This window comes from Erythrolamprus reginae, unplaced genomic scaffold (assembly GCF_031021105.1).
Source record: "Erythrolamprus reginae isolate rEryReg1 unplaced genomic scaffold, rEryReg1.hap1 H_18, whole genome shotgun sequence".
NCBI lineage: Eukaryota > Metazoa > Chordata > Lepidosauria > Squamata > Dipsadidae > Erythrolamprus > Erythrolamprus reginae.
In genome coordinates, this window is record NW_027248471.1 from 656220 (window position 1) to 728308 (window position 72089).

A 72089-nucleotide genomic window follows, 5' to 3' on the forward strand; every position below is an offset into this window, starting at 1 on the left:
ACCTTTGGTGAGATAGAGACTTCACCCGAGCATGTGAAGACAGATTCTGGCAGACTAAGCATATGAAACCTACTAGAATAGGACAAAGTTAATGAAGGTGGTCTCTGCAAGTGATGTGGTACACTAAGCATGGCAAGATATGAAAGATGCACCCACTGCACCCAGCCCATCTCCAACTGTCTCAACTCTTGTCCTGCTATTGGAGCAAGATAGAATCTGGAAGAGAGAGTGAGCTGACTACACGCACCTCTCACTCGCTTTAATCCAATTCATGTGCATGTCTTGACACACACACCCAATTCCTAAGAAAAATCCTGTGGTGATGGGCAAGCAACAAAGCAGTACATGTTGATACACTGGGAGCTGAAACAGCGACCCTGTACATAGGTGACAATGTTAAATAATTACATGAAGCCCTCAGACTGTGTATGGACCTCAGCCCTCAGGTAGCTCCCCTCTACTGGATACAGCTGGTGCAATTCTCATTGCTGAGAAGACCCAGATTCTACAGCGTTGGTCCAAGCACATTCAATCTGTATTGAACCATCCATCTTCCATCAACATTGAAGTGATTGACAGAATGCCCCAGATGGATATCAACTACAATTTAGACTTCCCACCATCAAAGACTGAAATCTTACAGGCCATCAACCAGCTGTCCAGTGGCAAGGCTCAAGGTTCTGATGTGATACCAGCAGAGATCTATAAGGATGGTGGTGCAGTGTTTGTCAGCAAACTCACTAAGTTGCTCCAGTCTTTCTGGAATCAAGGAACCATTCCTCAGGAACTGAAAGATGCATCCATCATACACCTCTACGAGAGGAAAGGGAATTGACATGTCTGTGATAATCATGGAGGAATATCATTGCTTTCCATTGCAGGCAAGATCCTTGCATGAGTGTTGCAGAATCTCCTAACAGCTCCAAGAAAAGTGTCAAGAGCAGAATCGTGAATTGTCCACCACTTTTGTGGATCTCACTAAGGCTTTTGACACTGTCTGTCAGGAAGGGCGCTGGTGCATCATGAAAAACTTTGGGTACCCTGATAAATTTATCTTGATGGTACATCAATTTCACAATGGTATGATGCCCAATGTGCAGGACAATGGAAAAGCTTTAGAGGCCCTTTCCATCACAAATGGCATCAAGCAAGGGTATGTGTTGGTACTGATCTTGTTAAATATAATATTTTCAACCATGCTGTCAGATGCCTTCCTGAATATTTCCTTGAGAGTTAGTCTGAGATACAGGACCATTCGAAAACTATTCAACATGCAAAGACTCCAGGCTGTCACCAAGAGAAAGGAGACTGTGCTATGTGGCATCCTCTTTGCTGACGACTGTGCCCTGAATGCTGGATCAGAAAAGGAAATGCCAAGCAGTGTGGATAATTTTGCAGCAGCATGCAACAACTTTGATTTATTAGATTTGTATGCCGCCCCTCTCTGCAGACTTGGGGCGGCTCACAACAACAACAAAAACAATATATATTAACAAATCTAATAATTAAAAAATCTAAGATAACAATTACACATTTAAAATCTAAAAGCAAGAAACCCCAATATAACAAACATACATACAGTCATATCATGTACTAGAACTACATAGGCATGGGGAGATGTCTTAGTTCCCCCACGCTTGATGACAGAGGTAGGTTTTAAGGAGTTTACGAAAGGCAAGGAGAGTGGGGGCAATTCTAATCGCCCTCAAACCTCATTGCGTCCAATAAGGGCCCACAGAGTTGGACTTTTGTGGGTCCCATCCACCAAACAATATCAGTTGGCAGGACCTCGGGGAAGAGCCTTCTCTATGGCCACTCTGACCCTTTGGAATCAACTGTTAAAACCTGGCTTTTCCGCCAGGCCTGGAACTAAGACTGATTGTTGCAAGTATGGTTTTATAATACATGTGATTTTAGTACTATTTGAGTACCATTTGTTGGTGGTCAGGGGAAAGGGAGGGTCTTGCCTTCTCTTTCTGCCCAAGATCCCCATGGGCAATTGGTGGGCCACTGTGTGACGCAGAATGCTGGACTCGATGGGCTTTGGCCTGATTCAGCATGGCTCTTCTTATGTTCTTAGTGATGCTTTTCATTGGTTTTTTAACTTATATTGTATTTATACCTGTTGTTAGATGCTCAGAGTCCATTTGGAGTGAGTGGCATATAAATGCAATAGATAGATAGAGAGAGAGAGAGAGAGGGATGGATGGATGGATGGATGGATGGATGGATGAAAAAGATCAAAGTGATGCATCAGCCAGCTCCAAATGCCAAATACCAAGAACCCACCATCACAGTAAAGGAACAAAAGCTACAAGCAGTGGACAAATTTACATACCTTGTCAGCACCCTCGCCCATGCAGTGACAATTGACATTGAGGTCAACTGCAGAATGGCTAAGGGAAACTCTGCATTTGGCAAACTTGTGGAACCAATGTAGAATAAGCCTCGCTACAAAACTCAAAATCTACTGAACAGTAGTCCTAACTACCCTGTTGTATGCCAGTGAGACTTGGACATATATAGGAGACATGCTAGGCTATTGAATCACTTCCACATGATCTGCCTCTACAGAATTCTGAGGATCCAGTGGCAGGGTAAGGTGCCTGAACTGAGGTCCTCTACAGAGCAGGCCTGCCATCAATTTCCATCTTATTCATACATGGCCGGTTTACACCCCCCCCCCCCAGCAGATAGGGCAACCTTCTTCTGGCGCTTGGCCTTTTTTGGCTGGCATTTCTCCCGGGAGCACAGCAGCCTCGAACTCATGAGCTCAAGCCATCCACCCCAGCCTCAGCTTCCACATGTTGTATTACAGGCTCATGCTACCAAGCCTTGCTTATTAAAGTCCAGAAACACAGGGCAGGCCACGTTGGTAGGATACCAGACTATCATATCACTAAACAGCTTCTCTATGGTGAGCTGTCTAAAGGAAAGCAATTGCATGGGAGACAAAGGAAGTGATAGAAAGACATGTTGAAATCTTCCTTCAGGTTCCTCAATATCTGCACCACCTCCTGGCACAAGATCAACCAAAATAGTGCTTGCTGATCCGCCAAGACTGCCAGACATCTGAGGCCAGAAGAACAGTCACAGGAGAAGAGAAGCAAGCACTCTACAAAGCCAGAGCTGCAAGTGCTGTGACAATGGTGCCCACACATATCTGCACAACATTCGACAGAACATTTCATGCCTGTATGGGCCTTATCAGCCAGCTATGGACACATCACATACAGCCCATTTAAAACAACATGAAAAAGGAAAGAGAAAAGAAGCAAAATCTTTTGACATATCTATACAGAGTATAATTTAACTTGGGAATGATGGATTCCCAGTTGGTTTCCCCTGCTCTGAATTCCAGAAGGAATAATCAACTCAGGCCTTTTTATTTATTATTATTTCATTCCAAGAAAAGCTCCCAATCATTTAAATGAGGGTGACAAAGTTATAGAGTGTTTCTTTGCTGCAGCACAATTACTTCCTAAAAGGTAAATTCATATCACACCTGGTGGCAAGTGTTGCTTGCAAGAAAAGGCAATATTTTTTATGAAGAAGGCATCTCCCAAATACAGGTTGGTTCATAATTAACTATAAGTGACTGAGAATCAGAGCAAAAGGCTTTCTAAGAATAATCTAACTTTAACTACAAGTTAGGATTTTGTTATATATAAATAGTTATTGCAAATAGATTTGTTTTAAGTGGACAGTAAGGCTAAGTCTTAAAGGTAAGAATATGTATAAACTAGTGACTAGAGTAAAATTAGCAGGATGTACCTGCAATGCTTACTGGAGGGAAGATTAATAATACCAAATTTTTAAGACAATGTCCCTCCTCTTTGAAAAAACAAATCCATCGCACCTATGTAGACACTTTTCTAAATAGCCTACAACCTAATGTCTGTTTGTTTTTAATTTTTAGAGCAGATCCATTCATTTAGCCAGATGTGGTAAAGGTAAAAGAAATCCAAAACAAGAATCAATAGTCCTACTTATTATTAGATGGGTGGACATAAAAACTCAGGTCAGGGAAGGGAAGGGAAGGAAAGGAAAGGAAGAGAAGGGAAAAAGGCAATTCTGTGTGAAAAGAACTGTTAGAGCAATAGTTTAACATTTCATGGTTGAAAATTCTGAAACCTCTGTATACTATACAAATAGAAATGTATATCGATTGTATCCATTTTTTCCGTAAAGCCAGTTTTTCTTGATACAATACCTTAATATAGCATCAAATGTAAGATTAATTCAAGTGTGTTCTTATCCCTGTACAATAAACTTTGATTTCTAATCAGTAAATTTGGAATGTCTTACTTCACAAAAGCACAAATGGTAAATATATAGTCAGTAAATACATGGTGGGTGTCATTTCATCAATGCACTGATATATATATATAAATTCATACTAAATATAGGCAATTTTTAGAACACTTAATAAATTCAAAAGTGAGGAGGAAAATGCCAACACATCATGAAAATGAAAAAGGAACACTTACATTGGCATTTTGAGGAAAGAGATGTAGAAACATCAATATATTATACTATCATCTAGTTTTCAACATTAATTTGAGATCTCATTAATTTTGTTTCTTTTTATCACAGATCTTATGGTTCCTAAATCATCTGAGTGGGAAAATAAAACCATAATAACAGAGTTTATTCTGCTGGGACTCTCCAATGATCCAAAAACACAGAATTTTCTTTTTTTCTTCTTCATGATCATATTTTTAGTCACCGTCTTGGGGAATATAGTAATTATATTGGTGATCAAATCTGAGTTTCACTTTCAGACTCCCATGTTCTTCTTTCTTAGTCATTTAGCTTTTGTTGACATCTGCTATTCTTCAGTCACTGTTCCAAAAATGCTGGCAAATTTTATTACAAAGCAGAAGACCATTTCCTGGGAAGGATGCATTGCACAGATTTTCTTTTTTCTACAAACCTCTTGTACAGAAGTGTTCATCCTTTCAGCAATGGGTTATGATCGTTATGTGGCCATATGTGATCCCCTTCATTACAAGAGACATTTGACAAAAGCTAAGTGCAACAAAATGATGGGTGGAGCATGGTTCCTGGGTTTCTTGGGTGCCATAGGGAATGTCCTGCCTTTGCTAAACCTTCATTTTTGTAGCAACAATATCATCAAACACTATAATTGTGAGCTTCCTTCACTCTTGCCATTGTCTTGTTCAGAGACCCTCATTAATTATATTGCTCTTCTAATAATTACTTTGGCCTATGGGTTCAGCTCATTTCTTTTCACCCTGGTTTCTTACATTAATATTATTTCATCCATTCTCAAAATAAAATCATCAGTAAGCAGGCAGAAAGCTTTTTCTACATGTAGCTCCCATCTTATTGTTGTGAGTTTGTTTTACATTACAGCATTTATTTGCTATATGAAGCCAAGTTCCGAATCATTCATGGATCTGGACAAAGTGATCTCCATTCAGTATAGCATTTTAACCCCTATGTTAAACCCCATTATCTACAGTCTGAAAAACAAACAGATCCTATGTGGTCTGGAAAAACTCTTTGGAAAATGTAGGGCCATTATTTTGACATGAAACAATGTTCCAAGTTTTATATGCCTATAACTTCAATAATTATTGTAGGGCCATTATTTTGATATGAAACAATACTCACAACAATCTCATTACATTACATTGGGTATTTTATTTAGCCAAGCATGGTTAGACATACCAGAAATGCACTTGGTATACTTGTAAAACAACAGGGGGAGTAATAATAAAACTAAAAATGTGCAGCCAAGAAATTAGGTATATAATTGAAGGAATAAATAATAGACTTATTCTATTCATACCCATTAGACAAAATTTAATAATTGCTGTATTTTGTTAACTGCAAAAATTAGGTGTTCATCAAAATTATAGCATGAAGAAAAAAACTGTCTCTCGGTCTAGTTGTCTTAGCATATGATAACTTGTAGTACCATCCTGAGGGAAGGAATTGAAACAGTTTGCATCTAGGTTATGAGGGATCTGCAGATACCTTCTCAGCTTTTCTCAAGCCCAACAATGTACATGAAGTACATAAATATCAGCTTGGTCATTCATACCCCCTCTCTTCATATAAAAATCCAAGGATGTGCATAACAATGTGCTGCTGAAAAGAATGCAATTTGGAAATAAGATTACATATAGATTTCAGATAGTGAAGGTGAAATTAGAACACAATCTGCAAATCACCATGGAGTCAGTTCCTTGTCTTCCATGTGTGTGGTTGGTTACAAGGTGGGTGTGGGAGAGTAGAATGAGGGAACCCGTGATTGTAGTTTGTAAGTTCTTTCGTAGGATGTTTATAGATATTTTGCAAGATGAGTGGGAAAATGAGGTGGGAGAGCTGTATTCTGGTTGGGTGGGGTTGAGTGTTCAGTTATGTGATTTGCACACTGTTAGGCATGTGAGCTGCTACCTTTCTCCTTTTCTTACTCAAGCTCACAGTTCTCAGGCAGTTGCACTTTCCCCAGCCTCTGTAAATTCAAAATGATTGGAGGATGGCAATATCTCTCCTTTCTCCTCCTTTTCTTATTCAAATTCACAGTTCTCAGGCAGTTGCTCTTTCGCCAGCCTCTGTAAATTTGAACTGATTGGAGGATGGCAATTTCCCTCCTTTCTCCTCCTTTTCTTACTCAAACAAGATAACCAACAGCCAACATGGGTTTGTCAGAAATCAATCATGCCAAACCGATCTCGTATCATTTTTCAACACCATAACCAAATCTGTAGACCAGTGTTATGCAATAGACCTAATATACTTGGATTTTGATAAAGCTTTTGATAAAGTAGACCACAACCTACTACTCTACAAATTGGAAAAAAGTGGGATAGACTACAACACATATAGATGGATTAAGAGTTGGCTGACCAACCGCACCTGAAGTGTAGTCCTCAAGGGTTCCAAATCCACATGGAAGGAGGTAGGCAGCGGGGTACCTCAGGGTTCAGTCCTGTGCCCAGTGCTCTTCAACATATTCATCAACAATGTAAATGAGGGAATAGAGGGGGAACTGATCAAATCTGCAGACATACACCAAACTGACGGAGGTAGACAAAACCCCAGAGGATAGGCTCAAAATACATAAAGATCTAGATAGATTAGTACTGTGGGCTCAAACTAACAAAATGAAATTTAATGTTGAAAAAAGTAAAATCTTACACCTAGGTAATGTTATGCCGGGTGTCACGGTACAAGCCCCAATTAAGTCTGAAGTGGAAATTCAAACACACACTCTCTTGCAAAGTAAACAAAGGCAGTTTATCACAAAGGAAAAATACTGTCCAAACACACTTTTATAAGCCAAAGTGCTCTCTCACAAACCACAAACTTTGAAGGCTGTGATAAGCCAAAACAAAAGCAAAACAGATAAAGGCAGCTGTGAAGACGTCACAGCCTCCCCACCTTCAAGAGTAATCAAGCCAAACCTAACTGAGAATTAGTCCAAGAGTCCTGGTAAAATCCTGAAACAGTTCAAAGAGTCCTTGTAAAATCCTGACATAAAACACAGTTCTCTCTCTCTCCAAATGGATAATCTCCCATGCTGAGAGGCAACAACACTGGCAATTTATCAGCAGACACATTAGCCTAATTGCCCAGCCATAGGTGTTCTCCCTTATATCCTATACTTGCATAGTTGTTCCTTCCTTGACATCAACCTGCATCTGTGAACATCTATGAATGCCTTCTCTTCTGAATCTAATGATGATAATGATGATGATGGTTTACTAATGGGGTAATTAGCTAATGGGCTGCCGGTAATTACCTCCTCCTTTGATCCTACTTCACTTCCAGAATCTTCCCCTGACACAGACGCTTCACAGTTGGAAGCTGTTGGCAGTAAAACCGGCCTCTGATAATGTGAGGATTCTCCCACAACAACCCCCATAGTCCTTGGAGGAGGAGCTGATCACAAAAAGACATCCTGGATGCACCCGTGCTCAAAGCACTGGCATCTTATTGATTATGTCATTATGTGGAGGAATGACAGAAAGGATGTAAGGATGACCAAGGCCATGCCAAGTGCAGACTGTTGGACAGACCATAGACTCATCATCTCCAAATTAAGCTTTCACATCAAGCCAAAGATATGTCCACAGGCAAACAAAGCTGCAATGAAATGGATCAATGTAAGAAAACTCAACACAGCAGCTTCACTAGCAGAAGATATTGATAACCAACTCTCAGAGCCGTAATTAGAGGGAAATGCTGAGAAGGACTGGGAACACTTTTGGGACATTGTGCACTCTTCTGCACTAAAAGTTCTAAGACAGGAAATAGCAAGGGTGGTTTGATGAAAATGATGTTGATCAAGGCCCTACTTGCTGAAAATCACTGTCTTCAATCAACCAGTGGAACAGCCTGCCAGTAGAGGTTGTGAATGCCCCTTCACTTGACACATTCAAAAGAAAATTGGACTGCCATCTGGTTGGGATGGTGTAGGTTTTCCTGCTTGAGAAGGGGTTTGGACTTGATGACCTGCAAAGTCCCTTTCAACTCTAATTATAAATAAAATAAAAAATAAAATAAAATAAAAATGGGAATCAGTTGTGGCCTTCTCTTCCCAAGTAGATAGGATTCTCCTTTTCGTTCTCTCTCTCTTTCCATCTCCCTCCCTCTCTCCCTCCTACCCTCTCTCCTTCCCTCTCTCTCACCCTGTCCTCCCTCCCTCCCTCTCTATTCCTCTCCCTCCCCTTCTCTCTCCCTCCTCCCCTGCTCTCTTTTGCATGGGTGTGTATGCACATGTATCTACAAATTGGGGTGTATGTGGCGTTCAGGGATGGGTAGCACCAAAATTGGGCAGTCCCTGGTATACCTGGGATCACTGTTCCAGTAGCATAAATGGCAATGCATGCACATCTGTGCATCCCTGCCATGTCAATGTGCCCTCTCGCACCTCCACATGTGCATGTGCAGAAGCAAAGAAATCACCAAAAATTCCCAAAATCTAATGCAAGGAGGCTTGCACGCATGACATTTTGGCAATTTTTGGTGTTTCTTTGCTTTTGCATATGTGCAGAAGCAAAGAAATTGGCAAAAATCACTAAAAGGTTACACATGCAAGTGTCCTCATGCAAGATTTCAGTGACTTTTGCCAACTTCATTGCTTCCACACAGGCTTTGAAGAAAAATCTTGCATGGGGGTGAATGCGCTCGCTTCCAGTCATGTCCACATTGGCCTCCTGGAGTTCTCTGGTAGGAAAGATAAATACAGAGCATCACTGGATAGCATCTTTGGTGTAGAGCATGTTGTATCATTTTATGGCAGCTCATTTTAGGGTACCTTTTAAGGCAATTTGTTCACCTTTGGTCTTTACTTCAGTTCCCGTCTGTAGCTCCTATTACCTATAGCATTTGCAGTGGCCACACTCTGGGCAACAGCTTCAACAGGCTAGCCAAACCAAGTTGAGAGTAGCCATTGGATCATTGACCTTTGGTGAGATAGAGACTTCACCCGAACATGTGAAGACAGATTCTGGCAGACTAAGCAGATGAAACCTACTAGAATAGGACAAAGTTAATGAAGGTGGTCTCTGCAAATGATGTGGTACAATAAGCACGGCAAGACATGAAAGATGCACCCACTGCACCCAGCCCATCTCCAACTGTCTCAACTCTTGTCCTGCTATTGGAGCAAGATAGAATCTGGGAAGAGAGAGTGAGGTTGACTACACACACCTCTCCCTCACTTTAATCCAATTGACGTGCAAGTCTTGACACACACACACAATTCCCATGAAATGTCCTGTGGTGATGGGCAAGCAACAAATCAGTAGATGGGAGCTGTAATGTCAGACCTGCACATAGGTGACTGAGATCTAATGCTCATCTTCCTGCTGACAAGCAACAGCTGAATTTGGAATCTACTTGAATGACTGAGCAGCCCTCTCTAGGACCACACTACTCACCTCCTTAGTAAGATGAGGGGGATAGAAAAGGTGCCCTAAAAATTGTTGCTTTATAGACTCTTGTCCACATTGCTTCAGTTGAAGGGGATCCCATTTCATGTGTCTGAGTAACAAAATCTCAAAGAAAGCCTAAGGTGACACCACTCACCATTGGCACATGCAATGTACATACACTTCAAGACAACCCCTTAGCAAATAAGTCAGAGAGCTCACAAGATTTAACATCAATATTGTAGCCCTGTGTGAAACTAGTCTAGCCAAAAAAGGCCAGTTCACATAAATAGGAGGTGGTTATACATTCTTCTGGTGTAGATGCAACACTAATGAACGGCATGAATCTGGAGCTGTCTTTGTGGTTAAAAGTCATCTTGTCTGCAAACCTGCCAGTCTTCCCAAGGGAATGAATGACTGACACATGATACTGCATCTCCCACTGCCTAGAGGAAAGCAAGCCACACTGATCAGTGCCTTCATACACATAATGGCAAACCTGGATGAAGTAAGGGACAAGTTTTATGAAAATCTCGATACCCTTTTTTTCCATGAAGCACACCGACAAGCTGATTCTACTTGGCAATTTTAACATGTACTCATGGAATTGACAAATGTAGCAATAATGGTCTATTACTAATGAACACATGTGCGGCTCATGATCTGATCATCACCAATACTATCTTTTGCCTGCTGATCACAAAAAGACATCCTGGATGCACCCGTGCTCAAAGCACTGGCATCTTATTGATTATGTCATTATGTGGAGGAATGACAGAAAGGATGTAAGGATGACCAAGGCCATCCCAAGTGCAGACTGTTGGACAGACCATAGACTCATCATCTCCAAATTAAGCTTTCACATCAAGCCAAAGATACGTCCACAGGCAAACAAAGCTGCAATGAAATGGATCAATGTCAGAAAACTCAACACAGCAGCTTCACTAGCAGAAGATATTGATAACCAACTCTCAGAACCGTAATTAGAGGGAAATGTTGAGAAGGACTGGGAACACATTTGGGACATTGTGCACTCTTCTGCACTAAAGGTTCTAAGACAGGAAACAGCAAGGGTGGTTTGATGAAAATGATGCTGATCAAGGCCCTACTTGCTGAAAATCACTGTCTTCAACATGTTTATCAGAATGGCCTGTCATCAACAGCTAAGAAAATTTCCTTCAAAAATATTGTAGGGTCATACAGAGCAAGCGTCACAAGATGCAGGACTCTTGGTTGAGTAGCAAAGCAGATGAAATTCCGCAACAATGTAGAAACAATGTTAAATTATTCTATGAAGCCTTCAGACTGTGTATAGACCTCAGCCCTCAGCGAACTCCCCTCTACTGGACACAGCGGGTGCAACTCTCATTGCTGAGAACACCCTGATTCTACAGTGTTAGTCAAAGCACTTCTGACCTGTACTGAACCACCCATTTTCCATCAACAATGAGGCGATGGACAGAATGCCCCAGAAGGATATCAACTACAGCTTAGACTTCCCACCATCAAATACTGAAATCATACAGGCCATCAATCAGCTGTCCAGTGGCAACGTCCGGGGATCTGGTGTGATACTAGCAGACATCTATAAGGATGGTGGTGCAGTATTTGTTGGCAAACTCACTCAGTTGTTCCAGTCTTTCTGGAATCAACAAACCAATCCTCAGGAGCAGAAAGATGCCTCCATCACACAAATATTCAAGAGGAAAGGCAATCAACATGTTTGTGATAATCATGGAGGAATATCATTGCTTTCCATCGCAGGCAAGATCCTTGCATGAATGTTGCAGAACCTCCTAACTGACCATCTAGAACAGAATCTATTACCTGAAGCACAGTATGATTTCTGCAAAAAGTGTGGCACTGTGGACATAATTTTAGCAGCCCAATAGCTCCAAGAAAAATGTCAAGAGCAGAATTGTGAATTATCCACCACTTTTGTGGATCTCACTAAGGCCTTTGACACTGTCAGACAGAAAGGCTGCTGGTGCATCATGAAAAAAATTGGGTGCCCTGATTAATTTATCTTGATGGTACATCAATTTCACAATGGTATGATGCACCACATGCTGGACAATGGAGAAGATTCAGAGGCCTTTTCCATCACAAATGGTGTCAAGCAAGGGTGTGTGTTGGCAATGATCGTGTTCAGTATAATGTTTTCAACCATGCTGTCAGATGCCTTCCAGAACAGTTCCTCAAGAGTTAATCTGAGATACAGGAGCAGTTGAAAACTATTCAATGTGCAAAGATTGCAGGCTGTACTATGTGACATCCTCTTTGCTGACGACTGTGCCCTGAATGCTGAATCAGAGCAGGAAATGCAAGACCATGTGGATAATTTTGCAGCAGTATGTAACAACTTTGGTCTCCTTAGCAATATATATCCTCCCTCATACCTCATTGCAGCTAGTAAGGGCCCATAGAGTTGGCCTTCTCCAGGTTCAGTGTGCCAAATATGTCAGTTTGTAGGAGCTCGGGGAAGAGCCTTCTCTGTGGCCACTCTGACCCTATGGAATCAACTGCCCCCAGAGGTTCACGCTATCGCCTCCCTACCAGTTTTCTGGAAAGCTGTTAAAACCTGGTTTTTCCAGCAGGCCTGGAATTAAGAAATTGTTGCAAGTATGGTTTTATAATACATGTGATTTTAGCAATGCTTGGTTTTTTTTCTTATATTATATTTATACTTGTTAGCTGCTCAGAGTCTGTCTGGAGTGAGCGGCATAAAAATGGAATAAATGAATGGATGAATAAATAAATAAATAAGATCAAAGTAATGCATCAGTCAGTTCTGAAAACCAAATACCATGAACCCACTACCATAGTAAAGGAACAAAAGCTACAAGCAGTGGACCAATTTACATGCTGTACCTTGTCGGTACCCTCTCCCATGCAGTGACAATTGACATTGAGGTCAATATGGATATCGTAAAGAGCAGCTAGAGAAGATAATGGGAAAATATTATGAAGATTTGTATAAAGAGGAGCAGGTGAAGATAGGAGTCCTCAATGTTGTTAAGATAGTAAGTGAAGAACTCTTGTAAAATATTTGTTATACCTTTAATCATCTCCATTGGGGTCTGAGTCAATATAATTGTATGATCTGAAAATAAATTTATTTTCATTTCTAATTCCCCTATTCTATATCCTGCCCAGGTGTTATCTTGTCTTATCTTATTAGCTAAGATCTCTATTGCTATTACAAATAATTTTGGAGATAAAGGACGTCCCTGCTTGGTGCCGTTTAATGTTTTAATACTCTGCGTTCTATGTCCATTCACTCTTATATACGCTTCATTCCCTTTATAAATTTGTTTTATAATTTCACAAAATCCCCCCCCCCCCGTATTTATTTCATTACATAATTTATATAAATAGCTATGGTTAACTTTATCGAATGATTTATACACATCTAATTTCAAAATTCCCAATTTCCTTTTAGTAATGGTAGCATGGTGCATCACATTTATTACATTTCTAATTGGTTCACTTATTTTCCTTCCCTTCAAGAATCCATACTGATCCTCTTCAATTATTGTCGGTTAATATGGAAAAATCAGAGATTATGTGTTTAAATACAGGTCCGAGAGAGCAGATAGAAATCAGGAAAGAATCAGGGTTGAAATTAGGACTAAAGAAAAATAAAATATTTGGGAATTTGGTTATTGAAAAGCCCAGTGAAAATTGAGGAGATGAATTATAGATTAATATGGAGGAAAATGTTGAAACAGATGAGGAGCTGGAAAGATAAAAAGCTAAGGAGACTCTCTAAAATAAGAGCTTTAAAAATGATGATAGCTCCCAAAATGATGCACCTATTTCAGGTGCTGTCGGGGGGGCTATCGGCATGTAAGGTTAAGGAGTGGGATAAAAATCTTAATTATTGGATTGAAGAAGTTAAGAGACCAAGAATAAGGAAAAAGTGGTTAATTGCGAATGAAAAAAGAGGGGGGATGAGGAGTTCCTTGTTTGGAGCTGAATAGAGAAGCTTTTCAAATGGAAAGATTAATGGAGTTGCAATTATATGAAAACAAATGGGTAAAATTGGAAAAACAGATAAACGGGATGAAGAATAGAAAATTAATCTTTACAAACTGGAACAGGAGTGACTTGAGTAAATTAATAGGCCCCATCAAAGGGACTATGGAAATTTGGAAAAAATGGCAGGGGAAAATAGGATTATATAAATCTAAACTGTCATTGCTTTATGTAATAAATAGAGATAATAAAACAAATTTAAATAGGGTTATAAGAGAGTTGAAGGGAAGAGGGATAATTAGGATAGAACAGTTATATGAGAAAGATGGCAGGCCAAGTAGAAACCATATAGAATGTTGGTTAGGTAAGGGAAGGTGGCTACAAATAAATGCAATATGTAAATATCTTAACAAAAGGGAGAATAAAGAAGTACTATTGAGGGAGGAGACAGGGTTAGAGAAAATAATAAGAGAAAAAAGTGAGGGTATAAAGGGGCAAGCAACCAATATATATAAATTGCTAGTGCAGTCAGATGGGGATACGATTGAAGGATTGACTAAATGGTGGCAAAATGAGATACAAGTAGAGGTACAAGAGATGGAAAATATAGTAGAAAATATAAGGAAAATTAAAAATACAAGAATCAGGGAAATGAGAAGGAAAATACTACATAAGTGGTATTTTACTCCCGTGCAACTCGCACACTTTCAGCAGAATGTCAGGGGGAATTGGCATGGGTGTCGAGATAAAGGAGTGTTTATGCATATGTTTTGGGAATGCCCGATAGTGCAGGAATTTTGGCAAAAAGTGAAAGAGGATATCAATAGAATGCTAAATATACAATGGACAATCACTAAGGAAATGGCAGTACTAGTTAAAAGTAATGCGATGGGAGAATTTAGAGAAATAAAAAAAGTAGCAATAGAAAGAGCTCAGGCAGTAATAGTTTTGGGTTGGAAGGATGCGACAAAATGGACAATGCAAAATTGGTATAGGTACATGGTGGATCATATTCAATTTGAAATTATGGATAAAAGGATAAATTCGGATAATGAAACTGAGTTGGGACAACTGATGGGACGGTGGGACAAGGTAAGACGATATATGATGAGCAGAATCTGAGACCAAGCTACAAGAAATAAATTGGAATCACTCTATAATATGTAAATAGATATATTGCTCTTGGGTCAAGTGGACTATACAAGAAACACCCCCGATTTGGTGGTGGGGGATGTGTGTTTGTCTGGGTGGTGGGCACAATTCACTATGCACTGTTTTATGTTGTGTGTATATTAAATTTGTTTAAAATCAATAAAAATATATATTTTTAAAAAAGAGGTCATATGCGGAATCGCCAATGGAAACTCTACATTTGGCAAACTAATGACCAACTTTTGGAACTGACATAGAATAAGCCTGTTGTATGCCAGTGAGGCTTGGACTGTATATAGGAGACATGCTAGACAATTGAACAACTTCCACATGATCTTGCTGATGAAAGTCCAGACACACCAGGTAGGCCATGTTGCTAGGATAACAGACAATCATATCACTAATATATCATTTTATATCTAGATTAAAAATACATTTTTAAAAAAGAATATAGGAAAGGTAAAAAATACTGCAGCTAAGTTTACTATTGCCCAATTTTGGAAAAATGCAGAGGTCCCCCCCAGAAAAATAATAATTAACCAAATTTATGAATGTTCCAAAATGGACAGGCTCACAATAGAACTAAGGAGCCAAAAAGAGTCAGAATATTATGAAATGTGGGAAAAGTGGCACAAATGGATTGAACTTGGGAAGAAAAAAAAAGGAAGACCATGGGTAACTCTCAAAATTAGCAAAAACGCAAGATATAAATATGTAAATAAAAAGGTATAAGTATATATATATATATATGCAAATAGAAATGTATAATTATGTTAAAGAAATAAGGTTCGAATGAGAGTAATGTGACAATAAGCAGATATGAAATGTTTTTATGTAACAGTGCAGAATTGCTAAAAGTATAATCATATTATTGTTTTTAAAGAAAATATTTGAAAATTAATAAAGTTTCATTTTAAAATTAAAAAACATTTAAAACAACAATATTTCAAATTTATTTTTAAAATATGATTTTATATGAAAAAGGAAAGAGAAAAAAAGCAAAATATTTTTGACATATCTACCCTGAATATATTTTAACTTGGGAATGATGGATCCCCAGTCGGTTTCCTCTGTTCTGAATTCCAGAAGGAATAATCAACTCAGACCTTTTTTATTATCTCATTCCAAGAAAAGCTCCCAATCATTTAGATGATGGTGACAAAGTTACAGAGTGTTTCTCTGCCGCAGCACAATTACTTCCTAAAAGGTAAATCCATATCACCCCTGGAGTGTTGGTTGCAAGAAAGGCAACATTTTTGTGAAGAAGGCAGCTCTCAAATACAGGTTGGTTCATAATTAACTAAAAGTGGCTGAGAATCAGAGCAAAAGGCTTTTTCAGAATAATCTAACTTGAACTGCAAGTTGGGTTTTTGTTATATATAAATGGTTATTGCAAATAGGTTTGTTTTAAGTAGACAGTAAGGCTGTCTTAAAGGTAAGTATTTCCCTTCATTTGCATGTAAGTATATTATGTATAAATTAGTGTCTAGAGTAAAATTAGCAGGCTGTACATGCAATGCTTACTGGAGGGAAGATTAATAATACCAATGTCCCTCCTCTTTGAAAAAACAAATGCATCACACCTATGTAGACATTTTTCTAAATAGTCTACAATCTAATGTCTGTTTGTTTTTAATTCTTAGAGCAGATCCATTCATGTAGCCAGATGTGGTAAAGGTAAAAGAAATTCAAAACAAGATTCAATAGTCCTATATATTGTTAGATGGGTGGACATAAAAACTCAGGTCAGGTCAGGGAAGGAAAGGGAAGGGAAGGGAAGGGAAAGGAAAGGAAAGGAAAGGAAGAGAAGGGGAAAAGGCAATTCTGTGTGAAAAGAACTGTTAGAGCAATAGTTTAACATTTCATGGTTGAAAATTCTGAAACCCCTGTACACTACACAAATAGAAATGTATATCGATTGTATCCATCTTTTCCATAAAACCAGTTTTTCTTGATACAATACCTTAATATAGCATTAAATGTAAGATTAATTCAAATGTGTTCTTATCCCTGTACAATAAACTTTGATTTCTAATCAGTAAATTTGGAATGTCTTACTTCACAAAAGCACAAATGGTAAATATATAGTCAGTAAATACATGGTGGGTGTCATTTCATCAATGCACTGATATATAAATTCATACTAAATATAGGCAATTTTTAGAACACTAAATAAATTCAAAAGTGAGGGGGGAAATGCCAAACCATCATGAACATGAAAAAGCAACACTTACATTGGCATTTTGAGGAAAGAGTTGTAGAAACATCAATATATTATACTATCATCTAGTTTTCAACATTAATTTGAGATCTCATTAATTTTGTTTCGTTTTATCACAGATCTTATGGTTCCTAAATCATCTGAGTGGGAAAATAAAACCATAATAACAGAGTTTATTCTGCTGGGACTCTCCAATGATCCAAAAACACAGAATTTTCTTTTTTTCGTCTTCATGATCATATTTTTAGTCACCGTCTTGGGGAATATAGTAATTATATTGGTGATCAAATCTGAGTTTCACTTTCAGACACCCATGTTCTTCTTTCTTAGTCATTTAGCTTTTGTTGACATCTGCTATTCTTCAGTCACTGTTCCAAAAATGCTGGCAAATTTTATTACAAAGCAGAAGACCATTTCCTGGGAAGGATGCATTGCACAGATTTTCTTTTTTCTACAAACCTCTTCTACAGAATTGTTGATCCTCTCAGCCATGGGTTATGATCGTTATGTGGCCATATGTGATCCACTTCATTACAACAGATATTTGACGAAAGAGAAATGCAACAAAATGATGGGTGGAGCATGGTTCCTGGGTTTCTTGGGTGCCATATGGAATGTCCTGCCTTTGCTAAACCTTCATTTTTGTAGCAACAATATCATCAAACACTATAATTGTGAGCTTCCTTCACTCTTGCCATTGTCTTGTACAGAGACCCTCCCTAATTATATTGCTCTTCTAATAATTATTTTGGCCTATGGGTTCAGCTCATTTCTTTTCACCCTGGTTTCTTACATTAATATTATTTCATCCATTCTCAAAATAAAATCATCAGGAGGCAGGCAGAAAGCTTTTTCTACATGTAGCTCCCATCTTATTGTTGTGGGTTTGTTTTACATTACAGCATTTATTTGCTATATGAAGCCAAGTTCAGAATCATTCATGGATCTGGACAAAGTGATCTCCATTCAGTATAGCATTTTAACTCCTATGTTAAACCCTATTATCTACAGTCTGAAAAACAAACAGATCCTATGTGGTCTGGAAAAACTCTTTGGAAAATGTAGGGCCATTATTTTGACATGAAACAATATTCCAAGTCTTATATGCCTATAACTTCAATAATTATTGTAGGGCCATTATTTTGATATGAAACAATACTCACAACAATCTCATTACATTACATTGGTTATTTTATTTAGCCAAGTATGGTTAGACATACCAGAAATGCACTTGGTATACTTGTAAAACAACAGGAGGAATAATAATAAAACTAAAAATGTGCAGCCAAGAAATGAGGTATATAATTGAAGGAATAAATAATAATAGACATATTCTATTCATATCCATTAGACAAAATTTAATAATTGCTTTTCCGGCAGGCATGGAATTAAGACATGGTTTTATGGTTTTATAATACATGTGATTTTAGCGATGCTTGGGTTTTTTTCTTATATTATATTTATACTTGTTGTTAGCCGCTCAGAGTCTGTCTGGAGTGAGTGGCATAAAAATGCAATAAATGAATGGATGGATGAATGAATGAATGAATGAATGAATGAATGAATAAATAAATAAATAAATAAATAAATAAATAAATAAATAAATAAGATCAAAGTAATGCATCAGTCAGTTCTGAAAACCAAATACCATGAACCCACCACCATAGTAAAGAAACAAAAGCTACAAGCAGTGGACCAATTTACATTCTGTACCTTGTCAGTACCCTCTCCCATGTAGTGACAGTTGACATTGAGGTCAATATGGATATGGTAAAGAGCAGCTAGAGAAGATAATGGGAAAATATTATGAAGATTTGTATAAAGAGGAGCAGGTGAAGATAGGAGTCCTCAATGTTGTTAAGATAGTAAGTGAAGAACTCTTGTAAAATATTTGTTATACAGTGATCCCCCGATTATTGCGTTCCCGACCATTGCGAACAGGCTAATTTGCGATTTTTGAACCCGGAAGTCAAAACACCATCTGCGCATGCGTGCCCTTTTTTTCTATGGGCACGCATGCGTAGATGGCGCCAGGCAGATCAGCTGCTGGGCGGCTTCCCTAGGTCTTCCCCCTCTTGGCGGGCATCAGCGAGGAGTTTCCCCACCGCCCACGCAAACTCCTCGCTGCTGCCGCTTCGCTCGGGCCGCTTCCCAGCTGAGTACTCAGCTGGGAAGCGGCCCGAGCGAATGGCTTGTCCGCAGCCTGCCTGCCCGCGCGCCCGCGGCTCGCCCGCCCTTCTCCCGCCCACGCCGTTCGCTCGGGCCACTTCCCAGCTGAGTACTCAGCTGGGAAGCGGCCCGAGCGAACGGCTTGTCTGCAGCCTGCCCATGCCGTTCGCTCCCCCTCTTACTGGCGGGAGGGCGAGAAGCCCTCCCCAGCACCCGCTCGCCCGCCCTTCGCCGCTCGCCCGCCCTTCGCCCGGCCACCCGCCGTTCGCTCGCTGCTCACCCGGGTTCAGGGGGTGCTGGCAAGCCGCCCATGCCGGCGGCAACGTTTTAAAACAGCCGCGCCGCTTTCCAATGAGTCCCGAAGACAAACGCGGAAGTTTGACGTTTGTCTTCGGGACTCATTGGAAAGCGGCACGGCTGTTTTAAAACGTCGCCGCCGGCATGGGCGGCTTCCTAGCAGCCCCCCAAACCCTGGTTGGGGGTCCGGGGGGGTGCTGGCAAGCCGCCCATGCCGGCGGCGACGTTTTAAAACAGCCGCGCCGCTTTCCAATGAGTCCCGAAGACAAACGTCAAACTTCTGCGTTTGTCTTCGGGACTCATTGGAAAGCGGCGCGGCTGTTTTAAAACATCGCCGCCGGCATGGGCGGCTTCCTAGCAGCCCCCCAAACCCAGGTTGGGGGTCCGGGGGGGTGCTGGCAAGCCGCCCATGCCGGCGGTGACATTTTAAAACAGGAACCCCAATCTTCGGCTCCTCGCTAGCGCTGCGGGAGTAAAAACACCATCTGCGCATGCGCAGATGGTGTTTTTACTTCCGCAGTGCTACTTCGCGAAAACCCGCTCGTTGCGGGGGGTCCTGGAACGGAACCCTCGCAATGATCGGGGGATCACTGTACCTTTAATCATCTCCATTAGGGTCTGGGTCAATATAATTGCATCATCTGTAAATAAATTTATTTTCATTTCTAATTCCCCTATTCTATATCCTGCCCAGGTGTTATCTTGTCTTATCTTATTAGCTAAGATCTCTGTTGCTATTACAAATAATTTTGGAGATAAAGGTCATCCCTGCTTGGTGCCGTTTAATGTTTTAATACTCTGCGTTCTATGTCCATTCACTCTTATATACGCTTCATTCCCTTTATAAATCTCTTTTATAATTTCACAAAATTTCCCCCCCATATTTAGTTCATTACATAATTTATATAAATAGCTATGGTTAACTTTATCGAATTATTTATACACATCTAATTTCAAAATTCCCAATTTCCTTTTAGTAACGGTAGCATGGTGCATCACATTTATTACATTTCTAATTGGTTCACTTATTTTCCTTCCCTTCACGAATTCATACTGATACTCTTCAATTATTGTCGGTTAATATGGAAAAATCAGAGATTATGTGTTTAAATACAGGTCCGAGAGAGCAGATAGAAATCAGGAAAGAATCAGGGTTGAAATTAGGACTTAAAAAAATAAAATATTTGGGAATTTGGTTATTGAAAAGCCCAGTGAAAATTGAGGAGATGAATTATAGATTAATATGGAGGAAAATGTTGAAACAGATGAGGAGCTGGAAAGAGAAAAAGCTAAGGAGACTCTCTAAAATAAGAGCTTTAAAAATGATGATAGCTCCCAAAATGATGTACCTATTTCAGGTGCTGTCGGGGGGGGGGGGGGGCTATCGGCATGTAAGGTTAAGGAGTGGGATAAAAAATTTAATTATTGGATTGAAGAAGTTAAGAGACCAAGAATAAGGAAAAAGTGGTTAATTGCGAATGAAAAAGAGGGGGGATGAGGAGTTCCTTGTTTGGAGCTGTATAGGGAAGCTTTTCAAATGGAAAGGTTAATGGAGTTGCAATTATGTGAAAACAAATGGGTAAAATTGGAAAAACAGATAAACGGGATGAAGAATAGAAAATTAATCTTTACAAAGTGGAACAGGAGCGACTTAGGTAAAGGGACTATGGAAATTTGGAAAAAATGGCAGGGGAAAATAGGATTATATAAATCTAAACTGTCATTGCTTTATGTAATAAATAGAGATAATGAAACAAATTTAAATAGGGTTATAGGAGAGTTGAAGGGAAGAGGGATAACTAGGATAGAACAGTTATATGAGAAGAATGGCAGGCCAAGTAGAAACCATATAGAATGGTGGTTAGGTAAGGGAAGGTGGCTACAAATAAATGCAATATGTAAATATCTTAACGAAAGGGAGAATAAAGAAGTACTATTGAGGGAGGAGACAGGGTTAGAGAAAATAATAAGAGAAAAAAGTGAGGGTATAAGAGATGGAAAATATAGTAGAAAATATAAGGAAAATTAAAAATACAAGAATCAGGGAAATGAGAAGGAAAATACTACATAAGTGGTATTTTACTCCCGTGCAACTCGCACACTTTCAGCAGAATGTCAGGGGGAATTGTTGGCACGGGTGTCGAGATAAAGGAGTGTTTATGCATATGTTTTGGGAATGCCCGATAGTGCAGGAATTTTGGCAAAAAGTGAAAGAGGATATCAATAGAATGCTAAATATACAATGGACAATCACTAAGGAAATGGCAGTACTAGTTAAAAGTAATGCGATGGGAGAATTTAGAGAAATAAAACAAGCAGCAATAGAAAGCGCTCAGGCAGTAATAGTTTTGGGTTGGAAGGATGCGACAAAATGGACAATGCAAAATTGGTATAGGTACATGGTGGATCATATTCAATTTGAAATTATTGATAAAAGGATAAATTCGGATAATGAAACTGAGTTGGGACAACTGATGGGGCGGTGGGACAAGGTAAGACGATATATGATGAGCAGAATCTGAGACCAAGCTACAAGAAATAAAATGGAATCACTCTATAATATGTAAATAGATATATTGCTCTTGGGTCAAGTGGACTATACAAGAAACACCCCCGATTTGGTGGTGGGGGATGTGTGTGTGTCTGAGTGGTGGGCACAATTCACTATGCACTGTTTTATGTTGTGTGTATATTAAATTTGTTAAAAATCAATAAAAATATATATTTTTGAAAAAGAGGTCATATGCGGAATCGCCAAGGGAAACTCTACATTTGGCAAACTAAGGACCAACTTTTGGAACTGACATAGAATAAGCCTGTTGTATGCCAGTGAGGCTTGGACTGCATATAGGAGACATGCTAGACAATTGAACCACTTCCACATGATCTGCCTCCATAGAATTCTGAGAATCCAGTAGCAGGATAAGGTGCCTGAACTGAGATTCTCTCCAGAGCAGGCCTGCCATCAATTCCTATCTTGCTGATGAAGGTCCAGACACACCAGGTAGGCCATGTTGCTAGGATATCAGACAATCATATCACTAATATATCATTTTATATCTAGATTAAAAAAACATTTTTAAAAAAGAATATAGGAAAGGTACAAAATACTGCAGCTAAATTTACCATTGCCCAATTTTGAAAAAATACAGAGGTCCCCCTCCCCCCCCCGAAAAATAATAATTAACAAAATTTATGAATGTTCCAAAATGGACAGGCTCACAATAGAACTAAGGAGCCAAAAAGAGTCAGAATATTATGAGATGTGGGAAAAGTGGCACAAATGGATTGAACTTGGGAAGGAAAAAAAAGGAAGACCATGGGTAACTTTCAAAATTAGCAAAAATGCAAGATATAAATATGTAAATAGAAAGGTATATGTATATATGAGAGCACTGTCACGATAAGCAAATATGAAATGTTTTTATGTAACAATGCAGAATTACTAAAAGTATAATCATTTTAAAATAAAAAAACATTTAAAACAACAGTATTTCAAATTTATTTTTAAAATATAATTTTATATGAAAAAGGAAAGAGAAAAAAAGCAAAATATTTTTTACATATCTACCCTGAATATATTTTAACTTGGGAATGATGGATCCCCAGTTGGTTTCCTTTGTTCTGAATTCCAGAAGGAATAATCAGCTCAGACCTTTTTTATTATCTCATTCCAAGAAAAGCTCCCAATCATTTAGATGATGGTAACAAAGTTACAGAGTGTTTCTCTGCTGCAGCACAATTACTTCCTAAAAGGTAAATCCATATCACCCCTGGAGTGTTGGTTGCAAGAAAGGCAACATTTTTATGAAGAAGGCAGCTCTCAAATACAGGTTGGTTCATAATTAACTAAAAGTGGCTGAGAATCAGAGCAAAAGGCTTTTTCAGAATAATCTAATTTGAACTGCAAGTTGGGTTTTTGTTATATATAAATGGTTATTGCAGAGGTTTGTTTTAAGTGGACAGTAAGGCTGTCTTAAAGGTAAGTATTTTCCTTTCATTTGCATGTAAGTATATTATGTATAAATTAGTGTCTAGAGTAAAATTAGCAGGCTGTACCTGCAATGCTTACTGGAGGGAAGATTAATAATACCAATGTCCCTCCTCTTTGAAAAAACAAATGCATCACACCTATGTAGACATTTTTTCTAAATAGTCTACAATCTAATGTCTGTTTGTTTTTAATTCTTACAGCAGATCCATTCATTTAGCTAGATGTGGTAAAGGTAAAAGAAATCCAAATCAAGATTCAATAGTCCTATTTATTATTAGATGGGTGGACATAAAAACTCAGGTCAGGTCAGGTCAGGGAAGGAAAGGGAAGGGGAAAAGGCAATTCTGTGTGAAAAGAACTGTTAGAGCAATACTTTAACATTTCATGGTTGAAAATTCTAAAACCTCTGTACTCTACACGAATAAAGGTGTATAGCCATTGTATCGATTTTTTCCATAAAACCAGTTTTCCTTAATACAATACCTTTATATAGCATCTAATGGAAGATTAATTAATTAAAGATTAATTCAAATGTGTTCTTATTCCTGTACAATAAACTTTGATTTCTAATCAGTAAAATTGGAATGTCTTACTTCACAAAAGCACAAATGGTAAATATATAGTCAGTAAATACATGGTGGGTACCATTTCATCAATGCACTGATATACATAAATTTATACTAAATATAGGCAATTTTTAGAACACGTAATAAATTCAAAAGTGAGGTGGAAAATGCCAACACATCATGAAAATGAAAAATCAACACTTACATTGGCATTTTGAGGAAAGAAATTAAATGGTGAAACATCAATATATTATACCCTCATCTAGTTTTCAACATTAATTTGAGATCTCATTAATTTTGCTTCCCTTTTATCACAGATCTTATGGTTCCTAAATCATCTGACTGGGAAAATAAAACCACAACAACAGAGTTTATTCTGCTGGGACTCTCCAATGATCCAAAAACACAGGATTTTCTTTTTTTCTTCTTCATGATCATATTTTTAGTCACCATCTTGGGGAATATGGTAATTATATTGGTGGTCAAATCTGAGTTTCACTTTCAGACTCCCATGTTCTTCCTTCTTAGTCATTTAGCTTTTGTTGACATCTGCTATTCTTCAGTCACTGTTCCAAAAATGCTGGCAAATTTTATTACAAAGCAGAAGACCATTTCCTGGGAAGGATGCATTGCACAGATTTTCTTTTTTCTACAAACATCTTGTACAGAAGTGTTTATCCTCTCAGCCATGGGTTATGATCGTTATGTGGCCATATGTGATCCACTTCATTACAACAGATATTTGACGAAAGAGAAATGCAACAAAATGATTGGTGGAGCATGGTTCCTGGGTTTCTTGGGTGCCATAGGGAATGTCCTGCCTTTGCTAAATCTTCATTTTTGTCACAACAATGTCATCAAACACTATAATTGTGAGCTTCCTTCACTCTTGCCCTTGTCTTGTTCAGAGACCCTCCCTAATTATATTGTTCTTCTAATATTTATTTTGGCTTTTGGGTTCAATTCATTTATTTTTACCCTGGTCTCTTACATTAATATTATTTCATCCATTCTTAAAATAAAATCATCTGTAGGCAGGCAGAAAGCTTTTTCCACATGTAGCTCCCATCTTATTATTGTGGGCTTATTTTACATTACAGCGTTTTTTCGCTATATGAAGCCAAGTTCAGAATCACTCATGGATCTGGACAAAGTGATCTCCATTCAGTATAGCATTTTAACTCCTATGTTAAACCCCATTATCTACAGTCTGAAAAACAAACAGATCCTATGTGGTGTGGAAAAACTCTTTGGAAAATGTAGGGCCATTATTTTGACATGAAACAATATTCTGAGTCCTTCATTTAATATGCCTATGATTCAATAATTAGAGTGATAAAAAATTGGTGCAGGTAATCCTCAACTTACAAGAGTGTATTTAGTGACCATTCAAAGTTACAATGGCACTGAAAGAAATGATTTGTGTCCGGTTTTCAAACTTAGAATCCTTGCAGCATCCCCTTGGTCACATGGTCAAAATTCAAATTCTTGACAGTTGACTCATATTTATGAAGTTGTAATGTCCAGGGTTCATGTGATTCCTTTCTGTCACCCTCTGACAAATAATGTCAGTGGAGAAGTCAGATTCAGAACTCTGTTTCTAACTTCAATGATTCACTACAATTGTGGCAAGAAAAATTATAAAATGGGACAAAACTCACATAATAATTATGTTAGCAACAGAAATGCTGCACTTAATTGTGGTCACAATTGTTGTAACTCAGCAGGATTGAGGGCTGCAATATGCCTTGTACCCTCTACCTTGGGAGTTATGATATGATACGGGACTATAAGAACTGCTTCTTGAACCTTGCTATAATAATGTGGTATAATTAATAATATCTAGTTATACCACATTATAATAGAGCCCTGCTATAATAATGTGGTATAATTAATAATATTAATAAAAGAAAACTAATCTTGCTCTAATTTTCATCCAAACAACTTTTCTTAAAGAATCTGAGTGAAAGTATCCACTAATATATGTAATATTTTAAATTTATTTTTCCTCCACAGTACACATCTTCTCTGTCTATTTGAGCTTGAGACATGTAATGTAAACACACTTTCCAAAACAATATGAATTTCTGTGTAGATTTTATGTAGTTATGTAATAACCAAGCTTCAAGATCAAACAAACAGAAGATGCTGTATATTCTGCACCATAATGTAATCAACATACATCTCTAGAAATTGTATCCCCCTCATTGTGGCTGTCACTAAAACCTGTCTTAGCAAACATATTGCATATGTTAATCACATAGCTATATTTTTCAGTTGGTGCTACTATCTTTATAACCTTTCTAGGCAAAATCATATCATTTTGTTCCTATGGACAGATTGGCAGACACGAATAACTGGTTATTTCTGTGTTTTGTGGGCAATTGTGCGCAATTTATTACAAATACTATAAAATGATATTCTTTCTCATTTGGTGATAAATAAAACTATTATTGTAGAAGGTTTATGTGACATTACAACTTTTGTTTGGACTATGAAGCAAAATTCAGAATTTATCATTAATCTAAACAAAGTGATTTCCATTCAATACAGTTGAAAGGCCGGCCAAATTAATGGGCTGTTGGGTTGGGGCCAGAAAGCACAGCCCTGGCAGCTGCCACCGGGTGAAGCATGGGTGATCTCATGGGGTGGCGCAAGATTGCCCACAGCCCTCTGTGCTCAGCACAAGGGCTTTATTGGCTGGGGGCAGTGTTCCCTCTAATTTTTTTGGGGGGTGGGCGGAAAAGTATAGTGTCTGAGCAGCAGTCCCTTCGGGACTGGGCGGCACAGAAATATTAAATAAATAAATAAATAAATAAATAAATAAATAAATAAATAAATAAATAAATAAACTAACAAACTAACTAACAAACTAACAAACTAACAAACAAACAAACAAACAAACAAACAAACAAATAAAAAAACCACCCTGTTTTGCCTTAGAGAATTTCAAAATAAAATACTGTACTGTGTGTCTATAACAGTGAGCTCATAATAGGGCAACTCTATCAATATCAAAATGCCACTTAAATAGTTGAGCTAGTTTCAAACTAGATTTTGATTTTCTTTCTCTCTTCCTTACTCCCATTCTTTTTTTCTCTTTTCCTTCCTCTCTTTTTTCTATCTGTTTCTCTCTCTTCCTCTCTTCCTCTCTCTCTCCTTCCCTCTCACTCTTTCCCTCTCGGCTTCTGGGCAGGTTTGGAAAACTCTGAGTCGATGATGATTTTTAAGTGAGCGATTGCTCACTGCTGAGCTTAGAGGGAACTATGGCTGGGGGTGGTCTGGGTGAGCCCCATAAATAGGGCTGTGCCCCACTGATCCCTCCTTTTGCCCCCAGCCATCCAAGAGCGAACACCCACCCACCCTCCTCTTCTTTGCAGTGTGCCATCAAGGGCGCCTTTGGGGGGTGAGTAGGAATTCTTTTGGGGCTTCAACACCTTATGTTGTGGCCATTTTTTCACTTTGTTCACACTGGAGGGTGAGGATGGACAGGTTAGGATGTGTGGCGTGGCTTCACTTTAAAATCTGGTACAATTGGCTTGCTCCCTCTCGTCACTGGGGTTGGTAGTTAAGGGACAGAAAAAGGCAGTGGTAGCAACTATGTGTTCTCCTTTAGGGCATCTTTTGGAAGATGATGGGCTGCCTCTCACCAGAAGCTCGGGGCTTATACAGCCTGAGCAATGGAGAGAGGGTGAGCTTGGGACTCACTTACATCAGTCCCCAGATGGAGATTTATCTGTGAGCCCCCACACATGCATTGGAGGCGGGGCATGGAGCAAGACAAGGGAGATGTCCCCTTCCCTTGCTCAGCAAGGAGCTATGCCCATATTGCCCAGGAAGGTTTACCAACAGGAATTTCCACCCTCTTTTCTTAGTTGCCTCTGCAAGTCCTGGTTATTTCGTTGATAATCCGTTAAAGTTAATTTATTAGTTAATAAAGTAACTCTTTAATCCCAGCTCCTTGGTGTCTGTGTGTTTTTTTCACATCCGATGCAAGTGTATATATAGTAATTATAATAGTACTATCATTTATTAATATCTTCTATCAATATCTTATATTATATTTCAGTATACATAATACTATTTTCCCAATTTCTATTTTCTACTTCCCCCACTATCACTTAATGAAATGTTAAAAAATTCTATATAATCTCTTCTCTTTTATAGAATTTCATCTGTTATTAACTTTTTGGTGAATCTTTCCTGCTTCTACTCTGGTATTTTTTTTAACTCCTTTTATCAAGTTTATTTAATCTAAATATTTCCTCTGTCACACCATCTATCTCTTGCTGTTGAATCTGTAAAGCACCCATCTGCAGTTCTTCCATTTTTAGAAAATCTTTCTCTTTATTCACTTTTCTCTTTTGAATTAAAAAAAAATATTATTAGAGATTATTGCTGTTTCTTCCATCTCTTTATCTGCTTATATCATTTTTGGAATTAATTCCTCTATTCTCACCTCAGCTCTCTTTGGTTTCTCCTCTATTTTCTCCACTGCTGATAATGCCATATTTATTGTTTATTCTTTTGCTATCAGAAGCCTAATTCAACACAATTTTCGTCTCTCATGGTAACTGCTTCTTCTTTTCTAACTGTTCCTGTTTCTTCCAATGCTGGAGACATCAATTCTGGTTACTGGTTCTGCCACTCCTAACTAATAATTATCAACAATACAGCACAGCAAATGAGATCAGAATGCTGGATTTTGTATTTCATCATCTGCCGGGTGCTTCCCAAACACCTAGGTAAATTGTAGCATGATGTAGTGGTGAATTAAGTGTGCCAACCCCAGTAAAGTGGCTTTTGGGAATTGACAGATGGAGATTTTGTCAATTCCAATGGTTTTCAAATGTCCACTGAGATCTTTTGGCACTGTGCCCAGTGTGCCAAGGACCACTGGGATCACTTTCACTGGCTTATGGCAGAGTCATTGCAGCTCAATTTTCATGTCTTTGTATTTTGCAAATTTCTCTAGCTTCTCCTCAATTTTGCTGTCTCCTGGGATTGAGATGTTGATGATCCATACTTTCTTTGTCTCCACAATCATAATGTCTGGTGTATTGTGCTCCAAAATTTGCTCAGTCTGAAGTTGGAAGTCCAATAGTAGTTTTTCTTAACCACTTTTTTGGGCTTATGATCCCACCAGTTCTTTGCCACTGGTAGAGTTTGCACTTTGGACTGTCTATTGATTTTAAATCCTGGCATTGATAGCATTTGTTCTAATGGCCTGTTCTTGTGTAGCCAGAATTAGATCTTCCATCTCCATTTTGAGTGTTCCACTTGTAAGCCATGACTAGGTCTTTTCTTTATCCACTTTGCCTTCAATCTTCTCCAAGAACTAGACATACTATGCTTTGTTCTGCCAGTTGTCCATACGACATTGAATTGCAGTTTTTTAATGTTTTTTTTAAATTTGAAAACAGGGTACAGAAAAATAAAGGGAATATATATAATGTACATTCTAGCAATTACAGTGGAACCCCGACATAAGAGCTGCTCTACTTAAGAGCAACTCGAGATAAGAGCTGGGAGGGGAGAGATATTTTTGTTCTACTTACAAGCCCAAATTCGAGATACAAGCGCCAAGGAGCTGTCTCCTGAAGCCAAACGCTAACTTCCGCGTTCGGCTTCAGGAGACAGCTGCGAAGCGGCGCGCGTGTTTTAAAAGGTTGCAGCCGGCCTGGGGGGCTCGGGGGGGTGCTTGCAGCTTTCTTTCTTGCTCTTTTTCTTTCTCTCTTTTACCTTCCCTTCCTCTATTTCTTCTTTTCTTTCTCCTTCCCACCTTCTTCCCTCCCTCCCTCCCTTCACTCATTCCTCTCTTACTCTGCCCTTTCATAAGTTTCCTTGCTTCCTTCCTCTGTTCCTGTCCCTTCCCTCTTTCCTTCCTTCCCACCCTCCATCCATTCATTCACCCATTCCTCTCTTGATCGCTTAAAGCCGGTCCCTGGTGCAAAAAGGGTTGGGGACCTCTGTCCTACAGGATTGGGTGGCAGAGAAGTTGAACATATGTAAATTTAAAAGTTTAAGAAAGTTTACAAGTTAAGTGAAAGAAACTTCATTATTCATTTATATGTACATGTACATTTCTTCATTAAAAACATGTCTTTCTGCATAATTTAGACTAACTTTGTGAGTTTTTTGAGGGCTGGAACCAATTAAAATTATTTACATTAATTCCTATGGGGAAAAGTCGTTCGAGATAAGAGCTGCTCGACTTAAGAGCCCAGGTCCGGAATGAATTAAACTTGTATCTCGAGGTACCACTGTATAGTTTACTTATATAGCATGTGTGATTGGGGAAGGAGAGGGAAAGAAAGGGAAAGGGATTTAGAAAGAAGGGAAAGAAATACAAGAGGAGGACGAATAGAGTATTGCCCACAAGATCATATGCTGCAATGTCCTACCGGTCAATGACTACTTCAGCTTCAACCACAACAACACAAGAGCACGCAACAGATTCAAACTTAATATGAACCGCTCCAAACTTGACTGTAAAAAATATGATTTCAACAATCGAGTTATCGAAGTGTGGAACTCATTACCAGACTCAATTGTGTCAACCCCTAACCCCCAACATTTCTCCCTTAGACTCTCCACGATTGACCTCTCCAGGTTCCTAAGAGGCCAGTAAGGGGCATACATAAGTGCACTGGTGTGCCTTTCGTCCCCTGTCCAATTGTCTTTCCTTTCTCTCACTTACCATATATATATTCTTTATTTCATATATCCTCTCCTCTAAGTTCACTTTTACCCTTATATATATTACTACATGTCTATTTCTCTTCCTATGTATTTGTGTATTGGACAAATGAATAAATAAATAATAAATCTCTGGTTGGACAACAGCCTGGCTGTGATCAGTCAGTCCTGCGAAGACCTGCACCTCTCCATTGGGCAGCAGCACCAAGTGGCTGGTTTTGCAAAGTGGGCATGACCCTGGAACATGAGAGGCTTAGCAGTGGTCTGTCAAGCCTGTGTAGACCTTCGGGTCCCCTTTATGTTGGTTGCCCAGTTGCAAGTGGCTTTGGGCTGTGATCCTCTAGATGGTGTGGCACAACTTATTATCCCCTAGAGCGTGGAGATTGTCGGAAAGGGTTTAGCAATGGTCAACCCCACCACCGGTTCAGAATTGGCAGGCCTGGGCTCTACTGAGCTGATGGCATCTCCTCTCAGGCAAGGTGAATGCCAATTTTTTCCTCGGGGACCTGCAGAGGTGCCTGGGTGAGCTGGTGCAGGTTGAGGGGGGAGTTGAGGGGCCAAGATACCCCCCTCCATGGCAGGTGAGGAGCAGAAATCATCAGGCGTAGCAACTGCATATTCTCCTTTAGGGCATCTTTTGGAAGATGATGGGCAATCTTGCGCCAGGAGCTCCAGGTACCATGTGGCTGGAGCAATTGGAGAGGGAATGCCCTTGGAACTTTCCTATCCCAATAACCGGAAGGGGATTGGACGGTGAGCCCTCCCACATGCCAAGGTGTGGCCAGGAACGAGGTGAAGGTGTGGTACCTTCACCTTGTTCAGCAAGGAGCTATGCCCATAGTTGCCCAGGAAGGTTATTCATGAATTATTTCCACCCCAAATTTTTAGTGGCCAATGCAGGTCGATAATCAGTTAATGTTCATTTATCTTTAATAAAGTGACCCATTTTAACCCAGCTCTTGGTCTCTGAGTTCTTATTCCACCTCCGGTGCAATGAGTCTGTTTTAGAGAATTTGTCTGACTCTTTGTGTGCATTGTTTGCTGACCATGTTTTTCACATGCCCATATTTGATGTTGTCCAGTTGCAGAATGCCCAGGCATTTATAGGCCTCTAGCTAATGACACTTTATGGCTTGACCACTAGGCATATTTTTGCCCATGCTTTCAGTGATTTTACTCTTCTCCAGTGCTACTATGGCACATTTGTCCAAACCAAACTCTATGCTGATATCAGTTCTAAAGATTCGGATAGTGGTGGTCAGAGAGTGGATTTCAGTTTCAGTTTTTCCATACAGCTTCATTATCATCATCATCATCATCATCATCACCATCACCACCAACACCACCACCACCACTACCATCACCACCACCACTATCATTATCATCACTATTACCATCCTGCTGCAATGCCAACTGATTTTTAGTTTTAAAATTGGCAAGTTCCTCTAGTCTTTGAATGAGGTATGAGTGAGTGAGAATTTAGCATTCAGCTTTCTTGATTTTAGAAACTTAAAACTTTTTAATTAAAAACGAGTTATGCAAAACAATCTTTTCGCATGATTTCTAAGCCATATATCTAAAAATTGGAGTAGATGAATTTAAATGTAAATTAAAAAAGAAATACTTTTATGTTTAACATATTCATTCAACCTTTAAATAATACTCAAGATAATAATACTGATTTATTCCATAGATTTGTTGCAGAAAGAATTAAATTAGAAAATATGTGATTTCTTTTGAAAATTTGGGCATGATTTGAATAAATATGGAAAAGCTTACATTATTTGTGTCTCTAGCTTTTCTACAATTATCTCCCTTCTTTAACTATCTAAACTAACTAACTAAATTAAACTAAACATTAACTAAAACTATAAAAAGGATTTTATTTATACATGATTTTCTGAAGACTGTTATTGTGAGGAATAGACAAAAAAACTATTGATTTTTTTATTATTTTTCAAGGCATCAACAAACCTTTTATGACTTCATCATTACTGTAATGGTAAAGTCACTGTGTTATACTGTTACTTTAAATGAAATAAAAGCAAAATATTTTTAACATATCCATCCTTTATTTATTTTAATTTCTGATCAATATTCCCAATTGGTTTCATGTGCCCTGAATTCCAGAAGGAATATTGGTATGAACTCATGCCTTTTTTGTTACCTGTTCCAAAAAAAGCTCCTAGGTATTTAGGCAAGGAGACAAAGATACAGAGTATTTCTCTGCTGCAAAAGAACTACTTCCTACAAGGTAAGCACATGTCTAATGTGGATACTGGTGTTCAGAAAAAGAAAGTAGGAACAAATTCTCTAATGCAGGTCTTTTTCATATTTTAGTGCATCACTCAGCAAAATTAACTAATAAAATGATTGCTTCAGTTGGGCTACATATAGATAATCATTGCTGAGAACTATGTTTCAGAGGATTAGCAGGGCTAATTCTGTCTATTCTTAGGTTTCAGAATATTTTTCACTTGAAATATGCAGTTATCTGTATTAATCTTTTCCTTATGATAACCTTTTAGACAATGTGTTTCTATCAGATATTTAATTCAAACAAAATGTTTTATTCATTTTCAATAACCTTTATTTCTAAATGCACAAATTGATGTCCAAATACAATTAAAAACAAATATCTTTTGGAATAATTAATGAATTAAAATTTAATGAAAATATCTAAGCTCATCCTGAAATGGAAAAGCAAATAAAATGATAATGATAATGATAATGATAATGATAATGATAATGATAATGATAATGATAATGATAATGATAATAAACAACTGTAAATTTAGTCAGCATAATACATTATCATGTAGTTTTCAACATTGAAGGTTTATATTTTTTCTTTTTTTTTATCAAGATCCTATGATTCTTAAATCATCTGGACTAGAAAATCAATCTATGATGGCAGATTTTATTCTTCTGGGTCTCTCCAATGATCCACTGGTACAGAATGTTCTTCTTCTCTTGTTCACGATAATTTATTTATTCACCATTTTGGGCAATATGGTTATTATACTGCTGATCAAGTCTGAGCTTCACCTTCAGGCCCCCATGTTCTTCTTTATCAGCCATTTAGCTCTTGTTGACATCTGCTATTCTTCGGTCACTGTTCCAAAGATGCTGGCAAACTTCCTAATGAAGCAGAAAACAATTTCCTGGGAAGGATGTATTGCTCAAATTTCTTTCTTTTTCCAAATTGCTTGTACAGAAGTATGTATTCTTGCAGCAATGGGTTATGACCGATATGTGGCTATATGTGACCCCTTGCATTACAGCAGATATTTGACAAGAGAGATATGTAATAAAATTGTGGGTGGAGCTTGGGTCCTGGGTTTCTTCTATTCTATGGTGAACGTAGTACCATTGCAAAATCTTCATTTTTGTGGTAACAATATAATCAGACATTATACTTGTGAACTTCCTACCCTTTTGGCATTGTCATGTACAAGCACCTTTACTAATTACATTATTCTTTTCATATCTGTGTTGCTCTTTGGTTTCACTTCATTTCTTACAACACTTGTCTCTTATATTTACATTATTTTAACAATTCTGAATATGAAATCTGCAAAAGGCAGGCAGAAAGCTTTTTCCACATGCAGCTCCCATCTCATAGTTGTGGGCTTATTTTACATTTCCGGTTTGATTCGCTATATGAAACCAAGTTCAGAATCACTCATGGATCTGGATAAAGTGATTTCTATTCAGTATAGGATTTTGACTCCAATGTTAAACCCAATTATATACAGCCTGAAAAACAAAGAGATCAGATCTGTTCTATTGAAAATGTTTGGAAAGTGTAGGACCATTCCATACTTTTGCAGAAATATTCAGAGTTGTTAATATCTACATAGCTCCACCACTAACTAATAATAAAATATTATTATAACAGGTCATAACACATTGGTCTAGAGGTTAAGACACTGGGCTTGTTGACCACAAGGTAACAATTTGGGATCCAAGTACTGTGTGACAGAGTGAGGATCCATTCTTGTCCTACCTCTAAAGGATGCAAATGAAAGTAGATAAATAGATACAACTTCACTTGGAAGTTAACGGCATTCCATGCACTTCAGCCACATATTAGCCATATCATCAAAGAAGTATTGTAGTTTTGAATAATGTTGGCTCTCTCAGGTAGGAAACTGAGTTGAACACTGGTCTATAGTGTAAGACAAAACTGGACAAGGATAATCTTTCATTTACCAAGTATAGTCTCCCAGTATTGTGTTGCTGAATTAATGTGCAATGGCCCAATCACTGTAGGAATTTTCTCTCTCCCTCCCTCCCTCTTTCTTATTTATCAGTTAAAATGCTATAAAAACATATAATCCCAATAAAATATATTTTTTTAAAATCTCATACATCTCAAAATATATTTATGTTATAGCATGTATTTTAAATGTTATTCAAAATACCATAAACAGGTATTAATGTGTTTATATAGGAACTGCTGCATATTTGAAGTACTGTAAATAAGAATGCAATATATTCTGCATCACATTACGGTATGCATTTTTAACAGAAACATTGAAAACCATCATTCCATATCAAAAGTTAAAAGTATGCATGACATTTGTGAAACCATATATTTCAAAAATGATGATTAGAAAAGTTTCAATGAACAATGTATCTTTTTTATTGTTGCTATTTAAAGTTGATGAAGCTATGATGGAAAGCTAAAGAGATATACCTGAACATTTTTGATGATTCAGTCCTAATTAAAATGCTATATGTATTCTTCATGCTGCAATTTTCTTCTGTTGTCTTTTTGGATTTCTAGTCATAATCCATGTAATTTAGTTAAATCCATGTTCAGATAAATAATCCTCCTAGAATAAAGTGGCCTCTGGATTTTAAATATAGTTCTATGAACAAAAAAGTCATATTCCTTCTCATATGATGTTTAAAACAAACCCAATGAAGGACATCCCCCCCCCTCGAAAAGAAAACAGAAAAGAAAAGATGGTAAATCTAGACTGATGGATATATAACTACATAATGCATTTTAGGCAAGATGAATTTAATCCCAAATTAAAAGAAGAACTGGCATCAGAAAGGCTTCTTTACCACTGGTTTATGTACATTTCCTAAGTTGATAAACTAGAATGTTGAGACTAATTCTATTCTGTTCTTTACTGCACCTTTCTACATTTGGCTTCAATCTTATTGTTGTGGAAAGTCAAGTTCTGAATCACTCAAGGACAAGTGATTACTATTCAATACAGAATTTTAAATCCAATGTTAAATTTGATCATATAAAGCCTGAAAAACAAACAGATCCTATCTGACATAGAAAAACTATTTGAACAGTGTAGAGCTATTCTTTTCTCATAAATCCATACTCATAACCCTTGATTTAACATCCCTATCAGTTCAACAAGATAAAAATAATTAAACAAGGGTGACAATCAATACTTTCTCTAATCCTCTAAATTGAGAATAGTTAGGCTATAACATGAAGATTGAGAACTTTTTCTTCAGCACTGCTATGAATGTGAGATAATTCAATGTAAGTATGATAGACTTGCTCAAATGGCCATTCTTTTTAAAAATCTACTGAGATTTATTTATTATTATTTGTTTCTCTCATTTTCTAAAACTATATGAATTTCTAAGCAGTTTTATGTAGTTATAGAAGACATGAGTTGCAATACATTATAATACATGATATGGTCAGCATAGTTATTTGAGAAATTTGCTGGCCAATCAAGCACAGTAATCTTATGGTCATTGAACAAGTTTTTGGTGCTTTTGGCAGTGTAGGCAGGTGCCAAGTCCTGCTGGAAAATTGAAGTCAGCATCCCCATAAAGCTTATCTGTGAAATGAAGTGCTCCAAAATCTCTTGGTAGATGGCTGCATTGATCCTGGATTTAATGAAACACAGTGGACCAACACCAGGAGATGACATGGCTCCCCAAATCAACACAGACTGTGGAAACCTTTAGATCTCATTTGGAAACCAAAGACCCAGAGTATGGAGAAAGAATTGAGAGGCACACACACAGTGAGATGCTTGAAGTCTAGTGTGAAGTTTCTACAGTCTGTGCTGATTAGATTTGGGGAGCCATGTCATCTTCTGGTGTTAGTCCACTGTGGACTAACAAGTCCAGGGTCAACGCATCAATCTACTAGATTTTGGAGCACTTCATGCTTCCTTCCACAGCCGAACTTTATAGGGATGCTGACTTCAATTTTCCAGTAGGACTTGTCCACACTGCCAAAAGCACCAAAACCTGGTTCAATGACTAGGATTACTGTGCTTGATTGGCCAGCAAATTTGCCTGACCTGAACCACAGAGAGAATCTATGGGTGTTCTGTTCCAGCAATGAACCCATCAAGAAATATGCACACAGACGCTGATTTAACCATTAATCATTTACTTCTAATATTTTCTTAGTAATTGGGTCTTTTTAAAAGTTCAGGAAATCATCAAATAAGTCTTTTCTGTGAGTCAGCTGTTAATAAATGTCTTAACTACTGGTCAGAGTCCAAGTATATATCCTTCCCTGAAACTTACAAAAGGTTGGCAGAAATTCCGGAGGTCATTAGCAGAAGTAGGAAAGGTGATTTTTAAATTACAAACTGAAGAAGAATGTGTGTGAGAGAGAGAGATAAACATAATCTGGAATGGAATGACATTGACTTCCACACTGAAGCCTGAAGTGACTAAGCCTTAAATAGTCTAAGGACATGGCCAATTAGCCTGCAGCTCTATTAATGAAGAGATCTTCCCTTGCATAGCCACTCTTGCCTTCTAACAGCCCTGTGTGCCCTAGCATCTCCTGAGTCACTCAAATGCATTTTGGGAGTTGCAGAAGGCCCTGGTTGGCTTTTAGCCTCTGATACCTAATCCTTACTATCGACTTGGGTGCCAGGTGCGTGGGCTGATGGTACTGTACCACACACCCCTCTTCATCCTCAGGGTCCATGACCAGCTGTTCAGGATGTGGATGGGCCACAACAATGGGGTATTGCCAAGAGAAAGATGAGAGACATAAGACCAAATAATGCAGAAGAGCTGAAGGATGCTATTGAAGTATCCTGGTCTTCCATATCACCTCAGCAGTGACACAGGTTGATAACTTTCATGCCATACGCATTGAGGCAGTAATTGCTGCAAAAGGGGCCCAAACCAAGTACTGAGTGCATATGCATGCTTATACTTTTCGATCTTTGGTCCGATATTGTTTTATGTACAATACTTGTTTTATTGATAGCATGTAGTATTCTAATTTTCTGAAATGGGGGATTTGGGGTTTTCATGAGCTGTACTCCATAATCATCACAATTATGACAAATCATAGACTTGAATTATCATATCTCTCATATATTATGTTTCATCTTTTAAGTTGCATTACTGAAATAAATGAACTTTTGCACGAAATTCTAATTTTTCAAGTTTCACCTGTAGTGCTAAGTGTGGGAAAACAATGAATTAACTATGACTGTTTTAGAGGCGAGATATTAAATTATGTAATTATGAAAAGCCTGGAATTTTGTTATGTAAACAGCATGTTCCTAATTTCTTCCTTTGGTTGGAAACCACTCTCTTGCTAGCCAAAATGTGTTCCTGTCATATTCTATTCTAACTGCATGCTGTATCTTGTCATGTAATAATTCAGCTTTACTTTGGACTAGATTTTTTTGCTATTTTTTATAGTGTAAAGTCAATCCAAAATGTGGACATTCCATTTTGCTCAGAACAGATAATGTATTACCTGCACATGATTATTGAGGTTTGATAATCTGGCAATTATTTTCCATTATAGCTTGAAATATTTTTTTTCCCTTCTGATCTCAAATTGGCATCAAAATTCAGATCCAAACTCAAATTGAATCATTCTTTTCTCTGAATCTAAAACCTCCAGCTTACCATATCTGTCAGAGTATGAGATGCACCTTAGTTTGGGGGGAAGAAAATAGGTGGGGGGGGGGGGGAATTACCTACCAGATATTTATCCGGCAAGCATCCTTAGTGTGTTCAGCTTCAGCACATTATTTTATCCCCTGGTTAGGGCTGAAAAAACCTTTTTATGAGGGAATACAAATGAAAGCAAGGGCAGGAAAAACTGCTTAAGAGGGAGTAGGAATAAAAATAAATGCAGCAAGCCAGGCAGGGCGTTGGACTTGATGACCTGCATGGTCCCTTTCAACTCTAACAATAAACAAACAAACAAACAAACAAACAAACAAACAAATAAATAAATGGATGGACGGACGGACGGACGGACGAACGAACGAACGAACGAACGAATGAATGAACGAATGATCATTAGCACCACGTTAGGGCTAAAGAAAAGCCTTTTTCAGAGGGAGTAGGAAGCCAGCAAGATCATTAGTACCTAGTGAGAGCTGGGGGGGGGGGGAGCTTCAAAAAAAGCTGCATTTGAAGTATAAGATGCACCAAACTTTTCAGCTGCTTTTAGAGAGGAAAAGGGTACGTCTCATACTCTGAAAAATACTTTGTGTATGGCTTTCTTTGCAATGAATCTCCTTTGAGAATTCACAAAGCAAAAGAAATTTCAAGGGAAAATTTACACATGGCAATTCTGTTTCCCACTTCAAAAATAAATTGAGTACAATCTAATTCTTTAAAAAGGCTATCATGAGTTCAGTTTATAAATATTTTAATGGTAGCTGGATACATTTATATAAGAAGGAAATAGATTACTATATAGTGAGATTGGAAAACAACTGGATAATTTTAAAATTAACTGGTTAATTATCTTATTAAGATTACAGGTGAGTCTAAGGATTGTTTTTTAAAATTACTTTTAAGCATAGTGTCAATTTACTAGGTCATTTAAATGATTATTTTGAGTATGGAAAAAATACTTTCCTTTCATCTAAGCAATTGTTCATGTTCTAGCTAGGGTATGTCTATTTTCAGTCATTCATATTACTTTCTTTTATGAACTAATAAGTAACACCAGACAACTCTAGCTAAAATTACAAAAATCATAACTTGTCTTCACTTTTGATGGGGAAATGGATTGGCCTTCATCACTTCTCTGATAAACTGCAAAAGGGCAAATTAGATATATTATGATACAGCAGCTTAGAATATTTGCTAATAGAGAGAGAAAAATGTAAAAATAATAGCAATAATTACAGTTTTGTAGTCACTATAATTTTATTCCTGCAGGTTAATATCAAAGGCATTTGAAGTACATCTTTTTTTAAAAAAAAGCAATATACAGTAGTTCCATTTTAAAAATTCTATTTTCACTAAAATCTAAAAAAGGAGTCTAATAAATAGAACAGAAAATATTTACAATTCATAATTAGAATAAAAATTCATTTTTAGAATAAATGAGCTGAAAGACTTCTAGTCCAGCCCCTGGCTCAAACAGGGGCTATACTATACTATTTCAGATAAGTTACTGTCTAGACTAGGGCTGTCAAACTTGCATGGTTATGGCAACATTATGTGATGTATGGGGACTTTTTTTCTCCTTCACTAGACTAAATGCGGATGTGGGCAGCATGTGATACATCTGGTCCATGGGCCATGAATTTGACAACCCTGGTTTAGACTCTTCTTAAAAACATCCCTTGATTGATCATCCATGATTTCTGGAGCCAAGCTGTTCCACTGCTTCACTATTAGGAAGTTTATACTTAATTCTAGGTTGTTTCTCCCTCTGATTAGTTTCCAATCATAGTTTCCAATCATTGTTACTTGGGGGAAAGATCAAAAGCAACATAAGAAAATATTATTTTACTGAAAGAGTAGTAGATCCTTGGAACAAACTTCCAGCAGACATGGTAGATAAATCCTCAGTAACTGAATTTAAACATGCCTGGGATAAACATATATCCATCCTAAGATAAAACAAAAAATAGTATAAGGGCAGACTAGATGGACCATGAGGTCTTTTTCTGCCGTCAGACTTCTATGTTTCTATGCTTCTTACATTGTTTCAAGAGTTTACGAAAGGCAAGGAGGATGGGGGCAGTCCTAATCTCCGGAGAGGGTTGATTCCAGAGGGCCGGGGCCACCACAGAGAAGGCTCTTCCCACGAGTCCTGCCAGATGACATTGTTTTGTCGATGGGACCTGGAGAAGGCCAACCCTGTGGGACCTAATCGGTCGCTAGGACTCGTGCGGCAGCAGGCGGTCCCAGAGATATTCTGGTTCAATGCCATGTAGGGCTTTATAGGTCATAACATAGAAACATAGAAACATAGAAGTCTGACGGCAGAAAAAGACCTCATGGTCCATCTAGTCTGCCCTTATACTATTTTCTGTATTTTATCTTAGGATGGATATATGTTTATCCCAGGCATGTTTAAATTCAGTTACTGTGGATTTATCTACCATGGCTGCTGGAAGTTTGTTCCAAGGATCTACTACTCTTTCAGTAAAATAATATTTTCTCATGTTGCTTTTGATCTTTCCCCCAACTAACTTCAGATTGTGTCCCCTTGTTCTTGTGTTCACTTTCCTATTAAAAACAATTCCCTCCTGAACCAACACTTTGAATTGTGACCAGAAACTGATTGGCAGCCAGTGCAGGCTGCAGAGTGTTTACAAAACATGGGAAAGAATACTAGATCCTTGGAACAAACTTCCAGCAGACGTGGTAGATAAATCCACAGTAACTGAATTTAAACATGCCTGGGATAAACATATATCCATCCTAAGATAAAATACAGAAAATTGTATAAGGGCAGACTAGATGGACCATGAGGTCTTTTTCTGCCGTCAGACTTCTATGTTTCTATGTTTCTATGGGCATATCTGGGAAAGCCCATGATTGCTCTCGCAGCCACTTTCTGCAAAATCTGAAGTTTCCGAAGTTTTCAAAGGTAGCCCCATGTAGAGAGTGTTGCAGTAATTGAACCTCGAGGTGATGAGGGCATGAGTGACTGTGAGCAATGACTCCCAGTCCAAATAGGGCTGCAACTGGTGCACCAGGTGAACCTGGGCAAACGCCCTTCTCGCCACAGCTGAAAGGCGGTGCTCTAATGTAAGCTGTGGATCGAGGAGTACGCCCAAGTTGCGGACCCTCTCTGAGGGGATCAGTAATCCCCCCCAGGGTGATGGACAGACAGATGGAATTGTCCTTGGGAGGCAGAACCCACAGCCACATCATCTTGTCAGGGATGAGTTTGAGCCTGTTGACACCCATCCAGACCCCAACAGCCTCCAGGCACCGGCACGTCACTTCCACTGTTTTGCTGACTGGACATGGGGTGGAGATGTACAACTGGGTATCATCAGCATACATGCCATTGGATGATCTCACCCAGTGGTTTCATGTAGATATTAAATAGGAGGTAGGAGGAGAACCACTGGAGAACAGGCCACTGAAGCTGACTGTAGATCTGTAGATCAGCCGTTCAAATTCGCTCAAGGTTGACTCAGCCTTCCATCCTTCCAAGGTGGGTAAAATGAGGACCCGGATTGTGGGGGCAATAGCCTAGCTCTGTTAAAAAGTGCTATTGCTAACATGTTGTAAGCCACCCTGAGTCTAAGGAGAAGGGCGGCGTAAAAATCAAATAAATAAATCAAATAAATAAATATTTTTTCTGCTTTCAGTAACAAAAGTCCAATTAATAAATTTATTAATATTAAATATATTCTACTCATAGTTAGTACATAGATACTACAAGCAATAGGATAGATAGATAGATAGATAGATAGATAGATAGATAGATAGATAGATAGAGAGAGAGAGAGAGAGAGAGAGAGATAGCTTTGTATATATAAATGTATATGTATAAATTTAGTAAATATTCATTTTAAAATCATATTTTTTCTCCTCAGACAGACTTTATTGATGTTCGTCAATTCTCAATGGAAAATCAAACCATAACTACAGAATTTATACTCTTGGGACTTTCAAATAACCCCAAAATACAAATGATTCTATTCTTTGTTATTCTAATTATATATATAATAACAGTATTAGGAAACCTTTTGATCATACTGATAATTAGGACTGAACATGATCTTTACACTCCTATGTTCTTTTTTCTCAGTCATCTAGCCTTCGTTGACATTTGTTACTCAACAGTCACTGTCCCAAAGATGCTTGGAAATTATATTGTAAATAAAAAAACAATTTCTTTGGTAGGATGCATTGTGCAAATCTTTTCTTTTATTCATTTTGCATGTGTGGATTTCTTTTTGCTTTCAGTAATGGCATTTGATCGTTATGTTGCAATTTGCAATCCATTGCATTATTTAATAATTATGAAAAAACAATTGTGCAGGCAGTTGGTGGGAGGATCCTGGATAATGGGATTCTTGGATGCATTGATCAACTCTTTGCCTTTGAAATATTTGAAATTTTGTTGGGTGCCTTCTGTCAATCACTATACATGTGAACTTCCTCTGCTTTTGAGCTTATCATGCAGCAAAACGTTTACCAATTATATGTTCTTACTTGGCTCAGTCATTATTTTTGCTTTTACACCCTTCTTTCTTATTGTTGTATCTTACATTTATATTATTTCTTCTGTGTTAAGAATTCACTCATCAAAAGGCAGGAGGAAAGCCTTTTCCACATGTAGCTCCCACCTCATTGTGGTTTGCATGTTTTTATTTTCAGCTTTTTTCAGGTACCTGAATCCAAGTTCTCAATCTCCTACAGATCTGGAGAAAGTGATTTCTATCCAATACACTGTGTTAACACCCATGTTAAATCCAATCATATACAGCCTTAAAAATAAAGACATAAAAATGGTGGTTAGGAAAAAATGGCAAAACCTCACTAAAATGTCAGTGTAGTTTGCTGCTTGGAAACGACAAAGAAAAATTTAGAGATTAAAAAAGAAAAATCTTCCCAATATGGAAAAAAGAAACTTATTTCTTTTTATTATGCTTTACCCTATGTCCAAATTGATCATTTCTTATGCTCTGAATTTGTCCATGAAATTAGATGGATAATTTATTAGCAATTCCCACCATTTCTGCAGACTAGCCCTTACAGCCTTAATCTTAATATCTATTGTGGACGTCATTCTGTTCCTAACAGATCTGTAAAGGGGTCATGCCAGGGGTGAAATGCTACTGGTTTGGCCCAGTTCCCCAGAACCGATATAACAAATGCTTCCAGTTCTCCATACTGGTAGTTAAAATGTTTTTTAAAAGTTTTTTTTTTTAAAGGATCACATGGCAAAACTGATTGTCACAGCTAATGAACCATTTATTTTATTTTATTTTTAAAAGAGCATTTTTTACTATCTATTTGCTGGAACTGTTAGTAAAAAAAGTTTATGACCATCAGCTATTTTACAATCAGTTGAAAAGGGATCTTTTAAAAAAATTAAAAGCATGTTTTTAAACTACCTATTCACCCAAACTCTGACTCTGTGAAGTTCCTGCTTGTTGCAGGAGCCATTTTGTGTGAATTCCAGCTGCTTCTGCATTGTGTGTGAGTCAGTTGTGTCATAGTCAGTTGTGCAGCTTTTGTGTTATTTTTGTGCAAAGTGTGATAGTTGGTTTTAGTTGCATTGTGCGTGAGATAATTGTAAGGCTTTTCTGTTGTTTGTGTGTGAAAATTGGTTTTTGAGCTCACCGGTCACATTACCATGATCACCAAGCCACATCCACCCAATCACATGATCAGCAAACCACACCCACCAAGCCATGCCCACAGAACCAGTAAGGATTTTTTTTTTAGATTACAGTGTGCCTAAGTCCCATCCTACTATCTCCATTTATTTGTATTCATTTCTTTCATTCATATCCATGTTTATATTTATGCCTGCTATCTTGTACATGTTTGACAAACTAATAAATACAAAATACAAATAAAAATTGTGGCAGTGGTAGCAGAAGAGAGGGAATGGTTTTGTACATGCAACTTAATGCCACACTTGCACAAATGCAGTTTTACGTGCTTACCTGCTGCTTTCATGGACCTGCTAACAGAAATTCTTACTTACTTGCTTACTTACTTACTTACTTACTTACTTACTTACTTACTTACTTACTTACTTACTTTATTTACTTACTTACTTACTTATTTATTTATTTATTGAATTTGTATGCCGCCCTTTTCCGAGGACTCCAAGGACTGAGAGTAGGCTCCTCACAAGGTGCAAGTACAATATTTCCTCCATCTACCAATGGGGCTGTTGAGAAAGCAAATGCTATGATCTAAAAGTATTTATGGTGCTATATTTATGGTGCTCTATATTAAGCTTTCCTCTACCTTGGCTGAACCTCTGAGCATATTTTTTTAAAAAATCTTTCAGTACTAGCTCCCTACCCACACAATGGTCACTAGCCACAGTCAACCCTATCTTCTAAATATGTGATCCAAGCAACATTTAAAATTAAAGACCAATCTCTTTGTGTTGCGTCACCTGCAAAGTCATGGAATCAATCATAAACCAATCCATTACACTCCACCTCAAAACTAATAACCTACTTTCTAACAAACAATTCAGTTTCAGAAAAAAAATATCCTTTAATCTACAACTCTTACACGGCAAAAACATTTGGACCACTCAATTTGACCAGGGTGAATCAATTGATGTGATCTCTATCGATTTTTGCAAAGCCTTTTATTCAGTTATTCATGACAAACTTCTGAAACTTAAACCCTATGGCATCTCCAGACTACTACATGATTGGTTAACAGCATTCCTATCTAACAGACAAGTGGTCAAAATAGGAAGTGCCACATCTAATCCTGCTCCTGTCAACAGTGGTATCCCTCAAGGCAGTTTTTTTTAGAACCAACACTCTTCATACTTTACATAAATTATCTTTGTGATCACATCACAAGTAATTGCATTCTCTTTGCTGATGATGTTAAACTATTTAATGCCACTGACAACACTGCTATCCTTCAAATTGACCACAATCACATAGCTGAATGGTAAAAATCTCTGGCAACTTCAAATCTCTACCAGTAAATGCTCTGTCTTACACATTGGTAAAAAGAACCAGAATCCTAAATATCCCACATTTCTTTATTTTTGTCCATCATGTCTACCTATACTGAATGGTCTAATTACAATGTCTAATAAATTCAAAACCCTAGAAATAAGCATAACATCACAAAAACACAATAACATCACAAAACAAGCATAACACACCAAAAGAATACATAGATTCCATGGAAGCACGTATGGAAGCATGCATAGAATCATGCTTCACATCTTTGGATAGAAAAAATTACTGCAGTGACAAATGGAAATTCAAATGCTCAAAATCATACTCTAATACATATCCAAGCACAGAAAAAGGCAAACCATCAAACCAAATACCCTATACCACTCCTCCACCACCAGTTTATACACCCCCACAACCATCTCAACCACTACCTGACATAGCAAAGATACAAAACATCATCCGCAACCACCATACACAAACCATTGCCCCTGAAGATATCACTGAAGTTTCCAGAGATGGCCCTGAGCACAGGTATAGTGATGGCTTGGTGGCCCCCCCGATTCTGCAGAGTGGCATGCAAAAATGAGTCGACCAAATGACAATTCATCCAAACCATAAACTGTATTGCAAGAAACAATACCAATTACAATAAACTTAGATCCATTGGGATCACAGAACCCATTGGGAAAAAATTGAATTTACTGCAGTATAGTATAGTATACTATACTACTATACTTTCTACCTATTTTCTGCCCAGGCCTGGCCTAATCTGTCAAACGCCTCTTTCTGCATTCCATCCACTCTCCCTTTGCCAATTGCATGCATCACCCTATTTCCCCTCCTTCATAGACCCCAGCCTTAGCCCTGCTTCCTCCCCCAGAACTGTCTTTTTCTTTGATCTTAGCTTCTTCCCACAGCAGCTGGGGGCAGAAGGGAAGGCAAGCTCTTTTTTTCAGTACAACTGTGAGAGGTTTCCAACCAGCTGCCTCTCTCAGCTCATTTCCAGCTGGCAAAGAAGCCTCCAGCTTGGGGGCTTTTATAAAAAAAATAAGCGACAGCTACAGGCATCTCACAACAGGTGAGATGGGGGCGGGAGGCCAGTCATGATGGCTAAGCTCAGGCTTGTCTTCCCTGGCAGCCAGCTGCAGGAAAAAGATAAGGTTGTGGCCACAAGATGATGACTGGTGGTCATGGGTGAGGAACAGAGGAGATTAAGGGCTGAAGCCTTTGAAGAAGGGGAAATGGGATAAAGTGTCACACTTAAAGTAGGGCATTAAGGGGAGCACTAAGCGCACTAAGGGGCATACATAAGCACACTAGAGTGCCTTCCGTCCCCTGTCCTATAGTCTCTCCTATATCTCATATTTCTTCTCTCCTATATCCTCTATAACCTTCATTGTGTATTATTGTGTATTGGACAAAAAGGGGGGGGGTAGCTAGTGAGTGGGTGGCAGCTCCAGAGCAAGGCTGAGCCAGGAAATCACACGTTCCCTGATTTAGCAAGGTGAATGGTAAGTTGGTGGCAAGGCTGGCATCAGGGCATCAAAACCTAAACAAGACTCTGAGGCAAAGTATTCCTCAAAGTTCCAATTTATTAGCAAAGAAAATGAAAGCCAGCTAATTTATTAGCAAAGAAAATGAAAATGGAGGGGAGGCATACTTGTAGGATGCAGTTACAAGTCTGTTTTTTCAGAGTTGTCATAGCTTCAAATGGTCACTGAACGAATGAACTTTAAGCAAGGACTCTCTGTATGTAGAAACTATGTCTTTTTGCATGGATATGTGTTCAAGATCAGTTAAATCAAGTATGGGTAGAGTCCTTATATAGGAAGCAGAAGAGCAACATTCCTATGTAGGTTTTCAACCCAGCTATATCTAATAACCGTAATGACTATTTTTAAACAACATCTCTTCGGATAATTTTGTCTTTAACTCAGTAACTAACTATTGCAGGGTATGTCTGCACCAGAAAATTACCTTATGAATCTCCTGCACTACTGTGTTTATTGTTTTTGCATTGTGAATACCCTAAAATTCTATCTTATCCTCTATATTATTTAATATCTATGAGATGGAGGGTACACAATAGATACACATATTTCACCTTTACAGATGACACAAGGCTATAGTTTTGTTTTAGTTTTGTTTTACATCAAGTTTTATTTCATTTCCATTTTTAATGCCATGAAATCTTTGGAACTCATGAATATGTTTAGGTGAAATTCAAACTCAACAGACTATGAATGAAACTCGCTGAACTGTATTGAGGGATTCATCAGATATTGGATAGGTTTGCTATACCTTTGAAGTATCAAATCTATACTGGTAACCTTCTAGATTTACTGCTAATTATAGAAACATGAGAGGCAGAATCATCAGGAATATATTTGCTTAGACAAGTTATCTTCCACCAATGTATGTAAATAAGGAGATCTAAGTTTAAATATGCATAATAGTATTACATCAAATCTGCAACAACACGATGGCTTCTATGAGAACCTGTCTTTAAAGGCAGTTCAACTACTATGGATGGTTCAGAAAGGCAGACTTTTTTTTTCTTTATTGACGTTAAATAAAGGATGGGCTTCAGATCCTTTAGCAACAGGTTTGCTGCCCCATTGCTAGGTGGGTGTGGCCATGCTAGACATGGCCTAGTCTGCTGGCTACATCATGAAGGGGCATTTTTCACTCTCCCCAGACTTTGGACACTTTCCTCAAGCCTCCAGGGAGGTTAAAAACAGCTTTCCCCGGGCTCTGGAGACCCTCTTGATGCCAAAAACAGGTCCATTTTAGGACTTCTGGAGCCTCTGGTAGGCTTGTTTTTGCCCTCCCAGACCCTTCACATGCCCCCCCCCCCGCATTTACCTGGAATGATGAAAGGACCACATGGAGATTCCTTGGAGGGTGGGGTGGGGTGGGCATGGCTAGCCAGGGGGGCATTTAGAGTTTTGCCAAGCTCCAGTGATCCTTGATGAGCCATGGTGGTACAGTGGTTAGAATGCAGCACTGCAGTCTACTTCAGCTAACTGCTGAGTTCAGCAGTTCAAATCTCACCACTGGCACAAGGTTGACTCAGCCTTCCATCCTTCTGAGGCAGACTGTTGGGGACAATATGCTGATTTCGTAAACTGCTTAGAAAGGGCTGTAAAAGCACCATGAAGCAACCTATAAGTCTAAATGTTATTGCTAAATGCTATTGCTATCCTTGGCTAGAGGATCATAAAACCCTGACAACCATCCAGTTGCCCACTCCTTGTTAAATATAATAATGATAATATCATATACTATTGTTGTCTATTGTCCATTACTTCTCAGCATTTATCCTTTTTTCATTTCCACCTGGCCATTTTTCTTCTTTTTTTGCATAAAAAGAGTCCTTGCAGAGGGGCAGCATACAAATACAATAAATAAATAACATAAATAAATAAAGTATTTTAAAGTATTCATATTTATAACAAGTTATTGCTATTAGTTCTAAACTTTATTTGTCCAACCCTGAGCTTTTGGAAGAGATTTATTTACTTACTTACTTACTTACTTACTTACTTACTTACTTACTTACTTACTTACTTACTTACTTACTTACTGATTTATTTATTTATTAGATTTGTATGCCGCCCCTCTCTGTAGACTCGGATTGGACAACCGTCTCAAATGATACAAGTTTTCCGGCCTGTGGTCTTTTCCAATTCTATTATTCTGATATTCTGTACACATTTTGGATGCTACCACATTGCATTTTTAAAAAATTGACATAATTATAATATTTATATTGCAAATTACACTGGTGCTATTGGTATTGCTTTTATTACAAATATAATTACAATTATTATTAGAGGCTATTGGAAGTACAATTGCTGAAATTTCCAATCAGACATTTCCATACTGGCTGGAAAATATGGCAATTATAGTGCTAATGATTGTGAAAGTTTTAGGTTAAAAAGAATACAGGAAAAATTAGGAAAGTTAGCAGAATTAATAAAAACAATGGATGGCAACACAATTTCTTATTATATAATATCCTCACAGTAACCCATTTAGAGACACATTTTTAAAGCCTAGCATTAGTAGAATGCTTAATGTAAGATTGTATTTTATTTTATTTTTATTTATTTTTGAGATTTACAAATATAACAATTAAATGAACTGAATATACCTTTATAAAGCAGGTTCCTTGAAACTGATATTTAAAGAAAAGTTATTTTTTTTAATATTACATGAGAAAACCAGAAAAATGTAACAATAAATCTCCAACATAATTTGTATGCTACCTTTTTTTTGTTTATTATGAAAATAGTTTATCTCATGTATTTGATTTTACTTTTATATTGTATTTTTTAATTTTTTTCTGGGCATTGACCAAATCAATAATATTTAAGTTTCAGTTTTCTGTTGGAACATTTCCTATTTTAGAAGATTGTCTAATTTGGGTTTTGGTTCAATTTCTCCAGAGTCTTTGCACCCAACATAGTTATTTAGAAAATATAAATAGGGCTAGAAGGCCAACAGTTATCTTTACTATATTAATCTTGATATATATATATTTTAAGGACTGTAATAATTTCAAGAAAATAATGCAATCATGTCAACCAAAATTCTTCACTGGAAACAAGAATCCTAGAATTTCTAAATTACATAAGATTGATTTACAAAAAAGGTATTCAACTCTTAATGCAAACATCTGTGGACCAACATTAAATACTGTAGAAATAAGATCCTATTTCATCTCACCTGCAAATGTGATTTGAAACAGGGTTAGTTCATTTATTGAGCTACAAGTCATGAAGTGTTGGATAAACAAATAATCTATATTGTATATTCACGTTTACAATTAGTATGATCCTTTAAATAAAGACAGAAATGTAAACTAAAAGATAACACTGAATTTCTGCTGAAAGAACATGGAGAGACTTGCTTATCTAACTCATGTTATAAATAAAACTTTTTTAAGAGCTGCTTTGACATCATTATTTCTCAGAGAATAAACTACGGGATTTAAAACTGGTGTAACCAATGTGTATAGGGCAGCAACTGCTTTATCTCTTTGAAAGTTATAGCTGGAAGCTGGACGTATATAAGTATAAATGACTGTAGAGTAATACAAGGTCACAACAATAAGGTGAGAGGAACACGTGGAGAAGGCCTTTTTCTTTCCTTCAGAAGTCTTGATTTTAAGGATTGTTCTAACAATAAAACAGTAAGATAAGCACGTTAGCAAGAAGTTTCCCATAGCTAGGAAGATGTCTGCTGTGAAGACCCAGACTTCATTCAATCTTACTGGACTGCAGGAGAGAGCCAGAAGTGGAGGAATCTCACAGAAGAAGTGGTTGATACCATTGGGACCACAGAAGGTGAGCCTCATAATTAGACCAGTATGAACCCATGAGTTACTAATAGCTATAAGAATAACGACTGTGGATAGTGCCATGCATACTTTCTTGCTCATCATGATGGCATAATGCAGAGGATGACATATGGCCACATAGCGATCATAAGCCATGATAGTGAAGAGGACCATCTCAGCTCCCAAACACCAGGTGAAGGAATAGAGTTGAACTATACAGCCAGAATAGGAGATACCTTTGCTGAAGGTTGCTAAATTTCCTAGCATCTTGGGAATAATGGCAGAAGTACAGATTATATCTACAACAGCCAAGTGGAAAAGGAAGAAATACATTGGCCTGTGAAGTTTAGGATAGCAAATGATGGCAGCAATGATGGCAAGATTTCCAATTAGGGCAACAATATAAACAACAAGGAATAGAATGAAGAGCAACAATTGTAGTTTAGGTTTTTCAGAGAGACCTAACATCACGAAAGTAGTCACACAACTTTTGTTCCTCATTCCAGTTTTCTCACATGATCTGTTGATTTAAAAGAATGTCCATGATAATTTTCTTAAAATAGCAGTCTCATTTGATTCATTTCTTCATTCACGTTTAAAACACAGTACAAATAAGTTTTTAATACAAAACACATACAATCCTGTCTTCTTATGTATTTTTATTTTACTTGCTTTAAATCGAAATTTAATTCTAAGAAGACTATATGAAAATGTTTAGAATTCCAATTACAGTATTGAAATCAATTAACTATTGATAAGTATAATGATTACCATATTTTTAATACAATATCTACGAAATATTCTGTAATATAGAGTATATTAGTAATTCACTACAAGGTCCAAAATAAATTCAGTGATGCAATTACCCATCTTTATTAGTATCCATATCACTAGGTCTTCCTAAAATAAAACTAAACCTATATTTAACATTTAGAGAAAATATATATAATGTGCTTCTTTTGGGGTGTCCAAAAACCAAAGTTGACAGGCTTATGAGATATGACCCAAAGCAGTCAAGTGGTTCTAGGTGAAGAGTGTTAATTGTCATAATCACATAGCTACACATTTAGCTGTTAATTTTCATTCTAATTACTATTTTATTTTTATTGCATTAATGTACAACAAAGATGACATTCCTATTTGGTTTGGCTTCCAATCATTGAGCTCTCTCTATATCTCCTCTATATGTACTGAAACAATATGGGCTTAAGATGGGTGGGGCATCTGTCTGTCTGTCTGTCTGTCTATATGCCTGTCTACCTACCTACCTACCTACCTACCTATCTACCTATCTACCTACCTACAAAAGTGATGCCCAAGTTGATATTCCTTTCACTTAGAATCCAGCACATTTAATAATTGTAGCAAATTTATCATCATGCTCATCAAAAAATGTTACTTTTTATCATCATCAAAAAATGTTACTTTGATATAATGTATCTTAAGTAATCTCAAATAGATATTATTTTAAGTTTTTTTAAAAAAAATAGAAGCATAGAAAATTGACGGCACAAAAAGAATAAATTTTTAAAAATGTGTATTGTTACAGTTGTTTCACGCTTCACTTCCTTCCTGAACCTTATTTAACCCTTTAACATATTTAAATGTTTCCATCATGTCTCCCCTTTCCCTTCTGTCCATCAGACTATACAGAAGTCTTTCCTGATAAGTTTTATGCTTAAGACCTTCCACCATTTTTGTACCCCATCTTTGGACCCATTCAATTTTATCAATATATTTTTGTAGGTGACATCTCCAGAACTGAACACAGTATTCCAAATGTGGTCTCACCAGCACTCTATAAAGCGGGATCACCATCTCCCTCTGCCTGCTTGTTATACCTCTAGCTATGCAGCCAAGCATCCTACTTGCTTTCCCTACCACCTGACTGCACTGTTCACCCATTTTGAGACTGTCAGAAATCACTGACAAAAATAATAGTTTCTCTCAAAAGTTATAATTTTATGTCATCTAAGCTGTTCAAGAAAAAAGAGACCAAATATCCCGGATTTAGATTTATCTGGTTATGAAAGACATGACAATATATTCTTGTTATTGCTTTATGTTCTCCTTTTAAAAATTCCATTATTTTTTGTTTATAAAAAAAGGACAAAGGGCAATGTGAAACAACTGTAACAATACACATTTTTAAAAACTTATTTGAAATAATACTGCAATAATCATTTAGATAGTGAGTTTCATACCATATGCTTTCAAAACTGGCCAAATAAAATAAGAATTCAATCAAAGAAATATTAATTTTCTATCTGTACTAGATAGATTATATATAGAGGTCAGAAATTAATGTCCCACATATTCATACATACCCCATCATTTATAAAATCACAGTGAATGCATCCAAAGGAATAATTCTCTACATGAAACCTGAATGACCCTGAGTTCAATAAGATGAAGTTTTATCAAACCATTCTTAAGTTATCAGAAAGTTAAAAGGACATAACATTTTTTCTCATTGCTGATTTTTATCTTTCCCCACTGGCTGTGCTCAAAGACATTGTCAGTCACATGCAAATTAATAAGCAATATCTTTGAGATGATTTTTCAATTATGTAGGAATGGTAGGGGTACAAAGGGAAGGATTATAGAAATGCTAATTTAATTTCCAATATCTTGAGCATTCCCCTCTTATTTAGTGAATTTTATTTATTTATTATTCCACCAATCTTGATGGGCTCTGGATAAATACCAACAAAATAAAATGTTCAAAATGGCAAAAACTACATAAATAAAATGCTAAATGTACGCGAAGACCCAAAACTGTAAGTGCAAAATTACTTTAATTTATTTATGAAAAAAAATATAGGGTAGGGATCATTTGTGCCTCAAATGTACAAATTAGTTGTAAATTAGTTGTATCATTAAGATTTTAAAAGTATGTATATTTCAACATTCCTATGTATTTGATGAATGGAATGCTTAGTAATATAAACAAATGAATATTTTGCAAGATTTTTAAAAAGATAACTGAAACTAAATGTGCTTGATTGTGATACATTTTTAATTGATTTTTAATGGAGATGGTTGCAGATTTCCTGCTTAAAAATGTTAAGTCAGCTATATAGCTGAAAGGGTTTTCTGGGAAAAAAACATTTTGCAAGTGCATGCATGCACCCCGCCCTCCCCACAGGCTGTAAGTGCTTTCCCTTTTAATGGGAAAAAAAGGAGTATGTATGGGGAAAGCTATTGTCTAAATCCTTTCCATGCAGTGTTCATAATGAGATTTTATGGAAAAAGATGCAATACTATATTATACAATAAAACCTCATCTAATTCATAATCATTTTAGAAAAAAAAATATATAACAGTAGCAAACATGTGATTGTTGATTAACATTAAATAAGACATCTTTTCTCATATCCTATCTTTATCAGTCTGTCAATATATAAAAAAGATGTCCTATGAATCTATTTTGTTTCATTTTAAAGTAACAATAAAATTCTATATGGATTAAAAGGGAATATACTTACAGATAATCAAAATATCTCTTTTCCATTTTTTCAGTCTTTTCTTTAGAAAATCAATTTGTATTAAATAATTGAGAGGAGAGGTTTCTTAGTATTATTATGCTATAGCAGACTATAATGTTATAGAGATATTACAGTATATTATAATATTCATCATTATACTATTAAGATGAAACATGGAGAAAAGCCCTCTCACCTTTAGCAGTTTAGAGTGAAACAAAAATAAAAAAAAATGGTACAACACGGAGCTTACTATGCATGCTGTGAAAATAATAGATAAGAAGTACCATGATTAATATGTAGAATGGTATATAGGTAGCATCTGAGAGAACAATTTCTCAAGGGTATTCCAATAATACACTAGAATCCTGAAGGAACAATTTCCGTTTGGGCTGAGTGGTATCAGAGGTATTTCCACACAACTTTTTCTTTAATTAATGGTAAACATTATTTGATTATGTAGGTTCTATGTAACTCTTGTTAGGATTACACAACATTCTTTGTAAAGTGATCCAGTGTCAGCCCTAGTAATAAGTTACTCACAATCACTATCTAGGCCCTCAACAGTCAGGCCAGGCTACAGAATGGAAACTGCTTGGGTCATGCTGATGGATGATCTCTGGCGGGCCTGGGACAAGGGTTTATCCCCTGTCCTGGTGCTTCTTGACCTCGCAGTGGCTTTTGATACCATTGACCATGGTATCCTTCTGCACCGGCTGGGGAGGGGGGGTTGGAGTGGTAGGCACTGTTCTTCAGTGGTTCTCCTCCGACCTCTCTGGCCAGTCGCAGTCAGTGTTGGTGGGGGGGTCAAAGGTCAACCTCTAGGTCTCTCCCTTGTGGGGTGCCTCAGGGATCAGTCCTCTCCCCCCTGCTATTCATTATCTACATAAAACCGCTGGGTGTGATCATCCAAGGGCATGGGGTGAAGTATCATCAGTACGCTGATGATACCCAGCTGTACATCTCCACCCCATGTCCAGGCAGCGAAGCAGTGGAAGTGATGTGCCAGGTGTCAATAGGCTCAAGCTCAACCCTGACAAGACAGAGTGGCTGTGAGCTTTGCCTCCCAAGGACAATTCCATCTGTCCATCCATTACCCTGGGGGGATTACTGACCCCCTCAGAGAGGGTCCACAACTTGGGTGTCCTCTTCAATCCACAACTAACATTTCAGCTATGGCGAAGAGGGCGTTTGCCCAGGTTTGCCTGGTGCACCAGTTGCGGCCCTACTTGGACAGGGAGTCACTGCTCATGGTCACTCATGCCCTCATCACCTCGAGGTTTGACTTTTGTAATGCTCTCTACATGGGGCTACCTTTGAAAATTGTTCAGAAGCTTCAGACCATGCAGAATGCAGCCGCAAGAGCAATCATGGGCTTTCCCAGATATGCCCATGTCTCATCAACACTCCGCGGCTTGCACTGGCTGCTGATCAGTTTCCAGTCACAATTCAAAGTGTTGAATATGACCTATAAATCCATACATGGCATCAGATCAGAATATCTTTGGGACCGCCTTCTGTCGCATGAATCCAAGAGACCGATTAGGTCCCACAGATTTGGCCATCTCCGGATCCCATCGACTAAACAATGCCATTTGGCGGGATCCAGGGGAACAGCCTTCTCTGTGGTGGCCCTGGCCCTCTGGAATCAACTCACCCCAGAGATGAGAACTGCCCTCACCGTCTTTGCCTTTTGAAAGCTCCTGAAGACCCACCTATGTTGCCAGATATGGGGAATTAATATGCCCCTAGCTACTATGGTTTTATGTATGGTTTGTTAGGTTTGGGATTGTTTTTCTTTTTTATAACAAGGGTTTTTAATTGTTTTTAACATTAGATTTGTACATGTTGTATTGTTGTGAGCCACTCCGAGTCCTCAGGGAGGGGTGGCATACAAATCTAATAAATTATTGTTATTGTCATTGTCATTGTCATTGTCGTTATTATTATTATTATTATTATTATTATTATTATTATTATTACTGGGCCCCTGCAACTTTTAAACAGTTTCAAGTTCTAAAGACAAATAATCTTTTATAAATATAAGCAGTTCTCCACTTATCTCAATAATTGAGGTTAGAATTACAGTGGTATATCATGTCAGTTTTAGATGTGTCATCCCATATCCATGCTCAATTTAACTATCTTTTTATAGGAGTCATTACGTGAACATGTGGTTGTAAAGTGAATGCCACTTTTCTTAAGTATGCACTGCAGTTGTTAAATGGAAACTTTTTGTTGGAAACTGGAAGTAAGCCCCAGTTTCTGGGAAATAATATTGTGAATCAGGGTCACATAAGTACTGGATGCTGTAAACAGCTGTAACTGTGGGCCACTTTCCAAATGCCAAAATGAGATTATGTTACCAACATGGGAGATGGGAAACTTCAAATCCGGGTCACAATTATCTTTGAGAGACTTCCTTGTAACTTCAAATGCTTGCTAAGTGACTGATCATAAATTGAGGCTTAAAATACAAGAAGAGCAAGTTAATGACAGTGTTGCCATATATTGTAAGTGGTTTCAACATACATTACAATAGGGATCCTAAATAATTTGGGACTGATGCCAATACTTGAAATTTTGAGAATAACTCACAGACACAGAAAAAGAGGTTCAAGGAAATTATGGCAGCAGAAGATAATGGGAGAAATTGAGGAAAAGATAAGAAACACAGCTAGCACAGTGTTTTTATAGTGACAACCATGTTTTAGGACAACCTAGTCTACCCAAATATCGGACAAACTATACGACGTCTGCAGCAAGCACAGGTTTACCAGATAAAGCATTTTAAATATGTAAGTTCTTTGTATCAAGTCTCCAGTGAAGAGACCATTTTGAATAGTTAGCTAGTTGTTTAGATTGGATTTGGCATTTTAATTCACTTACTGAATATTTCCCAAGTATTCCTAAGTATTCAGAATGTTGCTGTATAATGGTGTTGTTACAAATATAATTAAACCAAACAGATCTTAGTGATATCATACTTTTTTTGGATGAAGTTTGGATGAAGTACCCAAAGGTACTTTTTCAAGAGGCAACTAGGCTTCTTTTTTCCTTGAAGTCTTTTCACTTCTCATTCAAGAAGTGAAACAACTTTAAGGAAAAATAAAATCTACTTATCTTTTGAAAAAGTACCTTTGCGACAACCATGATTGAGAAACTCCATAGACATTGTACTATCAATGCGGGACAAGAATGCGAAGAAGTGATTTCGTCAGAGACGTTTCTGGAATGCAGTGTTAACTCTTTTTTTTTGGGGGGGGGGGGAAGGGAAAAAGATAAAGGAAGTTTTAAAAAAGTAAAAGAAGGAATCATTTAAATGGATAAGGGAGAGTGGGAGAGGAATTTTTCTCTTTAATTATATTTAAAAGCTGTTGAAAGTGGAGGTCAGTAGGATAGGAACGCAATCCAGAGTAGTGCCTCATGATTTGACAAGGTTTGGTGGGGGGAGCACAGGGGGAGGCACTTTGGGGGGGGGTAACTGGGGTAAGGAAGGGGAAAACAAACAAACCAAGAGTGAAAAAAGAGGGGGAAAGGAATATTATTGTATATTATGAATGAGTGTAATATAATGATTTTAAATGTAAATGGTTTGGGATCTGATTTAAAATATTACAGATATTGAGAATGGCTAAGCAAAATAAGGTGAATATTATGATTTTGACAGAAACAAAAGATGGGGAGAAAGGGATAAATTGATTAATGACAGAAATTGGAAATGGGTATATGAATCTCGAGGAACGCAAAATAGTAGAAGTACGGCGAATCTTATTCATCAGAGGGTTTTATTTGAAGAGGTTGGAGTTCAGAAAGATAAAGAAGGGAGGTGGTTATTGAGAACTACTTCTAAAATCCAGCTTTGGTAGCAGTTGTGGATATTGGACACAATATGTAAAAGATACTGCTAATTTCTCATTCAAAATAGTGCTATATTTCAGATATTGCAACAAGCGAAAAAGAAAGGAAAGAAGGAAGGAAGGAAGGAAGAAAATATGTGGCTTTGTTTTGCCAGTTGTGAAATTTCCCAACATCTTGTCACTGTCAAAAGTTTACAAAACCTGCTTTTTCACTGAAAAAGCAGAATATATTATGTGAAGAATAGGTTGCATCTGGATTAAAACAAACTTCCTCGTAATGCTCTGACAAATATAAGTGTTCTGCCGGGCTCTCTGATAGGAGCCTCCCGAAAATTCAAGGATACAAATTTCAGACACACACACACGTTTGAAAATTCAAAACAATGTTCTTTATCACAAAATGCAAAATAAACTGAGCACTCTTTTTGTATTGCAAAGAGCACTCGTCCCAAAAGAACCGGGTAGTCTGTACAATTTCCCTTAATCAGTCTTTAAGTACTTAGCTAGCAGCTGTGAAGAAACTTCACACCCCTTCTTCTTCCATGAAGTGAAACACCCACACACTTTGCTCTGCGTTGGTTTCAAAGATGTGAAAAATCAACAAAGTCAAGGCACGATTCCTGAAGAACTGCCATCAGATACTCTTCCACAATGGCCAAACCCACATGTTGCTATTTATAGCAGCAGCCCTAATTACTGGAGCCCCACCCAAACACAGGTGGCCTCTCTTATCTCCGGTAATATGTCCTTACTTGGTCTCTTCTACACATAATTCTGCGCTTGAGTGGGTCCGAGACGTCTTCATCCGAATCAATGGAAGATAATGGAGATTGACTGCCTGGGCTGTGTGCCAAGCCCCCCTCTTCCAAGTCACTCCCACCTTCTTCTTCGTCCAAAGAAACTAAACTCTGAACTGACTCTGTCGGCAATAACACAGGCCTATGACATGTTGAAGTTTCCCCTGCATCCACCTCCACATTCCCTGGGGCAGGAGCTGAGCCAGAGCCAACCACAACAATAGGTAGGGAAAAAAAGAAGAGAAACTTCTCTTGTGGGAACTAATAGACAGACAGGCAGACAGACAGAATTAGTATGATAACATGTCATGAATAAATGGATGGATGGAAAGATGGATGATTAATTTCTGTGTATAAGACACACCTTTTTCTCCCTAAAAGAGGCTGATAATTAAGGTGCATCTTATACGCTGAATGTAACTTTTTTTAAAGCCCTAACTAGCTGCTAATGATTTTCCCAGCTCTTACCTTGCAGGCTCTTTCATTGTGAAGAATGTTTTCCGAGCCCAAGTCTTTGCACGCTTTGTTTCATAACTCTAACTTGTTCTGAGTAATTTTCTTTCCAGCCCTAACCAGGTGCTAACAATGTTCCCAGCCCTTATCTGCTTGCAAGCTCTTTAAATTTTACTTTCTACCAATAATGTATTCCAAATCCTGTCTTTGTAGGGTTTCTTTATTGCTTTAGTTGCTCCAGATATTTCTTTCCAGCCCTAACCAGGTGCTATTAATGTACCCAAGCTCTTTCATTGTTACACTCTGCGAAGAATGTTTTCCTTTGCAGGTTTCCCCCCCACTGGTCTAACTTGCTTCCAAATGTTTCTTTCTAGCCTTAACCAGGTGCTAACAATGTTCCCAGCTCTTACCCACTTGTAAGCTCTTTCATTGTTACTCATTGCAAAGAAAAATATTTTCCAAGCCCTAAGTCTTTGCAGGGGTTTTGCTTGCTCATGCTGTTTCTTTCCAGGTGCTAATGATGTTCCCAATTCTTACTGACTTGCAAGTTCTTTCATTGTTACACTCTCAGAATAAAAAAAAATAAGCCCTTAACCAGTATATAAAATAATATACTGACGCTGATCAGACTAAGGATGCTAGCTAGATGAATACCTGGTATGCAGTGTGACTTATATTCTGGTGCATCTTATACTCCAGAAAATACGATATAACATGTGAAATACACATGCACATCTATCTATCTATCTATCTATCTATCTATCTATCTATCTATCTATCTATCTATCTATCTATCTATCTATCTATCTATCTACTGTATGCATGAAGAATGAGACTGCATACAGACGGGAGGCTGAACAACTAACCTTATGGTGCGCCTGGAGCAATCTGGAACTGAACACACTCAAAATCATAGAAATGGTGGTAGACTTTAAGAGAAATCCTCCCATTCTGCCACCTCTTAGAATACTAGAAATACAGTATCAATAGTAGAGAACTTCAAATTTCTAGGTTCTATCATATCTCAAGACCTAAAACGGTCACCTAACATTAAAAATGTCATTAAAAAACCCACAAAAAGTGTAACCTTTCTGCATCAACCCTGGAAGCTCAAACTGCCCAAGGTGCTGCTGATATAATTCTACAGTGGAATCATTGAGTCTGTCATCTGCACCTCTATAACTGTCTAGTTCAGTTCTGCAACCCAACAAGACCGACACAGACTTCATAGGATAATCAGAACTTAAGAAAAAACAATTACTGCCAACCTGCCTGAGTACTTGTATACCACACGAATCAAGAAGAGGGCAGTGAAAATATTATTGACCCTTGGCATCCTGGACATAAATTGTTTCAACTCCTACCCTCAAAACAACAATATAGATCTCTGCATACCAAGACAACTAGACACCACAAGAACACCATCATTCTGATAAACAAATAATTCTCTCACCACTGTCAAACTATTCACTAAAACTGCATTACTATTACTATTCGTCTTCTCAGCATTCCTATTATCCATCTCCTCCCACTTATGACTGCATGACTACAACGTGTTGCCTGCATCCCTATGATTTACATTAATATTGATTGTTTCCTGACAATCGTTAAGTGTTGTACCTCTTGATTCTTGACAAATGTATTTTTTTATTTTACGTACACTGAGGGCATATACACCAAAGACAAATTTCTTGTGTGTTCAATCACACTTGGCCAATAAAGAATTCTGTTCTGGTCTGCTCTGTTCTATTTTGGAATATATTTTGATCTTTATGATGTTCTGTCTCGAGCAGTCCTTCAGCAGTCCTGTAACAGAATAATAGAGTTGGAAGGTACCTTAATGGTCTTCTAGTAAAATTCCTCTCAGCAGAAAACCTTATGCCATTTCAAACAGGTGGTTGTCTAATCTCTTCATAAAAACTTCCAGTGCTGGAGCATTGACAATTTATAAACAATATATAGCCAAAAAAGAAACTCTGTATTTGTGTGTGAGTGTGTGTGTGTGTGTGTGTGTGTGTGTATGTATATGCAAATTAGTGAATGGTCTTCTACAAATTGGCCAAATCCATATTTTTAAAATCTTTGAGTCAAACAAAGATTGATATTTATATATAGTCACCGAATTTAATTGAAACCTTCTGAATAAAAATATATTATCTGAATTGAATAAATAAATAAATATAATTGAAATAAACATTTTTATTTTTCATAAAATTTTCATAAATTAAATGATCTGGCATGATCTGGCAATATATATATTGTATGCTACCTAAATACAAAATACAATTTTAAAATATGAAAGGACAAAACAGTTTAAGAAGTGTTTTTTATGTTTTTGAATATACAATAAATATTAAAGTCCTACTCAGTGTTTATTAATACTGAAGCACATACCATAAGGACACAAGATATAGAATGTATCTCTGAAACCTGCTAGCCCAAATCAGACATACTTTGTGGTAAACATGGCACCTTAATTACAAATCTAAGTAGGAAAAACCATAGACATAAATAACTATATGTAAGTAAAGATTCTTTCTTGAATGAAACCATATACAGAGGTCTATATTTGAAATGCAGTACCACAAAGAGGAAAAATATTTAGCATCTACAGTGGTAGCTCTATCTACAAATGCCTCTACTTACAAACTTTTCTAGATAAGAACCGTGTGTTCAAGATTTTTTTGCCTCTTCTCAAGAACCATTTTCCACTTACAAACCCGAGCCTCTGAAACTGTAACCGGAAAAGGCAGGGAGAAGCTTCTGTGGGGCCTCTCTAGGAATCTACTGGGAGGAAACAGGGCCTCCACCCTCCCTGTGGTTTCCCCAATCGCACACATTATTTGCTTTTACATTGATTCCTATGGGAAAAATTGCTTCTTCTTAAAAACATTTCTACTTAAGAACCTGGTCATGGAACAAATTAAGTTCGCAAGTAGAGCTACCACTTGATATACATTTTCCAGTATTTACTTGTATGTGTCAGAATAATTACATTCACATATAGAGAAATAAATATGGGTATTATACTGCACATGGACAACAGAAGAATTTGAATAGAATTTAGAGATACAACTCTATAAAATGAAAAAGTATTCTATTTATGTACAATGTGTTGGCTTCTATTAGGTGCTTTTGTTAACATTTTTTTTCTCAGACTTTCTCAGTATTGAAGCCAATTGATCAGTCGTACTCTCCCAATAAGTGTTTTTAATCCTTCCTTAAAATCCTTGTTTCTCAGGGAATATATGACTGGATTAGCAAGAGGAGTTACCACTGAATAAAGGAGAGCAACAACCTTATCTTGTTCTGGAGAGTAGGCTGATGAGGGCCTGATATAAGTATAAATTACAGAGGAGTAAAAAATACTGACTATTATAAAATGTGAGGAACAAGTGGAGAATGCTTTTTTCTTCCCTTCAGTGGAACGGATTCTGCAGATTGTTCTTATTATAAAAAAATATGATGTTAAGGTGAACCCACAACAGCCAACTCCTAATATCCAATCTGAGGCAGATAAGACAAAAACATTTAGAGTTGGATCTGAGCATGAGAGGTGCAATAAAGGGGGGAGGTCACAAAAGAAATGATTGATAATATTGGAATTACAAAAAGACAGCTGGTTCAACAGTCCAGAATGAGTTGAAGTATTAACTAGACCTATCAACCACACTCCAATAGCTATACAAACACACACTTCCTTCCTCATGATCATGGGGTATTGCAAAGGGTGACAGATGGCAGCATAGCGGTCAAAAGCCATAAAGGAGAGGTGCAGAAGTTCTGTCCCTACAGCCCAAATAAACATATAGGCCTGAGTAAGGCAACCATGAAATGAGATTGTCTTTCTTCCAGTCAAAAGACTCTGGAGTAATTTAGGTATTGTAATTGAAATAGAGAATACGTTCACTAAAGACAAATTGACAATGAAGAAGTACATGGGTGTGTGTAGTTTCCTGAAAGTCCATATGGTAAGGATGAGAATGAAGTTGGCACTTAGGGCTGTAGTATAGATGATTATGAATATGCAGAACAGAAATATCTGCATGTAAGTTGTTGCTGATAGACCAACCAGGAAGAACTCCGTTAAGGCTGTCCTGTTCTTTATTTCAATACTGTTGTTGTTGGTATTCTAGACAGGTAAAAAGTTTTACATTAAATATCAATATATTTGCATAATATTGTAATTTTTCTACATGTGACAACTTTTCTTAATTATTTCAGCAACAAAATTAACAGATTGTTGTTGTTGTTCTTCTTCTTCGTATTATTATTATTATTATTATTATTATTATTATTATTATTATTATTATTTCAACAATACAACACAGCAAACAAGATCATTATGCTGGCTTTCATATTTCCCAAGTACCTAGGACTGTGTGATGTGCCAATCTCAGTAAAATGGCCTTTTGCAATTGACAGATGGAGATTTTAGCAATTCCAATGGTTTTCAAATGTCCACTGAGATCCTATGGCATTGCATCCAGATTACCAAGGACCACTGGGAGCACTTTCACTGGCTTATGCCAGAGGCAAAGCACAAATTAAATTTAGTAGATCAGCAGGAATACATTAAAATTTTAACATGAAATTTGTTAAACAACATATTTTGAAAAAGCAAATAAACCTGGGAGGTGGTTGGTGTATAAAATTTAAAAAGAAAGAGAAAACAGAACAATACAACAATTAAGAGATACAAAGGAAAAAATACAACATACAGAAGACAAAATAAAAGAAATAGCTACACTGATTTATATAGACAAGAACCAATGGAATGGAACAATTTAATTAATTACTTAAAATATAAAAATGCCACAGCTAGAGGAATTAGATAAGGAGAAATGAACAGAGAAATTACATTATAGGAAATTCAAAATGCATCAAAAAACGAAACAACAATAAAGCACCCAGTGCAGATGGATTCCCCAGAGAATATTATAAAGAACTAAGAAAGACATTGTGTGATACGCTAATAGAATTATACAATGATGCATTGACAACAGCTAAAATGCCAAATACACCATCTTGATTATGAAAGAAAGTACTGAGAGAGGCCAAATTAATAATTACAGACCAGTTTAATTGTTGATTGCTGATTATAAAATATTTAGGGCAATTTTGGCAGAAAGAACAGAAAACTTTTTAAATTATTTATTCAGACCAAAATGGATTTCTACCAATGCAGCAAATAAAAGATAATACACGGACAGTACTAGATATTTTGGAATAATATGAAGCACATGTAGAAAGGCAAGTGGCACTTGTCTTCCTGGATGCACAGAAGGCATTTGACAATGTAAACTGGCAATTTATGGTAGGGTTAATTTTTTAAAAATTAAATTTGGTGACAAATTTGAAACAGTATTAGAGACAAAATATAGTTTCCAGACAACCAGGCTTATAATAAATGGAGAAATGACTAAAGATTATCAGATATCCAAAAGAGTTCATCAGGGATGTCTGATGTTATCTCTGCTCTTTTTTTTTTTTTTTCAATTTTTTTTTATTATTTTTTTCATAAAAAACAGACAAATACATACAAACAATAAACATAAAGTGGGGGTATATTTCCCCCGCTTCTTATGAAAGTATACATTCAAATATAGAAAAAGAATACATGATTAAATATATGTTAACTATTATAGTAAAAAAAAGTTAATAAATTTGAGTTAAAGTTTTACAGATCTCGATGTGAGTGTTAAGTAGGGTTAGTATAACATAATTACCAAAAAATACCTTTAATATAATCTTAATTACTATAGTAAAATAGTGTCAAACCTTCAATTCAAACAATAAAGCTAAATTCAACTATTATGCATCTTGGTATATTGCTTATACTTATACATACATACACTACTATATCATAATCGTCAAAAAGTCCTTTTAAACTAATATTAATATTATTATCACCTAGGTAAAAACTAATACAAAGAAAAACAACTAAAGATATATCTTATTTTTTCTTATCTATCCATTTATAGACATTGTTCCATGTTTCATAAAATTTAGTATCCTCTTGATCGTTTAATCTTCTTGTCATCATATCCATTTCAGCGCAATCTAATATTTTAGCTATGACCTCTTCTTCCTTGGGGATTTCCTCCCCTTTCCAATTTTGCGCATATATTATTCTAGCCGCAGTTAATATGTGTATAATTAAATAAAAGATTTCTTTCTTATAGGTCTGATTTGTAACACCTAGTAAGTAAAATTCCGGGGTATTATCTATATCTTGCTTTATTATTTCTTTTAATATTTTTTCAATCATTCTCCAATATATTTTTGCTTTACCACATGTCCACCATTGATGATAGTAGGTTCCTATATCCTTCTTACATTTCCAGCATATTGGGGATGTTTTGGGAAACATTTTTGCTATCCTATTTGGTGGGAGATGCCATCTATAAAACATTTTGATTTGATTTTCTTTTAGAGAAACTGATTTAGTCATTTTCCAATTGTTAATCCATACTTTCTCCCATGTGTCTATATCTATTTCCTTGCCAATATTTCTACACCATCTTATCATAGTATCTTTTAAAGTCAACTCTATATTTTTATGAGCGATAAGTAGTTTATATATTTTCCCTATCATTTTTGTTGAATTAGTGGTAATTAAAGTAGTTAAAGGATTCTTACTTTTATTAAAAATGTAAAGAGTTTTATCCTTCTGATATCTAGATCGGATCTGGGCGTAGTGCCACCAGTCTATTATTATCCCTTCTTCTTGTAATTCAATTCTAGATTTAAGCTTCATCTGATCATTTAATAGTTCTTTATATCTATAAGTTATTTTCTTATCCTTTATAGACTTTGGATGTATTATTGCTTCTAAAGGAGCTAGCCAGTCTGGGATACTTAAAAAATGATTTTTCTTTATGTCTTTCCATACTTCTAATAAATATTTCCTCAACGTATGCCTTTTAAAATATGAATGGTTTTTGTCCTTATCATACCATAAAAATGCGTGCCATCCAAGCATTAAATCATGTCCTTCTAGGTCAAGTATTCTTTTGTTATCTAAAATTATCCAATCTCTAAGCCATGTTAATGCAGCGGCCTGATGATATAGTTTCCAATTTGGAAGGCCAAATCCGCCTCTTTCTTTAATATCTTCTAAACAATTCATTTTTATCCTTGCTTTTTTACCTTGCCATATAAATTTTTTAACTAAGTTTGTTAAAGTTTTTAAAAAAATACCCCCTGGGTTTATTGGTATTGTCTGAAAAAGAAATAAAACCTTGGGTAAAATGTTCATCTTGATTGTTGCAATTCTTCCTAAGAAAGATATTTTCAAATTATTCCACATTCCTAAGTCATTTTTAATTTCTGCTAGTAATTTCATATAATTATCATTTTTTAATGTTATTGTTTTCGCTGTTAAATTTATTCCTAAATATTTTACCTTTTTTACAATCTTTATTCCAGAAATACTTTCTAATTTCGTTTCTAGTGTTTTATTCATATTTTTAGTCAAGTAATGTGTTTTGCTTTTGTTTATCTTTAAACCTGCTACGTTTCCATATTGTTCAATGGTTTGTAGTAAGGTAGGAACTGTTGTAATCGGCTCTTCAATTATAAACATTAGATCATCTGCAAAGGCCTGGAGTTTGTAGGTTTCATCTCCTACGGTTAAACCTTTTATTTTGGGGTCCGCTCTTATTTTAATTAATAAGGTTTCAAGGGTCATAATAAATAGCAATGGTGATATAGGACATCCTTGGCGAACTCCCTTATTTATGTCAAGTATTGGTAATTGACTGTTATTCAATATTATATTCGTTGTTTGTTTTGAATATATGGTATCTATTAGGTTAACAAATTTTGGGCCAAATCTCATTTTATTTAATTGCATTTTTATAAATATCCAATTAACGTTGTCGAAGGCTTTTTGAGCGTCCAAAAACATTAAAGATGCCGTCTTGTCTGGGTGTTGTTCATAGTACTCTAGTATATTTATTACAGTTCTAATATTGTTTTTAATTTGTCTCCCTGGAAGAAACCCATTTTGGTCTTGGTGTATTATTCCATTTATAACTCTTTTGAGTCTCTCTGCATAAATGGCAATAAAGATCTTATAATCTACATTTAATAGTGATATAGGCCTATAGTTTTTAATCTTTTCTGGTTCTGTACCCTGTTTATGTATTAAGGTTGTCAGTGATTCTGACCAAGATTTGGGAATTTTTCCCTCAAGTCTACATAAATTAAAAGTTTCTAACATATGGTTTCTTATTGTTTCGTTGTCTATCTTGTACCATTCTGCAGGTATGGCATCTGGGCCTGTAGCCTTGTTGCTTTTCTGTTTTTTAATTGTTATTAAGAGTTCCTCCATTGTTATTGGTCCGTCCATGGTGGCCTGTTGATCTTCTGTTATTTGTGGTAAATTTGAAGCCTCTAAATAGTTAAAAACTTCATCTTCGATAACATGATCTTTAGCATATAATTCTTTATAAAAATTATACACAATGTCTGCCTTACCTTCTGTGTCATATTTTATTTTACCATCTTTATCTTCTAATTTTTGGATTAATTTTGATTGACTCTGTTTTCTAAGTTTATACGCTAGCCATCTGCCAGGTTTATTTGCATGTTCAAAATAATGTTGCTTTGCTCTTTTGATCTTTTCAGTTAGTTGGTTTTGTTCTATAACTCTGATTTTATGTTTAATTACATTTATTTCTGTCTTTAAATCTCTGTTCTTAATATGTTGCTGCGATAAGGATTCTAATTGTTTTAGTTCATTTGTTAATTGTAAGTACTCTAATTTCTTTTCCTTATTGTGTTTTGCTGTATAGGATATTGTTAAACCTCTTATATACGCTTTAACTGTATCCCATAAGTTCTGTGGAGTAGTGTCTGATGTTTTATTAATTTCAAAAAATATTTTTAATTCCTTTTCAATCCAATCCTTATATTTCTTATCATTTAATATATACCTATTCATCCGCCAGTTGTTCTGTTTGTTGTTCATCGTCATATAGACCACTATTGGGTTATGATCAGCCCATGTATTCACGTCTATCTCGACCTCTCTTATTTGTTCTGCCACCGTTTTTGGTGCCCATAACATGTCAATTCTCGTCCAAATTTTGTGAGGATTGGAGTAAAAGGTAAATTGCCTTTTGTGAGGGTGTCTTTCCCTCCAAATGTCGCTTAGTAATAATTCCGCTTTCATTTTTTGAAAAGTACTAGGTAACAAATTTCTTCTTGTTTTTTTACCTTTCCCCCTTTTTTTATTACCTCCCCCTCCTGAGTGGTCTAATTGTCTATTCGCGATAGCATTGAAATCACCTATTATCAATAAATTATCAATAGCTAAATCTATTATTGTTTGGTGTAAATTTTTATAAAATGTCATTTGGTCTTCATTGGGAGCATAAATAGAAACAACCACTAGAGGTCTAGGTTCAATATCTACTTGTACAATCAATATCCTACCCTCTTTATCCTTATATATTTGTTTGGAATTTATAGAATTCTTGACATACATCACTACACCTCTTTTTTTTTGGTCTGCTAATGCAGCATACATTTTTCCAATTTTGGGATTCAACAGTAATTTTTGGTTATCTTTTTTAATATGAACTTCTTGTAGTATTGCAATCTGGGCATTTTGGTTTCTAATTTTAGAAAAAATTTGCTTCCTTTTTCTTGGTTCGTTAAGTCCATTAACATTTACGGGAAAGATTTTTAAGTCTTTATTCGTTGTCATTTAATGGGTTTTTGGTTTCTCGCTGAGGTTGAACTCTTCTAGCACCTTGGTCCTGCTCTATTACTTGGGCAGTTGCCCCCAAGTTTTCTTCTTGCTGAGTTGGTAATTTTTCCCCTGGTTGCTGTTGAACTAGTTGTAGTTGGACCACTTGTTGCTTACTTGCGTAGTCGGAGTGGCCCAAACCACTCTGTTCAAGAAAGTACATGGCTTGTTCTACATTTTCCAGTTTGTACCTTGTAGAACGCCATGTCAGAGAAAGTCCTTGTGGAATAAGCCAACGGTAAGTAATGTTTTCTTTGATCAAAATTTTTGTTAGAAAGTGATAATCTCTTCTGTTTTCTCTGACACTTCTTGGAACTTGCTTTAGTATCTTTATTTCTACTCCGTGGCGTTGGGGCGGGGAGTTTCTTGAATAGTGAAGTATCTCATCTCGTAACGCCTTTCTTGTAAATTTAATATGTATCTCTCTTGGAAGGTTGTGCCGACGGATATAGCTATTCGAGATTCTGTAAACTTCATCGATTTCTCTCTGTAAAGCTATGGGGTCTTCTTGAAGTATAGCTCCAATAATTTCCGCCATAGTCACTTTTAAGTCTTCATCTTTTTCCTCTTTTATATTCTGAAATCAAAGTCCGTACGAAGCTCGTTGCATCTCCAGTTGGATAATAGATTCATCATATCTTCTGTATCTCTCATCGGCTCTCCCTTCAAGATATTCCATTCTTTTCTCATTTTTATCAGATTGTTCTTCAACTTTTTTAACTCGGTCGTCACTTTCTTGAAGTGTTTGTTGGATCTGCTTTATCTGGTCTTTCATCTCACCCATATCAGCTTTCATTTGGGCCATCTCCACTTTAAATTCTGCCAAGTCAGCTTTTATAGCTTCTCTTTGTTGTGTTGCCTCCTCCTTTATGGCTTCTCTTTGTTGTGTTGCCTCCTCCTTTATGGCCTCTCTTTGTTGAGTAGCGTCTTCTTGTGATTTGACCATGAAGTCCTTCAAAGTGTTCAAAGTCTCATGTATAGTTGCAAGATTGGACTGCATTGTTTTGTCTTTGTCTTTGTCTTTGGTAGACATGGTTAACACTTGATGCGAAGGAGAAGAATGCGGTGAGACTTGTGGAGATAGAGTAGTTGGTGTAGTTTGTTTTTTTGTTGTTTTAACAAGGGTTGAGGTGTGGGACATTATCAAATTAGAATCCACTATTTCAAATTTTAAGGTTAGTTTCAATTTTATATGTAGTGAAAAGGAAAAGAAATTACTATAAATTCCAAATCTGTTCAATATATTTTGTTTCCCTTATAATATGGCTATACCAATTCAATACCAATTCAATTAGTAACAGAATTCGAAAAAAGAAAGGAGAAGAAAGAGAAGGAAAAAGAAATATTATTATTTAATGCCACAGAACAGAAAAACAAGTGCCTTTTCAAGTAAAAAGAAGACAAAAAGTAAAAAAAAGGGAAGGAATATCAACTATATATAAAAAACAAAAGAAGAAGAATTGGAAAGGAAACTTTAGGAGGAGGGAAGAAAAAAGGGAAGGGAAAAAAATGAAGTAAAAAGAGTTGTTCAAAAAGAAAAGGAAGGGGGGTAGTATTTTAATTCAACTATTTAGAATAGAGCAGGAACCCAAGGTTTTTTAACAATGCATATAGTTCAAACCAAGCTTCTTCTAGTAATAAAAATATCCAAAAATAGGGAAGAAAGTCAAAGAGAAATCAGGGGAAAAAATAACAGATAATTATTCAAAGACACAATAACAGTATTGTATACTTAAGTTCTTCTTATAAATCCTGTAGTTTTGCTAGGAAGTAAAGATGAAAATCCAAATCTCAAAGGATAAAGTTATATTTGATGTCAATTCAAAATTCAAAGAGTAAAACAAATCCAAAGCTTGCTTGTGTTCAAAATGAAGTCAGTTTATTTTCCAAGTTCAAGACAGGAACAAAGAACAAAGAAACAGATCCCAAGATGGAGTCAAGTTAATTTCGGTGCAGCAGGCAGATGTTAAACCAAAGAGTTCTCAGCAGATAATCCAAAAGGTGTCAGCAAATAATCCAAAAGGCTCAGCAAGTATTCCAAATAGGTTAATCCAACAATAAGTAATCCAAAAAAGAAGTGATTTCAATCTCTTCTAGATTCCATTTAGTTCATAGTTATTAAGTTATTTCATATTGTAAAAAGGAGCAGCAGAAGAAAAAAAAAAAGGCAGCAAGACTGTATTCCTCCGCTTCAGAAATTAAGTCCAGAACATTATGATTTTAAAAATCTATCAGCAACAAATTCTGGTCATCCCTAGGAATTTCCTTTAGCAGTTAAAATTTTCTAAATAGTCATGTCAAATTTAAACTATTTCGTTAAACCATAAAGTCAGAAAATTATTTTATAGGTTCCAAAGTTCACGTTCAAAATGGAAAAGTAAAAGTGAAAAAAAGAATTAGATCCGGCTGTTATTTGCGGATGGGTTTAAACAAGAAAAAACTTTCACTTTCGCCCTAGAGAAAAAAAAACTTTTACTTGGAACTTTTACGATCTTCTGGCTTTAAACACGAAACACAATGGGGATTTTTACCT

The 72089-nt window shown here is 36.9% G+C and overlaps 7 protein-coding genes across 7 annotated transcripts; 5 read left to right on the forward strand and 2 right to left on the reverse strand.

Moving 5' to 3' along the window:
- The first annotated feature begins 1022 nt into the window (after positions 1-1022).
- Positions 1023-8207, forward strand: LOC139155432 (olfactory receptor 5AR1-like). The gene is made up of 3 exons (XM_070730564.1): positions 1023-1404; positions 4597-5538; positions 7903-8207. The coding sequence occupies exons 1-3, from the start codon at positions 1023-1025 to the stop codon at positions 8205-8207; spliced, it is 1629 nt and encodes a 542-aa protein (XP_070586665.1).
- Positions 8208-11365: 3158 nt separating this feature from the next.
- LOC139155433 (olfactory receptor 5AR1-like) lies at positions 11366-18346 on the forward strand. The gene is made up of 2 exons (XM_070730565.1): positions 11366-11675; positions 17382-18346. Exons 1-2 carry the CDS (start codon positions 11366-11368, stop codon positions 18344-18346), a joined length of 1275 nt encoding a protein of 424 aa, XP_070586666.1.
- A 6630-nt stretch (positions 18347-24976) lies between these two features.
- On the forward strand, positions 24977-25570 carry LOC139155434 (olfactory receptor 5AN6-like). Its single transcript, XM_070730566.1, has one exon. It carries the CDS (start codon positions 24977-24979, stop codon positions 25568-25570), a length of 594 nt encoding a protein of 197 aa, XP_070586667.1.
- Positions 25571-33858: 8288 nt separating this feature from the next.
- LOC139155435 (olfactory receptor 5A1-like) lies at positions 33859-34839 on the forward strand. The gene has a single exon (XM_070730567.1). The coding sequence runs from the start codon at positions 33859-33861 to the stop codon at positions 34837-34839; it is 981 nt and encodes a 326-aa protein (XP_070586668.1).
- A 7964-nt stretch (positions 34840-42803) lies between these two features.
- Positions 42804-43739, forward strand: LOC139155437 (olfactory receptor 5V1-like). Its single transcript, XM_070730568.1, has one exon. It carries the CDS (start codon positions 42804-42806, stop codon positions 43737-43739), a length of 936 nt encoding a protein of 311 aa, XP_070586669.1.
- Positions 43740-50781: 7042 nt separating this feature from the next.
- Positions 50782-51702, reverse strand: LOC139155372 (olfactory receptor 13G1-like). The gene has a single exon (XM_070730504.1). It carries the CDS (start codon positions 51700-51702, stop codon positions 50782-50784), a length of 921 nt encoding a protein of 306 aa, XP_070586605.1.
- An 11257-nt stretch (positions 51703-62959) lies between these two features.
- LOC139155438 (olfactory receptor 5F1-like) lies at positions 62960-63928 on the reverse strand (the record flags this gene model as incomplete). The annotated part of the gene is made up of 1 exon (XM_070730569.1): positions 62960-63928. A coding segment is annotated over one exon (969 nt), but the record flags the coding sequence as incomplete, so codon positions are not given.
- Positions 63929-72089: the final 8161 nt, after the last annotated feature.

Excerpts from the sequence above, each read along its gene's own strand:
- LOC139155432 (XM_070730564.1), top strand. The coding sequence starts at position 1,023 with ATGAAAAACTTTGGGTACCCTGATAAATTTATCTTGATGGTACATCAA. Across the intron at positions 1,405-4,596 it reads GGATAATTTTGCAGCAGCAT|ATCTTATGGTTCCTAAATCA; the intron begins GCAACAACTTTG and ends TTTTTATCACAG. Across the intron at positions 5,539-7,902 it reads GGAAAAACTCTTTGGAAAAT|TCCTTGGAGGAGGAGCTGAT; the intron begins GTAGGGCCATTA and ends CAACCCCCATAG.
- LOC139155434 (XM_070730566.1), top strand. The coding sequence starts at position 24,977 with ATGGGTTATGATCGTTATGTGGCCATATGTGATCCACTTCATTACAAC.
- LOC139155437 (XM_070730568.1), top strand. The coding sequence starts at position 42,804 with ATGGAAAATCAAACCATAACTACAGAATTTATACTCTTGGGACTTTCA.
- LOC139155435 (XM_070730567.1), top strand. The coding sequence starts at position 33,859 with ATGATTCTTAAATCATCTGGACTAGAAAATCAATCTATGATGGCAGAT.
- LOC139155372 (XM_070730504.1), bottom strand. The coding sequence starts at position 51,702 with ATGAGGAACAAAAGTTGTGTGACTACTTTCGTGATGTTAGGTCTCTCT.
- LOC139155433 (XM_070730565.1), top strand. The coding sequence starts at position 11,366 with ATGGACAGAATGCCCCAGAAGGATATCAACTACAGCTTAGACTTCCCA. Across the intron at positions 11,676-17,381 it reads ATCATTGCTTTCCATCGCAG|ATCTTATGGTTCCTAAATCA; the intron begins GCAAGATCCTTG and ends GTTTTATCACAG.